The sequence below is a fragment of the Podarcis liolepis genome (assembly GCF_965112155.1).
Source record: "Podarcis liolepis genome assembly, chromosome: 1".
In the NCBI taxonomy this organism is placed as follows: domain Eukaryota; kingdom Metazoa; phylum Chordata; class Lepidosauria; order Squamata; family Lacertidae; genus Podarcis; species Podarcis liolepis.
The window spans coordinates 108,666,426-108,727,958 of NC_139554.1; the positions used below are offsets into that span (position 1 = coordinate 108,666,426).

Consider the following 61,533-nt stretch of genomic DNA (forward strand, 5'->3'; position numbering starts at 1 on the left):
GGACTCTGGTATGCTGAGGCAGTTCCTGCTTTTCAGCATGCCTGTGGCTGCCTTATAAATTACGTACAAATGTGTACAAATAGTTCCAGTCACATGGTTTTAAAGAAAGGAACAGCAAATTGTAGAGGCATGCCCGTGGGCTTAAATGCAAAGGCTGGTGCAAAGATCCTAGTCCTCATGTCAAGACTACTGAAACTAAGCCTTTTTCATGAGGCCTCAGGCTTTTAACTATCTGTGGCCTTTTTGCATGGATGTGATGTTTTAATGTTGCTCTTTTTAAAAATAATAATAATAAAATGCTGGTTTTAATGTAGGCATGTGTCAGGGGTTCAGGAGCAGAGACGCAGAGAAGGGAGGAGACAGAGAGCGAGGGGGAGGAATACGAAGGAAGGATGAGTGGGGATGACGACCCGAGATCACCGAGCCTGTCTAGCGAGTCCGAGGATTCCCAGAAGGGAGCGCCAGCAGCCAGAGCAAGGGGGGAGAGCAGGGGGACACCCCAGGAAGAAGGGTCCAGAGAGGGATCAGAAAGCAGCAGTTGGAGATCGGGACCCACGTTCCCAGCCGGGAGCAGCGGGGAGAAAGGGGACCAGATATCGGGCTCCGGAGACTTTCAGAAGGAGGGAGGGCATGAGTCAGGAGTAGTCACGCCCACCTCGGGGAGCGAGGAAACGATCAAGAGGAAAGTGGAGAGTTGGGCGCGCGCGCCAAGTTCAAATGTAACGGAAGCTGGCGCAGCCAGCAGCCCAGAGAGTGAACCGAGTCCCAAAGCCCGCCGCAAGGAGGCGGAAGGGTCAGGGGGGTCCGCGTCAGAAGAGAGTAGGAAAGGAGAGACCCAGGGGGGCAGGAGGACCCAGAGACGGAAGGAAAGGCGCAGGAGGTGGAGCAAGGCTAGGGTATTAAGCTGGTGCGCTAGAGGCGGAGACTCAGACGGGTCTTCGTCGTTCTGACCTAGAAGAAGTAGGGCTGCACGTTGCAGTTTGGAAATGGAACCTGTAATCCAATAAAGACTCTTTGAAACTGAACGCTGGCTGACTTGGTCCTATGTGAGCTGGGACTGGGCGGCAGCCCTGACAGTAAGACCCGTCTCTCAAGCTTCTGACACCTGATACCTCGCAGCGGAGACAGAAGCAGCTGGAGGAGGGGATCGGTGTGTGGGAGCAAGCTCACGACGGTTGGCAAAGATGACGGAAGCAGAGAAAGTTTCAGCGCTGCAACAGGCAGTTACCCAATTGAATGCGGAGGTACTGGCATCCAAGAAAAGGGAGGAGGATGTGGCAGCCGCCTACCGAGATCTCCACGCCAGGTTTGAAGCATGGGTTAAGCATGGGCAGCCAGGACCCAGACCGGAGGGGGTTGGGTTGGCACGGAGAGCAGGAGGGCTGGTGGCTCACTTCGATGGGAATTTACAACAGTACCCCAACTTTCGAGCAGATGTGATGTGCGCACTGCAACTGCTGGCAAAAGACTTTAGAGATGAGCAAGAGAAAGTGGGGTTTATACTGTCCCATTTGCATGGGGATGCGAAGGCGTGGCTGCGCAATCTGTGGAGGGATAAAGATCCGGCGCTTCAGAGTGCAGATGCCTTTATCAAAGCGATGGATGCATGTTTTTTGTCTACCATTGATGTGGATCTTGCCCGACGGGAGATTCATGGACTGAAACAAGGGAGGGCGAGCGTCCGACAGTACCACGCCCGCTTTTTTGCGCTGGTCAGTGCATTGGAATGGGACCGGGACTCGCCCCCAGTCAGGGACCTGTTCTGGGAGGGTCTCAGCTCTGCTGTGAAGGATGAAATTGCGAGGGGGGAGAGGCCCCGAAGCACGCAGGAGGTGGTCCAAAGGGCGCTGACTGTGGGGGTGAGGCTGGAAGAACGTCCATGGTGCAGAGATGAAGGACGTGGAGGGCGCGAAGCAGCGAGAAGTTTCTCTTTCGTTCCAAGGGAAGCAGCGCGTGCGCAATCCACACCTCCGCCAGGAGGGGGAGTGGAACCTATGGAAGTGGGAGGCGCCAGGGCTCAGTCAGCTAGCAGAGCCTCTGCACCGACAGCAGTCAAGACTAAACCTCCTAGAGGGACCAGGAAGTGTTACATATGCGAGAGCCCTCAACACTTGGCGAAAGAGTGTCCCCAGAGGAGCTCCAAGCACACTGCAGCCTCCGCAACGGTGAAAGTGGCCACACAATGCAGCGAAGCCCAGCAGGGAAACGACGATGTCTGGCTGGAGACAGAGGCACTGGGGCCCAGCCAGACGCATCAGTGAAGCAGTCCCCAGCGATATTGCAACCCACGGACCCCCTCCCACCCAAACCAGTAGTGCAACTCACAGCGTCTCTCCAGCTACCCAATGGAGTCACCATCGAAGTGCCGCTTTCTGTGGATTCTGGAAGCAACGCAGACTTTATAGCACAGGATTTTGTGGAGCAGCACGCTATAAAGCTGCTGCCTGCCACTCTGCCCCTGCAAGTCGTCACAGTGGATGGCAGAGAGTTGCTAGGGGGGCAGGTGGTGAAGCAGACGCCACCAATGGTGATGCAACTTGGTAACCACAGGGAAGTCATCAGTTTTAATGTCACCCGACTGTCGGACACGCCCATTGTGTTGGGCATGAGTTGGCTGGACAGGCACAGTCCAACGCTGGCTTGGTACCAGAGACAGCTGATCTTCGGCTCCTCTTACTGCGCAGAACACTGCATCCTGCCCAGGCAGGAGGGGGAGGAGGAGGACTCACAACTGCAGTTGGGAACGTTGCAAGCAGTTCCCCACAAATACGCGGACTTTCTGGAGGTCTTCTGCGAGAAAGAGGCAGACAAGCTACCACCGCACAGGCAATATGACTGCAAGATTGACCTCCTGCCAGGGGCGACGCTGCCGAAGGGGAAGCTATATTCCATGTCTGAGGACGAACTACAGGAACTCAAACAGTTCATCGATCACAATTTGCAGCGCGGTTTCATCCGGGAGTCCAGCGCAGTAGGGGGCAGTCCTGTTTTCTTCGTGAAGAAAAAGGACACGCCCCAAAAAAGATTGGTCGTGGATTACCGCCTCTTAAACAGAATGACCAAGCCCTCCGATTTCCCTATGCCCAGGATTGACGACCTGCTGGCGACGGTGCGCAAGGGACGCGTGTTCACCAAGTTGGACCTGCGAGGAGCGTACAATCTCATCCGTATGAGGGAGGGAGATGAGTGGAAGACAGCCATGTTCACGCCTCTGGGCACCTACGAATATAGAGTTATGCCTTTTGGATTGCAAAATGGCTCCCACGTTTTTCAAGCTTTTATGCATCACGTGTTGGCGGGACTCCTCTACAAGAAGTGCGTCTGCTTTCTGGATGACATCCTGATATTCTCTGACTCGCAGCAAGCACACGACCAGGACGTTCGGGAGGTGCTGAAGAGGCTGCAGCAGCATAAACTGTACGCCAAACTGGAGAAGTGCCAGTTCGACACGACGGAGGTGGATTTCTTGGGTTACAAGCTGTCGGACAAGGGGCTAGCCATGGACAGCGCCAAGGTTCGTGCGGTGTTGGATTGGAAGAGCCCGCGCAACCGGAAAGAGGTCCAGAGGTTTGTCGGATTCGCCAATTTCTATCGCAAGTTCATCAAGGGGTTCGCGATGCAGACGGCAGCTATTACGGACACGCTAAGCTCCAAGAAAAAGAAATTCATCTGGACGGAGCAGGCAGAGCGGTCCTTTCAGACACTCAAGCGTCTCTTCGCGTCGGAAGAGCAACTGCTGCATATCGACCCCAGCAGACCGCTGAGGGTGGAGACAGACGCGTCCGATAGAGCAGTGGGAGCGGTACTGCTGCAGAAGGACCCGCAGGGGGTCTGGAGGCCGGGGGCGTTCTACTCCAGAAAGCTCAGCAAGTCGGAGCAGAACTACACCATCTGGGATAGGGAGCTGCTTGCCATTCATGCAGCTTTCAAGGCGTGGAGGCACTTCCTGATCGGCGCCAAGCACACGGTGCAGGTCTGCACGGACCACAAGAATCTGGAGCACTGGCGCACGGCTCGGTTCCTGAACCAGAGGCAGATCCGTTGGGCGGAGTTCTTTGCTGACTTCAATTTCCGGATTGAGTACGTCCCGGGCGACACCAACATCATGGCGGATGCCCTGTCCCGAAAACCGCAGTACCTCGAAGAGGCGACGCCAGCGGCGGCCATGCACATCTTCGCGCCAACAGCGTGGGCGTGCGCTTCAGCCACAGTAGACCTGGATGCGGTGCGAAGGGCGTTGACGGACGACTCATTCGCGCAGGCGAAGATGGCAGAGGTGCACAAGGGCACGGCGAAGGGCGACGAGTTCCAGATACGAGACGGCTTGCTCTTACGTAAAGGGGCCGTCTACGTGCCGGGAGACGAACTTCGCGCCCGGGTACTGCAGCAGCTGCACGACGCACCCACGGCCGGGCACTTTGGCACAGAAAAAACGGTGGAATTGGTCGCAAGAGACTTTTGGTGGCCCAGACTGAGGGGGGAAGTCGCGGACTACGTCGCGAGGTGCGACACCTGCCAGAGGGCCAAGCCGGTGCACAAACCACCGGCGGGACTGCTGGAACCGCTGCAAACGCCGTTTGAACCATGGGAGAGGGTGGCCCTGGACTTTGTCACGGATCTGCCCAGCTCGAGAGGCAAGACAGCTGTACTAGTGGTGGTGGACTTGTTCACCAAGATGGCACATTTCATACCGTGTGCGAAGGTGGCCACGGCAGAACAAACAGCCAAATTGTTCATAGATCACGTGTTCAAAGTGCACGGGCTGCCACGGTCTATACTGTCCGACCGCGGACGCCAGTTCATCTCGAATTTCTGGCAAAAGCTGATGGGCTTCCTGAACGTCAAGATCAACCTGACATCGGCAAGGCACCCGCAGACCAACGGGCAAGCGGAGAGGGTCAATGCCATCATGCAGCAGTACCTGAGATGCTATGCCAATCAACAGCCGGCGACGTGGGTGGATTACCTGCCGCTCGCCGAATTCGCCTACAACAACACGAAACACGTATCCACAGGGGTGACGCCGTTCTTCGCCAACAATGGGAGGAATCCCAGAACCTTCCCGGGACTGGACAGAGTGGGGGAAGGGGAACCACAGACGGCGGACGCTTTCGCATCTGAGTTGCAAGAGGTCCACGATCAACTCAGACGGCAGCTGGAGCTGGCGAAGCACGCATACAAGGTCCAAGCTGACAAGCACAGGCGAGTTGGCGAGGAGATCCGAGTGGGAGACTGGGTCTGGTTGGCAGCCCACGCGGTGCCGACCCGATCGTTAGCCAAGAGGAAGCTAGGGCACAAGCAACTCGGTCCATACCGAGTCGAAGCGCAGATCAACCCGGTGGCTTTCCGGCTGGTGCTACCAGAGGGTTCCAGGATGCATCCGGTGTTCCACAGGTCGGTGCTCACTCCCTACAGGGCACCGCACAGGTTCCAGGAACCAGGAACGGCACCGAGTCAGTCTCCGGAGCGGACGGAGGTGGGAAGATTGCCACAGCAGGACCCCATCAACGAAGTCACGGAGATTTTGGACTCCAGATGGGGGGAAGACGGAGTAGAATATCTACTAGCAAGGGAGGGCACCCGGGCCAGTACTAATAGCTGGGTGCCGGACTACGCCTTGGAGGAACCCCTGCTCAAGGATGAGTTTCATGCCCTTTTCCCACACAGACCTATGCCAGCGGGCTTCTTCGACGACTGGTTGTTCACGCCCACGCTTTCCTCCAGCACGTTCCATGGCTTCGACTCGGAAGGGGAACCCGCACCGCGCACACGTTCCCCAGAGGGGTCACCGGAGGGTTCGGCGTCCGACAACTCGTATTGGTGGGACGATCGGCCAGAGGAGCAGTGGCGCCGGAAGTGGCAGGAGACACCAGGTCCAGCGACAGACGCAGAGACGGACATGGACGTTTGCGGGGAGGACCTTGGTTTCGAGCACGGCGGCACCGAGATGGAGGCGGAGGAGACCACCGTTGACGAACGCGGGGAGGAAGACTCGGAGGTCTTCAGTTGGCGGCCAGCAACGGGGAGCGAACTGTATCCGACATTCACTCCCGTGATGACGGAGCACCCACCAACCACCCTTGAAAGCGGGGAGGGGGGAAGGGGGGGCTTCGAGGGGGGGATGGATGTCAGGGGTTCAGGAGCAGAGACGCAGAGAAGGGAGGAGACAGAGAGCGAGGGGGAGGAATACGAAGGAAGGATGAGTGGGGATGACGACCCGAGATCACCGAGCCTGTCTAGCGAGTCCGAGGATTCCCAGAAGGGAGCGCCAGCAGCCAGAGCAAGGGGGGAGAGCAGGGGGACACCCCAGGAAGAAGGGTCCAGAGAGGGATCAGAAAGCAGCAGTTGGAGATCGGGACCCACGTTCCCAGCCGGGAGCAGCGGGGAGAAAGGGGACCAGATATCGGGCTCCGGAGACTTTCAGAAGGAGGGAGGGCATGAGTCAGGAGTAGTCACGCCCACCTCGGGGAGCGAGGAAACGATCAAGAGGAAAGTGGAGAGTTGGGCGCGCGCGCCAAGTTCAAATGTAACGGAAGCTGGCGCAGCCAGCAGCCCAGAGAGTGAACCGAGTCCCAAAGCCCGCCGCAAGGAGGCGGAAGGGTCAGGGGGGTCCGCGTCAGAAGAGAGTAGGAAAGGAGAGACCCAGGGGGGCAGGAGGACCCAGAGACGGAAGGAAAGGCGCAGGAGGTGGAGCAAGGCTAGGGTATTAAGCTGGTGCGCTAGAGGCGGAGACTCAGACGGGTCTTCGTCGTTCTGACCTAGAAGAAGTAGGGCTGCACGTTGCAGTTTGGAAATGGAACCTGTAATCCAATAAAGACTCTTTGAAACTGAACGCTGGCTGACTTGGTCCTATGTGAGCTGGGACTGGGCGGCAGCCCTGACAGCATGATTGATTGTTTTGTGTTCAAATGTTTTTATGTTGCCCTAATGTTTTGTGAAAGGGTGTGTGTGTGTGTGTGTTTATGAATGTCTGTGTATCCCTTTCCTCCTGGCCTCTGAGTCCTTCCAGACACATCCATTCGCTGGAGCTTGGAAGCAGCGTTTAATGTTCTATATGAGGTTCTCTCTGGTGCTGGTAGTCTGCCAGGGAAGTGGGAAAGAGAAGAGAAGAGGGAGCTTTGGCTGACTCTTTGATGTACATCATTCTAAGGAGCCTGGGGCCTGTGCCACAACCGCTCCAATGTCTATATGTGAGTTTGTAGCCATGGTTACCGCTGCTGGGCCCTTGCAGGACTCGTCTGCTGGCTTCATGCGTACGTGCTATTCTGTCCCCTGGAGCTGAAGATTAGGTAGAGGCTGGTGTTGAAGTTTGGGTGCGTGGTTTTGTTCAGTGTGTCAGTTTTGGGGGGAGGGGGGAAATACTATTTTTTCACTCGTTCCAGTCAACAGTGGATAGATCCTATATCAGCACCCCCCCCCCGGAATCCACATTATTAATAGTAATGGGCTGCCAATTTAGAGGTGGAGGAAAATATACTTTAAATACATTTTGTCACTCACCTTGAGCATGCTTCAGTAAGGCCTGTGGCCACATTTCTCATATTAGGCTGTCTGAAGACCAAAGGCGCTGGGGCAGGCATGGCCAAACTTGGCCCTCCAGATGTTTTTGGGAGTACAACTCCCATCTTCCCTAGCTAACAGGACCAGTGGTCAAGGATGATGGGAATTGTAGTCCCAAAACATCTGAAGGTCCACGTTTGGCCATGCCTGCCTAGGGGGAATGTGGCTGGGGTCTGCATATTGGCAGTGGACTAGTCCAAACATTTACACGCCCTGCACACACAAATCAAACATGGCTATATTTCTATGGAACAGAGAAGCAGCATGTGAAATAGTGGGAAGGGTACGTATGGCTAGATTAAGAATCCAGGGTGCCGGGGGGAGGGGAGGTTGGGTTCCCCACATCTGCTCTGCACTAAAACGTTCCAACCATGGTGGTTGTTTTAAAAATGTGCTCTAAGCGGTTATAGTCATTTTACAAGCTTTCATATAATGGTGTGGTGCATTTTAGTGAGCCGCAACTGTAAAAGGCTGGAAGGCAAGTGATGCCTACTACTTTACAGCCCTAAATATAACATTGTTAGGAGTGGGGCAAGGGTAGGCTGCATGTCTGAGCCCTTTCAAAGTCCTGGATCCAGTGTGGATTCCATTCCTGGAATGGCCAGGCTAGCTTCCTGCCTGGTGAGGTAATGAGGTCCTCTTAAGTATGGGCCATTAAGGTAATGAACGAAATGCCTCTGTGCCAGCTAGCAAATGGGTGCACCCCCCTCAGTCATTCAATTCACTGGTGGTGAGAAAGACAAAGGCCAGAGTTGGGAGTTGTGTGTGCAAGCTAGAAGCAGCCAAGAGACACATGCTATGCCCAATTTTTGTTGGGATCCAAGGCTGTGGCTATGGGAGAAGACCCTCTTGGGGTGTTAATGCTGTGAGCCCCTCCATCGTAGGCTTAGGTTGTATATAGGTGTAAAATAAACCATATATCATAAAGACACCAGCGTCTCCACTGTGCCTCATTCCGAAGGGAACCAAACCTTGGGTAAGCGCCTGGAATCTTGCCCTGCTCAGAGATTGGGGTGGCGTGCAACATTATATTGGTCTGTACACTGGTCCAAAAAGCAGCAAGAGGAATCTGATGTTTGTAGAAGCCATCTGGCCTACTAAATTAGACCAAAAATCAGCCTCAATATTTATGTTCTGCAATGGCCTTTGTTATGTTCTTGCTTGTTTTGAAGCTATGTAATTGAGATGGCCTAGTACAGGGTTTCCCAAACCTGGGTCTCCATCTGTTTTTGGACTACAATCCCCATCATCCCTGACCACTGGTCCTGCTAGTTAGGGATGGTGGGAGCTGTAGTCTCAAAAAACAGCTGGAGACCCAAGTTTTGGAAACTCTGGCCTAGTATGTGTGTGGAGAACCCTTTAGGCCTACAGCTGTTGTTGAACTACAACTCCCAAGAAAGAGGCATGATCACATTTCAGCCAGGTAACAGCACTTGAAATGAACGCAAATTGGAACTGGTTAGGGATGTCACCTGGAGAGAGGAGGTCTAGATCAGTGTTTCCCAACCGGTGTTCCGCGGCACACTAGTGTGCCGTGAGACACCGGCTGGTGTGCCGTGGGAGGGAGGCGGGCGAGTCGGGCGGCGAGGATCCGCGTCGAGCCGGGGGCGGCTCCGCGGTGCTGGTGCCGAGCGGCGGGGCAGCGCGCGCAAAAGGGAGGAGCGCGAGACAGCGGAGGAGGAGGAGGCCGGCATGTCCGGGCAGCAGCAGCAACAGCAGCAGCAGCAACTCCCGGCGACGGCTCCTCCTCCGCCCGCTATCGCCGCCACCACCACAACAGCCGCCGCCGCCTCAGCTGCCGCCGTCCCTCAATCCCTCGCTCTGCTGCCTCCTCCCACCCCGGCAAGGGGAAGGGAAAAAACTTTCACTTTTGTGCGTCCCTCCCGGCGTGACGCTGCGCGCTGACGTCACGGGGCGGGGCTTTAATGGTGGTGTGCCGCGAGATTTTTTCCCGGTAAACAGGTGTGCCGTTGCCCAAAACCGTTTGGGAAACACTGGTCTAGATCCTGGGGAGAATCCTGAGGCTGGGACTAGACTTGAGGCCAAGGCCAAACTACAGTGTACCTCAGGTTACATATGCTTCAGGTTACAGACGCCGCTAACCCAGAAATAGTACCTCAGGTTAAGAACTTTGCTTCAGGGTGAGAACAGAAATCGTGCTCCGGCGGCATGGCAGCAGCAGGAGGCCCCATTAGCTAAAGTGGTGCTTCAGGTTAAGAACAGTTTCAGGTTAAGAACGGACCTCTGGAACGAATTAAGTACGTAACCAGAGGTACCACTGTATAGGGAAGCATGCCTTCTCCGTTAACATATTAAATCAGATGCGACTTTTCCAAAATGTGAATAAAGAGAATGTATTTGTAATGGGAAGCGTGGTTGTTCGTAACTTGGCAAAATGTTTCTTCCTGAGGGGTTGGCAATTCGTATTCCATGGACCGTCAACAGTCTCCAGCTCATTTGCCGATGGTTCTCCAAGGACAGCTCTTGCCATTTCATCTTGGCTTCTCTACTGTGTTTCCACCAGTTAAATCCTATTAAAATGCAACAGAAATGTGTTCTAAATTCCCTCAACAGATCTTTGTGGTATAAGGAAGCTGCCTTGCAGGGTTTTTATTATTATTATTGAATTGCCTTGTCAGCGTGATGGAGGTAACCACATGTCATAAATGGGAAAGTGCTCCACAAACTAATCTAATTATTATTATTTTTGCAGTACAGTTCCACTAGGCAAAAGAGGAGGGAGAAGCCCCCACTCCGCTGAAACTCTTTGCTTTAGACATTCGCTAAACGCTGCTGGAGTCAGTGCCTGATTCCAATTTATGATATGGAAGCTGTTCCCATAAATGGTTAACATTTGGCTTGAGTTTGGAGGCTGATTAGAAACATTTACAGTGTTTCAGACAAAATTTCCTGTGTTTCGGTTTTCTTTGTGTTTCACTGCCAGCTTTTGCTTCTGTATTAAATGAACCTGAATATATTACTTTAGGCTATATCCTGCATTTTAGATCCCCTCCTGCCACATTTACTCTCCCCCCCCCCCCCGTCCTCTTTGGCATTCTGAAGAGAAAAACAAATCACAGAAGAACTGCTACCCTCTGCATACTTGCTTTGATATCACTTGCTTTGAAATAAATGGGGCTTACTTTGAAGTCAACATATGCTGGAGACAGGCAATAGGCTTTTGTTTTTAAGTTTTGACTCTCACATGATACAGTAGGGATACCCAACCTGGCGCCTTCCTGACATTGCTGGACTAAAACTCCCATAATTCCTGGCCACTGGCGATGCTTGCTGGGACTGATGGGAACTGCAGTCCACAACGTCTGAAAGGCTCCACATTACCATCTAGTGTGATTGAGGGGGTTTTGGCAGGGGGGGTGGTTCAGGGGGGATTGTGCTTCAAACTAAGGCTATACAAGGAGAAATGATTTCAATAAAAACAGAGCTCAGTGTCCCAAATTTGTAAGGATAAAAAGTGAATTACAGATAAATACTTTTACTGTGCAATCCTATCTACTTCTCCTTAGAACTCCCATTGAGTCCTAAATACTGTAAGTGTATTTATGGTATTGCACTGTTATTTACTTGTTAGCCTCCTGGGCATAATACAATGATGACTTGTTTTATAACATAAAAATGAAAGGTCTCAATATCTTTTGGAGAATTTTAGTAGAATCAATTAAATTAAAGATGGGAACTCCCCAAAGCCACCTGAGTATGAAGGATTGAAAGTTCCTTTGATTTGCTAAGAGATCTCCTCAATTTCCCATACTTTACTCAATCAACCGTTAATCTGGGGCGAATTTTACACCACCATTGTGATGCTATTGGAAATATGAAGGTGCTAGTAAACAACAAAAACTGTTTCTTTCCTTCTAGTGGGAACCAGCTCTGAGTTTAGGCTGTCCAATAATATAGCAGCTGGATCCAAAGAAATGGGGTATCTGCTTACATACAGCAAATACTGGAGAATATATTGCATTTTTGCAATTTAGGGAGAGTTCACAACTGCAAAAACCAATAACGTTTGCAGCTCAGTGTTTAACTTTTATTATATCTTGGAGGGGGGAAAAGAGTACGTTTAAAAACCTGAAACACACAATGGACTTCACAAAAACGTTTTTTTTTTTAAAAAGTTTATATTTGCACTGCTCTTGTCTGGAAGGCACTGTCTCCTATGGTTGGTGAGTTTGCGGAGAAGACAGGACTGTTTGGTTGTAGAGTGAGGCATTTCCAAGGAAGCAGTATGGCATTTCTTGTCCATGGCTACAATCCTGGGGATGTAGGACAGTCATAACGAAGCCAACTATCATCACCAGCACCCCAATGGTAAGGATCAGGGCAGAGAGAAGGTTGTCTGAATGGGTCCATCGCTCCTCGGAGAACCTCAGGTAGCAGGCGGCTGGCAGGATGAAGACCAGTGGAGTAGCACTGAGCACCCCCTGCAAGCAGGAAGTAAAACACTAAATATGCATTTGTGGTGTATTGCAGAGGCACGCTCCTGAAATAAATTCTATGCAGAGAGTTTAGAAGGAATGGGGTGGAAATCACAACGAGGAACCAGTCAACTTGAGGAACTTGTTCACTGATTTCAGTGGGCAAGACTTACTCTGGGCAAGACTTAGTGGTTGTCAGTTACTCAAACAAAACAAAAACAGGCATCTGCAAGACTCCTCAGGATGGAGGAAGTGACTTAATAATTTTGCTTGAACAGGGGCTTTAGAATGCCCCTTCATTTTTCCCCAGGGGGAAAAAACTTATTTCTGTAGCTTCAGACAAAAAGTTCATCATCTTGCCACAAAGAAGCACAGCACCAAATTTCTTCCTTAAGCATATCCTATTAACACAATAACAATTTGAGGAAACAGTCTATTTCATTAAGCCAAAACAAAACAAAAAATTAGTAGTTGAAAAATCCCCGTGCACTTACATTTAGCTCTAAAACTATTCCCAGGCAATCATACACCAACGATACACTTGTCGCTAAAGCAATGACAATGACTGTCAGAGCAACGTGGCAAATGGTTGTAAGGTTTCCTTTGAAAAACACGTTTGCAAGGACCTGAAACAGAAGCACAGTTCTAAGTACTGTTATGATGTGGCATATTTTAATTTTCTCATCCTAGGGTTATGCACAAGCCAAAGGAATGGATTACAACTGAACACCAGACTTCAATGAAAAGCCCTTGCCCCCAAGGCACCCAGGTTCACATAATTATTTATTTTTAAAAACGTTTCCAGAGTAACACATAGCTGCTTTTAAATTGACCAAGTATGATTTTTTTTGTACAGCTGGAAAAATAGATCAATATTTAGATTATGGACTGTTATTTGTTTCATTTTCATTTTTTTAAAAAAATAAAAACAAACCTAGGCAGAGGGTTAAGGATCCAGTATACATCAGGACAAAACTGAGGTCATGTACTTCCAAAAAGAAAACAAACATTATCTTTGTCTGTCAATTAATCTACATTCTGAACCGCTCCGAGATCTATGGGTACGAGGTGGTATACAAATTTACTAAATCAATAATCAAATAAATCTTACATTTCCATGAGCGTATGCTTATTCCAACATTCTATAAAAAGGATGCAAACATTTCAGAGAAAGTTTGTTGGATTTAGTTCCATCCTTTCATATCCTACAATAAGTGATTTTGTACATAATAGGAATCCTTGGTTACATATGCTATACCTTCTCCACTGAGCCAGACAGCACTTGTTGCTTCCCATTTTCAGTCACTAGTATATGTGATGCTATTAACTTAATAATATGGCTACCATCTTTCTTGAGCAACCACCCTCTACGCACAATGCCATGAAGCAATGGAAATTCCAGGGCATTACATTTTGGGAAAACTAAGATGGCGGCTAACCCTTCAGTCACCCAGAATGAATGAATGCATCACCGAAAGAAGTGGCCCCCAGCAGTTGCCCAAGAAGATTGGGTGGTGACACTGAGTCTGCTTGCATTGCAGCCATTGCTTAAACTGAGGAATATTCAGTCTGATTAGGTTTCTGTCTAATATGTCCTATTGTCTATTTCAGCCAAGGATGTCAATAAGTGGACTGAAATGATTTCTGCAAGAGAAGAAGAAAAAGAGAAGAGTTTGGAATTGATATCCTGCTTTATCACTACCCGAAGGAGTCACAAAGCGGCTAACATTCTCCTTTCCCTTTCTCCCCCACAACAAACACTCTGTGAGGTGAGTGGGGCTGGGAGACTTCAGAGAAGTGTGACTGGCCCAGGGTCACCCAGCAGCTGTATGTGGAGGAGCGGAGACGCGAACCCGGTTCTCCAGATTACGAGACTACTGCTCTTAACCACTACACCACACTGGCTCTCACATCTGATTCATCGCATCTGATTTCTTATTACGGCAACACAACGTAATTGTAATTTCCGTAGCAGCAGTGTAGAAAACATTAATTTGATGGAACTGTGATCTAAAACTTCATCCTTGGGCACTTATCACAGTTCACTGCATTGGGGGCAGAAATTAATGGTGACTCTGCAATCTAAGATACAGGTGCGATTAACACTCACCTCTCTGGTAACAAAGCATTCTATTGGAAACGTTAAGATGACAGTGATTCCATAGCAAAACCTCCCAAACGTGGCAAGGTCATCATCTCGGCAATAGTTCTCAAATATGTCTCCTGAAGAAGTGGCAGACAATGAAATTAACTTTGTAATGTGCAAGACAAAACAGAAATTGTGAATACAGACCCAAGCATTCATGAGAACTTTTAAATTTGTTCTCAGTTAAATTCCGATAGTTCCAAAGAACAAACCTAGACAGCCACAAATACTGGCTGGATTCCAAAGAGCATCTCTAGGCAGGCTCTTTCTTTCTTTCTTTCTTTCTTTCTTTCTTTCTTTCTTTCTTTCTTTCTTTCTATGTGTTTGGAAATCCCCTCTGGTTCAACAGTGGTTTGCCACGAGACACGGTGAACTTCTATTTTTGAAACATATGCCTTCGGTGTATGGCCCTAGCAGCACGGACCATTTCTGCTGTGATCACTTTACAGAATTCATTCTCAGCTGTGAATGCGAGGGGCACTGCATATTTTCTGCTATTGTGGTTTTTTTGGGTGTGTGAGAATCATTTCCAAAAACTAAACCTTGTAGCCGAGCTTGTGCTCAGCATCCTTTGCACACCAAGGTTGCTTTTACTGTAGGAGTATTCCTGGCATCTGAATTAGGGTCAGGGTGCAAGGTGCTTTCAAAATGAATAAAAACGCATGGTCGAAGCAGACAGATTTCCTCTGTAGCTGTTATTCTTGTGACAAGAACAATCATTTAAGGAAGAGCTGGGCAAGGGATCTGGGCGCACACACTTCCCATGCCGCAGGATCAAAGCTAGAAGGCTTCAAATATACAACAACCTCTGAAGCGTTTGCTATGTATAGGAGTGCTTACGGGAACTTTGGAATGTTACCTTAGGGGTTTTCGCACTCTGTGCACAGCACTATAATAGACTGTATGTGGCGGCTATAGCAAAGGGCCTGGGGTGTGGCACAAGTGAAGAACTGTAGCCATTGTCCACATGTCCTGCTTGAAGGCTTCCCAAGAGGCACCTGCCTGGCTATGGTGGAAAACAGGATGCTGGGCTCGTGGGCATTTGGTCTCATCCAGCAGGGCTCTTACAAATTATGTTAGCTCTATGCCCAACTCCACCTCTCCCCCATCTCATATGCAAGTCTTCCAAGAGGCAGATTCCCCCATACAAGGTTCCCTGCAGACATGGAAGTAAATAGATTGAGAAGGACTGGTTCTGTGTGATCTTCTACTCCTGGAGCAGGCATCATCCTGTAACCTTCCAGGTGTGTCCAACTCCCATCAACCCCAGCCAGGATAGCCAATGGTCAGGGATGACTGGAGTTGTAGTCCAGCAACATCATAGGAGGCCCACAGGTTCTACTCTTTCTGTTCTACTCTTCATCTGGTACAAGCTGGCTTGGCTTGGCTTGGCTGGTAGAGTACGAGCCTCTCAAGGTCGTGGGTTCAAGCCCTATGTTGGGCAAAAGATTCCTGCATTGGCATGGTGCCAAAGAACATTGTTTTACAGAATTCCTCATGCTCCTGCAGCCTGGCAATATCATGTTTCTGTTTGTTCAAGAGGTTTCTCAAGGAGAAGAGTATCATTGGGCTTCCCAACTTCGGCACCAGTTCATAATAATTAGCATTATACTTGCTCTTTGGAGTAATATAAAGGTAAAGGGACCCCTGACCATTAGGTCCAGTCATGGCCAACTCTGGGGTTGCGGCGCTCATCTTGCTTTATTAGCCGAGGGAGCCAGCGTACAGCTTCCGGGTCATGTGGCCAGCATGACCAAGCCACTTCTGGCAAACCAAATCAGCGCACGGAAACGCTGCTTATTTTCCCACCGGAGTGGTACCTATTTATCTACTTGCACTTGACGTGCTTTCGAACTGCTAGGTGGGCAGGAGCTGGGACCAAGCAATGGGAGCTCACCCCATCGCAGGGATTCGAACCGCTGACCTTCTGATCGGCAAGTCCTAGGCTCTGTGGTTTAACCCACAGTGCCACCCGCGTCCCTAGAGCAATATACACTACTTCCAATTCAGGATTATCTTTGGAGAATCTTCAGTATATAAGCCTGAGGTGTGGATATATAAGAAGCCATAAGGCTGGAGTGGGGAACCTCATGCCCAGGGGTCAAATGTTGCCACAGCCGGTCTTCACTCACATCCCTCAACTGCCCTACTTCAGGTCCTCCTTGAGTGCATTTGCCTGGCTAGAATGTGCCCTTGAACGCTTGGCTGCTGGGATGGGGAGAGAGGAGTGTGCGAGTCTGTGCCAAAACTGGGCTACTGTACAGAGGTAAAACTTACATGGGTTTCTCCACCCAATTTTGCCTCTGGTCCCACCCATCCACATGGCCCCTGGAACCTGCTCATGTGGGGATTTTGTTCTGAAAATGGCTTGGCTGCTGGGATGGGGAGAGAGGAGTGTGCGAGTCTGTGCCAAAACTGGGCTACTGTACAGAGGTAAAACTTACATGGGTTTCTCCACCCAATTTTGCCTCTGGTCCCACCCATCCACATGGCCCCTGGAACCTGCTCATGTGGGGATTTTGTTCTGAAAATAGGTCCCCTAGATACTTTTTTGGGTTTTGTTTTTGGAGTAGGTTTTGCAGATGCTGAATTGTGTACCAGTAGTAAATCCTACACAGAATACCCACAGCCTTGGGTGAGGGAATCTAGGAGAAAAGCTTAATGTGGGTGAGAACTGTCAGAAAGCCAAGGTAAACAATAACTATAACCCGGAACGGAATAACTTACCTTCTGTGTATTCTCTAAAGGTCACATATCCGCACGTAGCGAACAACAAGCCGACAAACACAGCAAACGAGACGGACACATGCGTGACACGTGCCCAGTTGCTGAGTGTGGGTTCTTTCAGGGAGCCGTAAATTAAGAAACTATTGTGGTGGCAAATGAATGCTGGAAGAAGCACAACAGTATTTTTATTTATAAAGCAATCATGTGCAATGTATATATTTCTGAGTCAACTAGATTTGGGACAAATGTACTGAAAAGCTGAGGAAAGGCAAGCTATTGAAAACAAAGGGCTTGAGCCAAAGTAAAGCACAATGGAAGAATTGTGTACATGTTTCTTGCTCCCCCACTGAAATTGGTGAGAATTAAGGGCAAACCAGATATATGCGCAATGCTTGGCTGCTATTGAACACTTCTTTAGCCTGCCTTGCAGAACTTTCCCATGTCCTGATGTCACAACATTCTGTTTGTCGCAGCTTCTACCCCACAGGATTGGCTGCTGTTGGCGGAAGGCAGGGAGAACACGTTGCGTTGTGACATCAGGACATGGGTAAGTTCCACGAGATGTCACTGGAAGTGGGAACCAAATAGCTAGCAGCAGCCATGTGTTTACAATAATGCCTACTTTTGACCCTTAAAGTGCTTGACTTTGGTTGGGTCCAATGATGGCGTTGGTACCCCCTGCTCCACTTGTTCTACAGTGGAATAAAGTAGAGGTGCTGCTGTGGCGACCTCTGGGAGCAAGAACACCTTTGTGAGCACTCTCTAAGGAACTCCCTAACTCCCAAAATCTGTATAGATGGAAATGTCTGTAAGACGTGGCATTTTTCTTCTCTCAATGCTCCCACTACAGAAATGTTGCACAGTAGGGCTGGGTGATCTATTGATATATCATCCAAAACCGGTTTGAAATTCGTAGCATGGTATCAGTTTCATAATTTTTGACTTGGCAATATATTGCGAATCATGATGTATGTGTGCGTGCACAGGCTATACCAAAATCACCATGTGGGAAAAACCATGAAGCCAGCCAATGCTTCTACATAGCTCCATCCATATTTCAGGCATTGCGATTTATCAGTATATTGTAATGTTTAGCTGGTGATGTATCACGAAGTTGAAAATGAGATTATCGCCCAGGCCTATTGCACAGTTAGAAGAAACAAATTTAACAATGTGCTTCATTAGGGAATCTCGTTAGAAGAGAAGCACAAAGGGAAAGAAGAAAATGGGAAGAACCTTCAAAGTTGGTCTGATTAGTGGAAGAAAGGGTGTAATCATTCAGACCCGTTTTGCCCTAACACAAAGACAAAGGACAAATCTGGTCAAAGGTTATCTTTGTATGTTACAAAACCAGACCCGGATTATTCCAGCAAAGATGGTGATCAGGTGGGTAGCTCCAAGGGATAGCAAAAGGGCAGTACTCCAGATGTTGTTGGAATATGGTTCCCATCATCCCTGGCCACCAGCTGTGTTGGCTGAGGATGATGGGAAATGGAGTCCAACAACATCTAGAAGGCCACAAGTTAATGCTCGACATTTCCCACAAATCCATCAATACTTAAAATAAAACGTTTGCAAGAAAAATAAAAACAAATCTGGAAGAGTAAGAATCTCACTAATGCAAAGGGAACCTAAGGGTGCTACATGCGCTGCAGATATTAAAGAAATGCCGCCAAACATGGCACATACCAAATGACATCACCCCGATGGCTTGGGCTGCATTGGGCTTTGCAAACACCCACGGATTTTCTGTTTGGGTTCTGGAAAAGAAAGCAGCATTTGAGAGGTTGCCACTTCCACCAGGAATAATTTTTTTTTTAAAAGCAAAATCTGAAGGTCAGGAGTAGGGAACCTGTGGCTGAGCACCTGTTGGACTGACTCCAACCCCCATCAGCCCCAGCCAGTTTGGTCAGGGGTCACGGGGGCTTTCCCCCCAGCAACATGCTAGCCACCCTTGCTCTAAACAAACTGCCAGGGCAGTCACAGAACCACAGAACTGTAGAGTGGGAAGGGACCCTGAGGGTCAACTAGTCCAACACCTTGCAACGCAGGAATCTCATGTCAATTGAAGCACAAACACTGAAGAGATTTTTTTACGAAATGGAAAGTAAAAAGGCTCCCCCCTTCCACCGCCTTGCAGCCATCCAGCTGTTTTCTTGTTAATCTGAACTATAGCTAGCAACAGCAAAACGTTCACATCTCAGTCTACCTGCAGCTTTCTGGACTTGTCTGTGCTCGGTTTAACCTGCCTCGGGCCCCTTAAGGAGGGCAACGGGGGCACAATAGCCTAGGGTCTCATACCTTCAGTGCTGCAAATCAACGCTGACAAACTATGTTCTAACTGAGAGAGAAAATGACAGCAACAAAGGGTGCAGTGAGATAGGAGAGGCTCAATTGGAACTGTAGTCCCTGGCTCTCTCAGGCTGAAATCCTAAACAAACTTATTTGAACCGACCACTGGCTTCCTTCTGAGTAAATCTGCGTACGATTGCTGCCTAGGAAAAGCCCTTCCATGCATCATTATATACTTTTCTATATATATATAGAAATATATATATATATATTAATTATATTTGTGGTGTAGTGGTTAAGAGTGGTAGACTCGTAATCTGGTGAACCGGGTTCGTGTCTCCACTCCTCCACATGCAGCTGCTGGGTGACCTTGGGCTAGTCACGCTTCTCTGAAGTCTCTCAGCCCCACTCACCTCACAGAGTGTTTGTTGCGGGGGAGAAAGGGAATGTTAGCTGCTTTGAGACTCCTTCGGGTAGTGATAAAGCGGGATATCAAATCCAAACTCCTCCTCCTCTTCTCCTCCAAGGAGCCCAGGGTTCTCCTCCTCCCATTTTTATCGTCACAACAACCCTGCGAGGTAGGGTTAAATTAAGAGTGATTGACCAGCCCAAGGTCACTCAGCGAGCTTCATGGCTGAGTGGGGATTTGAACCCTGGTCTCCCAGGTCCTAGTCCAACACTCTAGGCACTACTACCATGCCAGCTCTATACCCATACGTGACGTTACAGACCGAAGCCTGTGCATGGGAGAAGCAATTCAAGTTCCAAGGCAAACAGCATCACAGTTAAAGCTGTGAAATGCAAAAAAATTTTTGCACAGCATGCCATTTGTGCATTTCTGAACTTAAACCACTTTGAATTTGGAAGATCAGATGAACCTCGAGAAGAGGGAGCTGGCACTGACTTTTCAAAATCTGACTGGGCCAAAAGATTCCTCCCCTCAAGTAATACTGCTCCATGCCAGCGGGGGGCAGGGGGTTAGAGAATGCCATCTTTCCATTATTCCCCTACTTCCCAAAATATACAGCGTCTTCAAATATAATTCTGCAAGTACAGTCGTACCTCGGTTCCTGAACGCCTTGGGAGTCGAATGTTCTGGGTCCCGAACGATCGAAAACCAGAAGTTGAGTGTTCCGGTTTTCGAATGTCCAGCGGGATTTCTGTGGTTTCCGATTGGCTGCAGGAGCTTCCTGTAGCCAATCAGAAGCCATGCTTTGGAAATCGAACGTTTCGGAGGTCGAACGGACTTCCGGAATGGATTCTCTTCGACATCCGAGGTACGACTGTATACAGTTGCCTTCAAACAGGAGTGCAACAAAATGAGATAAAAACGTTGCCAGAGAGCAGAACGCCCACCTTCAATAGTCAGGGGCTTCAGTCCTCATCTCTCTTGACAGGGGAGGCTGCTGCCACCTGCTGTCTCAGCCGCTGCACTTTCAGTGAACTGCAAAGCAGCAGCAGGACACAGCTGCCAGGCCAGAGGACAGCGCCCAGCTGTCAGGCTTTATCTCTGCTGCAGACAAATTAGCTTTTCCAAGCACCATTTACCTTGGAAGATGCAACTTCAGGTTTTTTACTCTTGCCAGTTCTATGAAGCTCCCCCTACTCCAGAAAGAGTTTCTTTTGACATCCAATACTCTTCTCAAGTATCAATCAGAACCTGCAGAGCTCCTTAGCCACACCTTTTCTTTTATAAATAACCCACCATTTATTAATTAGCAGTTATGCTGCAGATTATTCCAGCTTTGGAAATAAATGCTAGTGCCATTTATGGCCCTCTTTACTGCCTCAAAGCAACACAATGGCAAGGGATTGAAATGTGTTTCTTTGCTTATTTGTGGAGTGTGTAATTTGCAACATTCCCACCCATATACGTTTCCAGGCCAGACAGGATGCATTCTTTGTTCCCGACTATGTTCCTAAGGCAATCCTTATACATATGTACATTTCCATTGTCTTTCAAGAGGAAATAGAAGCAAAGTGCTGAAATATCGCCAGAATTAAGCGTCCGTATAACTGCTTTTCTGAAGCAGGAATTAAGGCTGACTACCTTATTAACTATCACACAAAGACACTCTCCTAGGCAGCTGTTATGTCCATGAGAAAAATAACTCAAAAGTTATTAGGACCTAATAAAAATATTACAAAGGGTCAGCTTTTCAAAGGTGTTTGGAATCCTTTCTCTCCTTCCATGTTTTACGGTGAAGCATCCAGTTGTAAGAAGAGTTCTGGAAATTTTGAAAGTTCAACCCCTCCATTTTAATATGCCCTAATAAAGGTCTTAACTCTTCTGTGACTAATTGATGTGAAAGAAAAGCACCTTAAGTATGTGAAAAATGCCGTTCTTTCAAGTAACCACAGGGACCCAGACATAAGATATTTGCCCCTCACCCCCTTTGCTGGTCATGGCTGGTGTGAGAAAAGAAATTCTTCTGGTCAGGAAACTACAGAACACTGAAAAAAGTTTAAATATAACGGAAACAAAAGCAGGGCATTTCCTCCTACACCCCCAATTTCATAAATAACACGTGCAATTTTAACTTTTTCCATTACGTGATGTAATGGCAATTTTGAAATTTTAGATTTACCGGTAAATAAAGACTATTGGTCAGTGGAAGATCATCTGCTTTGCCTGCAAAAAGCTCCAGGTTAAATCCCTGGTATCTTCAGGTAAGCTTGGGAGAGACCCATAGAGACATAGAATCATAGAGACACTGCCAGACAGGGTAGACAATGCTGAGCTGATTTACTATTAGACAGCTTCCTAAGCAGAAAAAGTTCATCATGGCTGCTCCCATATCCATATTCCCAACAAGAGCCCAAAAATGCAAGCAACTGTTTGGATCTAGTATTTTACACACACACACACACACACACACACAGGCTAATGCCCAGTTTATTAGGCTCAGTATGACTGCAGTTCTAGTTTCCTGGGAATAAGCTCCAGTGAACTCAGAAGGATTGTAAGGCTCAAGTTGAAAGCTATACTGAGCTTTGACCTTCAGCCCTCTGAAACACAACTTTCAGCTTTTAGTTAGGAATACGAACAATCTTATAGGGTTACTATTTAAACAGCTAGTGTAAAGTAAGCACTATATTAAAGAAAAGGTGTGTAATAGCCAGCCTCTGCATGACTATTTCCCTCATCCCTTAGCTTCACTAATCAGTCACAAACAAACTTGGAAGCCTCCTTATATCCCTATAACAACAATAATAATTTTATTATTTGTACCCCGCCCATCTGACTGGGCTGCCCCAACCACTCAGGGCGGCTTCCAGCATATATAAAACATTAAACAATAAAAACTTCCCTAAACAGGGCTGCCTTCAGATGTCTTCTCAAAGCCAGGTAGTTGTTTATTTCCTTGACATCTGGTGGGAGAGCGTTCCACAGGGAGGGTGCTGCTACTGAGAAGGCCCTCTGCCTGGTGCCCTGTAACCTCACTTCTCGCAGTGAGGGAACCACCAGAAGGCCCTCGGAGCTAGATAAAAGTGCCAAAGCAAGGTCAGTTTGTCAATTATCCTGGTGTACTAGCTCTGAAAAAGAAAAATGTACTTGAGCTGCAGTTCCACTACACTACTGGTTTCAGTTCAGGCATCATGGAAAACTGATTAAGGAGCCAAGAAGTCACCCTCTTATGTCTGTAGCACAAGTGGAGGTGGGGGCACTCAAGCTCATTTCTTTGTCACAGTGTCAGCACCACCAGAACTCACTGCTCATTTAACACCAACAAACCATCGCTTGATGGAGCAGCTGCATTACATCTGAATAGATTCTTTGTCTCATTGTCAAGCGATATTTTCTGGAGAGCACCAATGAAATATCCTATGACTAGGCAGCATTATTTTCCCTGTCATTTTCTCTTTCTGTATTGTTTCAGTGGGTTTGGACTCTCCCCCAGCCATTTTTATTGTGAGCACCAATCAAAATGGCAGCTGTGTGGGCCGAAAAAATCAGAAAAGGCCCTTTCCATCATTACCGTGATTCACCAAATCACCAAGCGTAATTCAAAGTGATGTTGCCGTGCTGCAACTTTCCTGCAATTTGGGTTTACTGCCACAAGAGGCCTTCTTTTGTATCTTAAAACAAAACATGCAAACTCAGCTCTCCCTCAAGCTAGATCCTTTATTTCTCCCAGAGAGATTATGGAGAACGAGAAATGACAAGATTACTTACACCTGTGCACTAAATGTGATTGCCCTTATAATCCCAAACACCAGGATGAGGACGGTTAAAATCAGAGAAACCAATGATACCTGTGAATAACAATAAAAGCATTAGCCGATTATGCCCATTAGTGGTCAAACATTTTAGAATTTCCAAAAGCATAATCTCGTTTGTCAAAGAAGAGAGAACGGACATTTCCATGGGTGACAGGCCAGTATAATTAAAAGACCTGCCATTCAAAATGTATATACAAAAGAGGGGGAAAGGCAGAACAGAAAGTATTTGGATTCCAGTCTTCCATCCATATTAGGACCAGCTTAGCTTCAATAAGGTGGCTGCATGATGTGCCTTTAAGCCATGTTCATCTACCTATGGCTATCACATTTATCACACAGAGGATACCTTCCATGCTGCAATGTCATACCATGTGACACATTTTGATAACCCTCAAAACACATAATGCAGGCATAGGCAAACTCAGCCCTCCAGATGTTTTGGGACTACAACTCCCATCATCCCTAGCTATCAGGACCAGTCGTCAGGGATGATGGGAGTTGTAGTCCCGAAACGTCTGGAGGACCGAGTTTGCCTATGCCTGACATAATGTGTCTGTTCAATCTTTTTCTCCTCCCGTGTGTTAAAACTCTTACCCCAGTTATCAACCAAGGTCAGCCTCCCCAACTTGGTTCCTCCCTCAGATGCTTTTGACTACAATTCCCATCGTCCCTGGCAACTGACCATGCTGGTCAGGGCTGACGTGGCCCAAAACACGTCAGAGAGCACTAGGTTGAAGAAGTTTGATCTGACGCTATTTTAATTCTTAACCAAATCGAGAAGTTAATTTCTATACAGTAATAATTTACCTTCCCCAATTTTGATATATTTCGAAAGAGGGAAAGAAGAAGGGTGAAGATGATGGTGACACAGAGAATAATGACATGGCGACCAATGAGCAAATTGTCTTGATCGACTGCTTAAAAAAAAAGAGAGAGAGAAATGTTAAGATGCATATTTCTGTAAGAAATGGATGTTAGGTTGCTCATTAAATGTGAAATGTACATGATTTTTTAATGTGTTGAATGTCTAAAAATCTGTTCATGAAATGAGGACAGGTAGGAAGGGAACAAAAAATGTGCGATTTTTGGAATATTTATATAGCACCAACATTATTTAGGACAACGCACCTCAAAATACTTGCCAACAACATTTATGCTAAGGAGTTATATCACAAAAACTCAGACTGCAATCCCGTGTCATTGAAGTATACCTCATTGAACTCAGTGAGGATTACTTTTAAGAAAACATTACAGGATTACACCAATACATAATGTACAAAATGCTTCAGCATTTTCCCAATTATTAATATTAATATAAAAAGGGAGGTATTATAAAGCACAAAGTTTACAAGCACAAGTCTTTTTTTCAAAAAATTAAGCCGATAAACTTATAGCAATTCTTTATACCCAGTATAATGAATGGTGTACTCCATATTAAATAATGCAAATAAATGTATGCATGTTTGTTTTGTATAAATGATCTCTACTGTCATGCTTTTATTGTTAACTGAATGTTAAAATTTAGATTTTGTGCAAATAACAGTGTGGTTGCAGGCGCCATATGTGGTGGATGACAAGCAACAGACTGCAGTCATATATGCCTGGAGAAAGTGATTGCAGACTATGAAGAACACCATAAATGCTAGGCATATCTACCCAGAGGGAAGTCCTATTTAATTCAATGCTCCCAAGTAGGACTGCAGCCTTAGTTATGCAGGACTCCAAAGCTCCACCCCAATACAGTGGATCCTTCTGGGGACAACATATCCCTGCATTCATAAGGACTAGAAACATGCCTTTTGAAAATGAAACCTGAGATTCTCAGAATGGGTCAGTTTATATATCAGATACAGTGGTACCTCGGTTTAAGAACAGTCCTGTTTATGAACGATTCGGTTTACGAACTGCGCAAAACCGGAAATAGTATCGCGGTTTGCGAACTTTACCTCGGTCTAAGAATGGAATCCGAACGGTGGAAGGGCACTGGCGGCGGGAGGCCTCATTAGGGAAAGCGCGCCTTGGTTTAAGAAAGGTTTTGGTTTAAGAATGGACTTCCGGAATGGATTAAGTTCATAAACCAAGGTACCACTGTACCAAAATCTGAACCCCCAAAATATACCAAGAAAATAAAAAAGTATGCATAACTTATGGTGAGTGTCACAGCCCTTTACAATATTCAATTCGTGGGCAAATATTTTGATCAACTTTCCTAACAAGTTAAGTAAAAACATTTATTAATCAGGAAGAACAAAAACTGATCGACTCACCGCCAGGAATTCTTTGGAAGACTTTAGTCAAAGTGTCTCCTGTTATAATGTTGTAACTAATCATGGCTTTAAAAGAAGAAGCTACTTCGTTAATAACGCTTTGAAAAGATAAAACGAAACCTAAGCATACACTATACGGAACAAAACTGTGTCAGTGAAAAACTATGCCTTCTCCGAACATGTAATGTATTTTATGTTCAATACTTTTAGCCAAATTTAACCACCAAACTTCATGGGGCTCTTTTCAAAACAGGAAGCCTGCCTGCCTTCTTCCTTAAAACCAGCCTCTTCCTTACTCCTTCTCACTGATGCCCTTGTACAGCTCAGCAAAGGAGGATGGAGCAACACTAGAATGTGTTGGCCCTGCCTGCCATTGGCTCTGGTCCTGTCTACTGTCACCTGCTCTATCAGACCCAAAGTGCACCTGCCCCCACTGTGTCCGTATGAGGGGCTTCTAGGGTCACACAAGGAGGCCTCACCTCTTGACTCCAAGTCTGGTGAACCCGCAACCCCTCTCATGCGAATTATCAGTGCATGGGGGAGCTGTTAAGAGCCCTTCTCTCACCATCCAGGGTTCCAGCCAAACAAAGGGGAAGATTAAAGGATAAGCCTGGACCAATTTCTGTATTTCATTTACATCCCACTTTTTTCTCCAAGGAACTCAAGGTGGTGCACATGGTTTTCTCCTTCCTCATTTAATCCCTACAACAACCCTGTGCGGTAGGTTAGGCTAAGAGACAGTGACTAGACCTAAAGTCACTCACTGAGAGCTTCATGGTCAAGTGGGGATTTGAACCCTGGTTTTCCAGGTCCTAGTCCAACACCCTAACCACTACACCACAGGGGCTTCCAGTCTTCTTCTTTTATAGACTGCAAAAAGGCATTGTTCTTTAATGCATCTGCAAGGGGACCTTACCAATGAAAGGGTATAAGAACTGGAGAGCTGAGAGAATTAGGTACCCTACAAAACCAAATGCTTTATTGACCAGAGCCTGGTAGCTGTTGGTTCCAGACAGGTTCCCTCCTTTAATCAACAGGATAATAGAATAATCTGTTGAGGAGAACAAGAAGCATTCTATTAACAACAATCTCTTTGGGATCAATTTCTCATGCATTATTCTCTTGATTTTTTTTATTTTGATTTTTAAATCAGACTGAAAGAAGTCACCATGGAAAATACCTGGGAACACAGAATAACAGGGGAAAGGAGATCTTACACAAAACCTGCGGGAAACCAAAGAAAAATGTCTTGGTAACACAACTACATCTCCAGTGTCCATTAGGGGAGGCATTGCTAGAGATCTCTTCTGCAATTATTTCCAGAGAGCTGACCTATTTATTTTGTAGGTCAGGCAAGGAGAGCTGCCTTTGATCCCTGTTACTGCCAGGCCAGTGGATCATTCTTTCAATCCACATGTGCCCTCGCAGGCTGCATTGGGTGGTGTCAATTAGCATTCCATATCCATCTCCAGAGTCACAGGCTCCTTCCAGTGCTGTTAACTAGCAGCCCAGTTCGTGCCCATGTAAGCAGCAGGATATAGGAGCAAATGGGCTGCCCTGAGGTCTGCTAGCATGGCTAGGGTACAAGCTTTAGTACAAATTATTTTTTAAACGAATTTCTCCCAGCCCATTTCATCCTCACAACAACTCTGTGAGGTTGATGAGGCTGAGAGACATTTAATGGCCCCTGATCGCTCAGTGAATAGGGATTTGAAGATGGGTCTCCCTGACTCTAATTTGCCACTGCACCTAGATAGAGTCACATATAGTTTTAAACTTTGTTCACAAGGATTAATAAGGGAATATAGTAAGTCAGCAAAGCACATGGAACTGATATGTAATAGATTGGCATTTTCTGTTATAATGGGTAGAATAGAGATTTTTTTTTCACAAATGCAAGATTAGTTGCACACTATGAATTGCATTGTGTCCTTAACTGATTCTCTACAACAGAGATTCCGTGGTTTAACTGCTCTCTACAAACCAGAACTGCAAACCACAGTTTGATCCTATTTGCAATCCTAGTTCACAGGGGAAACTATGCTTTAGAGCGGGGTTTCCCAGCTGCTTTTGAACTACAGTTCCCATCATCCCTGAGCACTGGTCCTGCTAGCTATGGATGTTGGGAGTTATAGCCCCAAAACAGCTAGAGGCCCCAGTTTGGGAAACCCTGGTTTAGTGTCCTCTGCACTAGGCTATGTGAAAGGTGGATGGAAATGCTTGCAATCATCCTTTGTTCCTGTTCCAGCAAGCCATTGTTCCATTCACTAGGAAGATCCTCTCTGAGCCCTGCCTTCTTTCGTGGTATCCTAATATCACATAGGAAAGGACATCCAATGCAGCACAGTGCTCTACTTCTAAAAACCACCTCAGAAGATTAAGCGTTTTTCCTGTACACTTGAGTAAAGGTAAAGGACCCCTGAACGGTTAAGTGCAGTCAAAGGCGACTATGGAGTTGTGGCGCTCATCTCACTTTCAGGCCGAGGGAGACGGTGTTTGTCCACAGACAGCTTTCCGGGTCATGTGGCCAGCAAGACTAAACCGCTTCTGGCACAATGGAACACCGTGAAAGAAACCAGAGGGCACAGAAATGCCGTTTACCTTCCTGCCACAGCAGTACCTATTTATCTACTTGCACTAGCGTGCTTTCGAACTGCTAGGTTGGCAGGAGCTGGGACAGAGCAACAGGAGCTCACTCTGTTGCAGGGATTCGAACTGCCGACCTTCTAATCGGCAAGCCCAAGAGGCTCCGTGGTTTAGACCACCAGCGCCACCCAGTGTGACACTTGAGTAACACTGCATGGAGAGACAGTGGGGCTCTATAGGCAAGCCCTGCCCTACTGTTGTGTCCCCTGACTGCCCCACCCATATGCTGCCAACACATTGGGGAAGATATGAAGGGCAGAAAGCTACCTAATGCATACAGTCTGTTCCTGTGAGCTGAAAGCTGGATTCCGCAGAAACGGAGCCCATAGGGCTAGCCCACATGCACCCAAAATTTCCCCTTCAGACCTTCCCCCAATGTGTGGACGGTGAGGGGGGGCAGAGCATGTTGGGGACACCACAGAGGGGCTCTCTCTCCAAGCAGAGTCGCTTGCGTGGAGAGAAGAATGCCTAATTTAGGACTTCTAGTATCAATGAAGACATTTTGCACATTCTGCCCATTTTAATTCCTGGACCTCTCTCTCTACTGAATGACAACGGCCACTTTTAAGGCAATACCTGTGATATAAGCAACGGCCAACAACAACAGTATTCCCAATGGAAATCCAGCTTGCTTCAGAGAATAGGGCAGGCCTGTGAAACGATGCAAACAAACAAATTAGATTGGAGGTCCCCCCACAAGTTCTTGCCACTTATTGATGCTTCCAGCTCCTCTCCCATCTTCCCAGGGGCTACTTAAGATCTGAGGAAGCCCAAGCCACAGGAAGCTCATGCCATCGGCTCCTGAATCTGGAGGGAAGTGGCTGCGAGTTCCTATCTGTACATCCACATATTTGCAAGGTCCCAGGAAGCTGTAGTATGGCTTACTGTGTCATGTAAAGCAAGCCGCTGACAAAGTCAAATGTTAAATATATAAACAGCCCATTGGAATCCCTGATCTTGATCGACATTAATCTGCACTACTGTAATAAAATTACAACCCCCAAAAATATGATTGATAGTAAGTCCAACAAAATAATAAACTGGAGTGAAATTTATAGTAATTAACTGGAATGAATAATAAACTGATGCATTTACCTATCATACCAGATCCTATGATAGAGTTGATGACATTAAAAGCAGCTGATGAGAGGTTGCTAGTTCCTCCTTTGTTTCTCGGTTTACAAACCAGGGTTGTTGTTTCATCCAGTTCCTCCTATTTCAATAAAGTAGCATTGATGTCAGTCTAAAATATATTCACTTTAAAAAAACAAACCACCACATTTTTTTTTAATCATTTAACATAACTAAAAATACAAGGATTTGGTTTTGGAAGGGCTTCCCTTCCTCCCTAAAACAAACACATACCAAGTGACATGGAAAATCTTGGCAGTCATAGAATCATAGAGTTGGAAGGGACCTTGAGGATAATCTCATCTGCAGTGCAGCAATATACATTGCGGGTGGCGCTGTGGTCTAAACCACTGAGCCTCTTGGGCTTGCTGATCGGAAGGTCAGCGGTTCAAATCCCCACGACGGGGTGGGCTCCCGTTGCTCTGTCCCAGCTCCTGCCAACCTAGCAGTTTGAAAGCATGCCAGTGGAAGTAGATAAATAGGTACCGCTGCGGCGGGATGGTAAATGGCGTTTCCATGCGCTCTGGCACTTGTCATGGTCCTCCATGCACCAGTAGTGGTTTAGTCATGCTGGCCACATGACCCGGAACACTTTCTGTGGACAAACACCAGCTCCCTCGGCCTGAAAGCGAGATGAGCGCTGCAACCCCATAGCCGCCTTTGCCTGGACTTTACCTTACAGCTGTCCCATACAAGGATCGAACCTGCAACCTTGATGTTATCAGCACCAAGCTCTAACCAACTGAGCTATCCAGGCTGACATTTTGTATGCATCAGAATAAGGACTAGATTTTGAAAGTATATTGGTTTTTAAGTGTTTTTGAAATTTGGGCACAAATGAAAGTTAGTTATTTCCTGCCCTTTACCCTAAGATCCTAGGGCAGGTGCTTTTAAGCCTTCACTTTAATTGCTTTAACGATTCAATTCTAAACACACTTACTAGCCCCATCAGATAGTAGTTCAGCTAATTTCTTCTGAGTAAACTCGCACAGGATTGTGCTGTAAGTCCAATGTGCTTCGCAAGGTGGTATATCTGAACAGCAAAGGGTGTCCTTTAAAATCTAAGGAGAGCTGGGCACCCACCACCTGACTGCCAGTTATCAGAAACATTTTGTTATCACAAAAAACCCTTCTCCCCATGCAGGCCATATCTGCGTAACATATAAATATACATTGTGCTTTATTTTAGTTATAGGTTGGAGGGTGGCCGCTGTCACACGCTGACAGCTTCTAGGAGCCACAGGTGAGAGCTGAGTGCAGGGTGGGGGCCAAAGGTGGACAAACTACCCCAGACATACCCCTCCCCTAACACCCCAGGAAAGAACTTTGACTAGGTGGCTAAACCAGGTGAAGGTAGCCAATGGGTCTCAAACCCTCGAGGAGTTACAGACTTTTTTGGCATGCAAAGACAGGCTCCGGTGGATTGAGCGGACAAGTTATGGCTAGCTAGAGTGCGGCGCTGATCATGCCAAAGCACGGGTTCGATTCCCATGCTATTCTTGCATGGCAGGGGGTTGAATAAATTCTTCCAGCTCTTATGATTCTATGAAATAAGCGAGGTTGTGTTTTTTAAAGAGAAAGGAGGAGTTCGCTTTCCTACCCCACGGACCAGTTGAAAGGCGAGGAGAAATTAAGAAAATTTCCTAGGATCCCAAGAGGACGCGCAGCTTACCGGGTGGGCAGGGCTGGTGGCGGGCGACGGGGGGCGCTGGGCCAGCTCTTCCATGGCGGCTCGCTCGCCCTGCCCGGCTTCCCTCGGAGACCCCTCTCCGGATCCCGCCTGCAGCTCTCATGAACGGAGCGAGGCGGAGGGACAGGGGCTAGTGGGGTCGCCGAGGGAGAAGAGCGCGCCGGCTCTCGGGCTCCGGATCGGGCCGCGGCAGCACGTGCGCGCCTGGGAATGGCCAGGCTTCCCGCGGGCGGAGAGAGCAGCGTGATCTCCACTCCCCGGAGCGCCTTGGAAGGGAGCCCGAAAAGGGGGGCGCGGGGGGAATGGGGAGTGTCGGAAGGCCAGCGGAGTTTTCTGGTCGGGCTCGGCAGTCCGCCCATTTTACATCAGAGTTGGAAAGGGACTCCCAGGATATTCATGGGCGTAGCTGGGATTGGTGGGGGGTGGAGGGGCCGCAGGGGCGGCAGCCCCCCCTCTAAATCAAGCAAATAAATAAAAATATTTAAACTAACCAATTGCATCGCAGGTAATACTGTCTTGTCCCTACCCCCCCCCAAATAAGGCAGCCCCCCCCCCATAAATGCTGGATATGCCCACGGAGAGTGGAGTTCATACAGCCATCATGGCTAGCGGCCATTCGTAGCCTAATTCTCCAAATTAAGAGCCTTGGGTCCCTTTACCTTTTTATCTTGGTGGCTATGGCCGCATTTGAGGAAGTGCTTCTCATATTTTAGCTATGCGCTTCAAGAAGAAGAAAGTCTCGTGTCTTCCTTGCAAGAAAACACGATCAGAACGGAATGGTTGGAACAAAACTTCGGCCAAAACTGAGAAGTAAAGACAAATGGGCCACCTGTCCTGTCTTTCGCTGGTAGGAGATGCTATCATTGGGAATGCTTGATAGATAGGTAGCTGCCAAGCCTGATGATGAAACATTGGACCCTGGACCTGCATAAACTGAACAAAACTGAAAAAGCCTTAACTTGTTCCCACAGCAACTCCCCTCCCCATAGGGTAATTGTTGGTGATTCTTTTTCTTTCCTTCTTCTGTTATTTTTTTTTTAAGTGATTGTTTCATCTCTCTCTTTTTGGTTACAAATATGTATGTATACATACCTATCTTATTATGGGAGATTAAATAAATAAGATTTCAAAACAAAACAAAACTGGATTGAAAAGCCAGGTGTGGAAAAAGGAATACACACAAAGTCCTGGTTATTTTTGAATGCTCCTAGACATATAGGCATGAAGAACCGGTAGCAGCAACCAGAGATTTACTTCACGGTGAATGTTGACTGACCTTGGTTTTCATATGAATAGTCGATATCACCAGTGAGCTGCTCTGATATTTTGACAGGCATATGATATCCAGCCCAGCCTCTGGTTTCTGACAGTGATCAACAGATTTGTGAAATTAAAGTTCACAACACCATCCTGTTTATTATCTGAAATAGAAAATGCAGTGAAATTCTGAGGTCGAGGCTGCCTCTTTTATACATGAGGCATGTGATCGTTTTATACTTTCCAAAGTACCATTTGGTTTTGGCATGGCAGTTTTCATCAGATACCAGGTAACCCTCAGGAACCTTTTAACGTGACCGGATTTCCCACCCAATACTTACCTGTCGTTTTTAGTGAGTCACCAAATGCAGGAAAAATCATGGAAAGAACCCCCATGAGCTTAGCAAACAAATGTGTGGAGAGCCAGTGTGGTGTAGTGGTTAAGAGCGGTAGTCACGTAATCTGGGAAACCGGGTTCGCGTCTCCGCTCCTCCACCTGCAGCTGCTGGGTGACCTTGGGCCAGTCACACTTCTGTGAAGTCTCTCAGCCCCACTCACCTCACAGAGTGTTTGTTGTGGGGGAGGAAGGCAAAGGAGAATGTTAGCCGCTTTGAGACTCCTGAAGGGGAGTGAAAGGCGGGATATCAAATCCAAACTCTTCTTCTTCTTCTTCTATCATTACAAAAGGTCTGTTTCCTTTGTTCAATGCCTTCTTAACAAAGAGGCATGTGCAAACAAGGTAAAGCAGAGTTTAGAGGCAATTCCTTAAAAACAATTTAATTGTTTCTGGTTCACTGAGTCTGTCCATATATTTCATCATCTCTTCTCTCTTCACTCTCATTGTGTTCGTTTGTTCTTGTTTTGATCTCTCTGATCACCTACAATGTTATTTTGGGGACTTTGAAATAAGTATAAAATATATTCATGCTACTGTCTCTAAACGCAGGTGGTGCTGTGGGTTAAACCACAGAGCCTAGGACTTGCCGATCAGAAGGTCGGCAGTTCAAATCCCTGCGACGGGGTGAGCTCCTGTTGCTCAGTCTCTGCTCCTGCCAACCTAGCAGTTCGAAAGCACGTCAAAGTGCAAGTAGATAAATAGGTACCACTCCGGCCGGAAGGTAAACGGCATTTCTGTGCGCTGTACTGGTTTGCCAGAAGCAGCTTAGTCATGCTGGCCACATGACCTGGAAGCTGTAATCCCTCGCCAATAAAGCGAGATGAGTGCCGCAACACCAGAGTCGGCCACAACTGGACCTAATGGTCAAGGGTCCCTTTACCTTTACTGTTTCTAAAATATACATTGTTACTGTCTGTAATTGTTTGATTGTGCCGTAGATTCGTAGACCTCACGAGGGAGCAGGTTGTTGGCATTAAGTATGGTAAAGCCACAATGACCCAACCCCCCTCACTTTTCCAGCTTGTATTTGTGGAAGCTCCCTGCACTTTTCAAACCCTTGTTTAATAAATAATAATAATAATAAATTTTATTTATATCCCGCCCTCCCCAGCCGAAGCTGGGCTCAGGGCGGCTAACAACAGTCAAAATAGTCCAACATTCTAAAACATTCATTGTAAAATTAATTAAATCAAATTAAAATCAAATTAATAGCAACCATCAAGCAAAATTTTGTGCAGATTGCCAGAGGAGGGGGTCAGGCTGCGCCCTGACCAAAGGCCTGGTGGAACAGCTCTGTCTTGCATGCCCTGCGGAAGGATGTCAGGTCCTGCAGGGCCCTAGTCTCTTGTGACAGAGCGTTCCACCAGGTTGGAGCCGCGGCCGAGAAAGCCCTGGCTCTAGTTGAGGCCAACCTAACCTCTCTGTGGCCTGGGATCTTTAGGATGTTTTTATTTGCAGACCGTAAATTTCTCTGTGGGACATACCAGGAGAGGTATGTAAAATAGTTGTAAAAAAACATAGATGAATTGAGGAGGTGGCCTATTTCAAAAGGTCAATTTATTACTAAATTTGTACAAAAATCTCCTCTGCTGGGGAGAGGGCACAGGCCAGACAGCCATTTTTCTAGCCCACCTCAGTCTGTACCCTCTACTCAATAAAGGAGATTATGGGGACTCTCTGAATGGTCAGCTGCATTGAATTCTGAAGCCTAGGAAAAAAGGCTCTTGACCAGATAGGGAATACCCCCAATTGCCTTTCTAAATATGGGCTGTCCATATATCCCAGGAACCTAATAATCAGACACCCCCGATCAGTTCCATTCAAAGCTACATGCTCAGAAGTATTCTGTACTGTGTGTGACCAGTCAGCTGATGGGCTCAGAAACTTAAGGAAAACCTTCCACTTGGCAGCAGCTTATGCCTCTTCCCCCTCCCTCACTCACTGCAACTGCATAGATTTCCCACTGTTATTATACATGGCTGGTTTATGGTAGACCGCAGAGGTCAAAATGGGATCACTTCACACGAAATCGGCAGCTTTGAAGCAGTGCAAAATAATAATAATTTTTTAAAACCCCAAAGGCTTTTGTGAACCTTCCCCCCCAAAGTGTGATGGATCTCGTTGCTGCAACTGAAGAACAGCATTCTGTCTTGTCATAAAGATTTTAATTTCAAATCTGAGATCTGTGTGGTTCGCAATGGTCCACAGTACTGCAGTTATTCAATGCTTTGTGTGTGGGGAGGGGGCACCGAGACAAGCATGGGTGGGCTGTTCACATGAAGCTCATACCAAAGAGCAAAATGAAACCACTGACTGACTGACTGACTGAAAAGGAAATCTAGCAGCTCTCCTTTCTTCAGGTTAAAAGAAGGCTAACCCTTTAAAGTTATTTTGATCTCTTTGTATGCTGATCTCTTTTTAGTAGAAAGATGAAGAAAAAGAAGAAACTAAATAGTTGAAAAGTGTAGTAACAACAACAATAATAATAATGCCAACAACAATGAATGCTTTCTGGTAATTTGATAAAGCTGGTGGGTACTGCCAGAATATAACTTTTTGTATACTTTTTACTTTGGATGGTTCCATTTTCTCAATATAATTCTTACCATGGATCTTTGCATCCAGTGCTATTTTTCTAGGAAAAGAGGTGCCAGAACTCACCATGAACACCTCCCCTGTTCTCTTATAATGGCAATGGTGCCCACCTGAGAGGGGATGGAACTGAGTTCCAGAGAGTTCCGTCTGAAAAAAGCCCTGTCTGCACCCAATAAAAATGACTTATGAAGGTGAATGGGATAGTTTTGGGGAATACTTTTAAAAATATGATACTAAAACCAATCTGCAAGTGGAGTAATTCTATAAACAACAGTTAAACAACTAAGAATTACAACAGGGGTGAGCAAACTTTTTCAGCAGGGGGCCGGTCCACCGTCCCTCAGACCTTATGGGGGGCCAGACTATATCTTGGGGGGGGGGAATGAACAAATTCCTATGCCCCACAAATAACCCAGAGATTCCTTTTAAATAAAAGCACACATTCTACTCATGTAAAAACACCAAGCAAGCCCCACAAATAACCCAGAGATGCATTTTAAATAAAAGGACACATTCTACTCATGTAAAAACATGCTGATTCCTGGACCCTCCGTGGGCTGGATTAAGAAGGCAATTGGGCCACATCCGGCCCCCGGGCCTTAGGTTGCCTAGCCCTGAATTACAATGAGAAAACTAGGGAGGGGTTTTATACTGATATGCAGCATAAGCTAGGTTTGTTAAGAATGCCATGGAAGGTAAAGGTTGGGAAGTATCCACAAAATCTTTGTATGATGGTAAATTGTGTGTAAATAGAAAAAATGGGAAATGCACATGAGAAGACTTACAAATTTAATCCACAATGTTCTGAAAAGCCTGACAACATCAGGGGCTTCAGGTAAATTCTCTGGGATTTCATGTCCACCCAGACAATGGCACCTTCTTAGGTTTTGGTTCCCGGTATGGGACAGATAACATTTGCCAGGGCTTGATAGGATGAGGCCCAGTGAATAGACCATTGAGTCCCTATCCCAGGCTGCCTTCTATGTGCTCTCAGTGGGTGTAGTCATGCAAACCGTAACTAGGAGAATTTGACAAGATGGACCCTTGTCAAAACACAAATTAATTTAAAACCCCACTTTGTGACTCAGTTCTCTCTTGAATTCTCCCACATGTTGACTATGATCACAGAATGCTTCCTTATATAAGCTCGGGTTTTGTCTGTCTAGGCCAGTATTGTCTACTCTGACTGGCCAGTGGCTGTCCAAGGTCTCAGGTAGAGGCCTGTCTAATCAAACACTACTTGAGATTCTCATGGCTGGAGATTTGGGGGGTTGGACCTGGTATCTTTTGCCTGTAAGGTGTGTGAGAAAGAACACAAACTTCTGAAACAACCTTTTTTAACCATTAGGTATTTAAAATAAAATTTAAAAATACCTGGATCTCTCAGCTGCATTTGATACCATCGACCATAACATCCTTCTGGACCGTCTTGAGGGGCTGGGAGCTGGGGGCACTGTCATACAGTGGTTCCGCTCCTTCCTCCTGGGCCGTGTTCAGAAAGTGGTGGTGGGGGATGGGTGTTTAGACCCCTGGGCTCTCACTTGTGGGGTGCCTCAGGGTTCTGTCCTCTCCCCCATGCTTTTCAACATCTACATGCAGCCGCTGGGAGAGATCATCAGGGGGTTTGGGCTGGGTGTTCATCAGTATGCAGATGATACCCAGCTCTACCTTTCTTTCAAATCAGAACCAGTGAAGGCGGTGACGGTCCTGTGTGAGTGTCTGGAGGCGGTTGGAGGATGGATGGCGGCAAACAGATTGAGATTGAATCCTGACAAGACAGGAGTACTGTTTCTGGGTGACAGGAGGCGGGCAGGTGTGGAGGATTCCCTGGTCCTGAATGGGGTAACCATGCCCCTGAAGGACCAGGTGCGCAGCCTGGGAGTCATTTTGGACTCACAGCTGTCCATGGAGGCACAGGTTAAATCCGTGTCCAGGGCAGCTGTGTACCAGCTCCATCTGGTACGTAGGCTGCCCGCGGACTGCCTCGCCAGAGTGGTGCATGCTCTGGTTATCTCCCGCTTGGACTACTGCAATGCGCTCTACGTGGGGCTACCTTTGAAAGTGACCCAGAAACTACAACTAATCCAGAATGCAGCAGCCAGACTGGTGACTGGGAACGGCCGCCGAGACCATATAACACCGGTCTTGAAAGACCTACATTGGCTCCCAGTACGTTTCCAAGCACAATGCAAAGTGTTGGTGCTGACCTTTAAAGCCCTAAATGGCCTCGGTCCAGTATACCTGAAGGAGCGTCTCTACCTCCATCGTTCTACCCGGACACTGAGGTCCAGCACCGAAGGCCTTCTGGCAGTTCCCTCACTGCGAGAAGCCAAGTTACAGGGAACCAGGCAGAGGGCCTTCTCGGTAGTGGCGCCCTCCCTGTGGAACGCCCTCCCACCAGATGTCAAAGAGAACAACAACTACCAGACTTTTAGAAGACATCTGAAGGCAGCCCTGTTTAGGGAAGCTTTTAATGTTTGATGTATCACAGTATTTTAATATTCTTTTGGAAGCTGCCCAGAGTGGCTGGGGAAATCCAGCCAGATGGGCGGGGTATAAATAATAAATTATTTATTATTATTATTATTATTATTATTATTATTATTATTATTATTAAAAATCTGAAAAACGGCCTCCAAAGCTGCAAGGGCCTCTGGGTCACAAACCCAGCATAGGAAAATTCCACTTCTTCAGGTAAAAAACTGTGGCAACCTTTGCATCAGACAGTCACCCTCTGTGAAATGCCACAGGCTCCAAAAGATCCCTCCGTTTTGTTTCTAAGCTACCACTTGCTGCATTAGTCATTTCTGCCAGCTGCCCACAATATCGATATTTTTATTTCTTGTTATGTATTCTCCCCCACCCCACGTTGTCTCCATTTCTAAGGCTGGGAGAGAAACACAGTCCTGCAACCCACATAGCCATCCTAAATATTGTGCTTTTCTGATTATATCCTTTCTATTTTATAATGTTTTGCCTGCATGTATAATGCTTTTATCTGTTGTTATTTTGAGCTTCCAGATTTTGGGGGGTGGGGTGGAGGGGGAAGGTGGTTTGTTGTGGCTGAAGCACGAGAAAGCTTCAGAAATTCAGAGATGTAATTCACGTAACAAATCCAATTTGTACAGGACACAGCTTATTTAAATGAGCAGAACCCTCATTTAAGGGGAAGAGAGAACGTTTTGATCCACTTGTACTTGGGAGCAGCTAGACTGTGCGTCCTAAAGACAAAATTATCTGGCCAAGTTGTCCTGGAGTGTTGTCACAGGCGAAAGAACACCCAAGTCACGTTGCGGTTTGTGCCTCCCAGTCTCCTGGAAACCATTTCCCGGCTTGTCTCTTGCACCGCAGTCCGCAAGCAATCCACTTCTATTTGTTTCGAGTAATAACTCCAGAGTTAAGCTGCACGACAGGGTTGGGAATCCCAGACACTCCAAATGATTCAGTGTAATCTGAAAGGGTCCCCAATCTGCCGTTGGGGAGGGAGTTTGCTTTCCTTTGCACAGAGCCACTGGCAACCTCATCCCAAGCAACTTCAGTTATGTTTGGATATCTCTGAGTCAAGTTTAGACCTATTAAGGAAGCAGGGATTTCCAAACTGCCATGTGATGATGACATGCGCTATGTGAAAATGCTAATTATACTGTGCCCGTTCATTCATTTTTTTATTTTATTTTTTAAAGCAGGTCAGAGAGGAAAGGAGGTCTTTTTGTCTTTCACCCCTCATTGCAGAATCACATGGCTCCTTTTCTCATGACTTACTTGCATGCCGATGCGGCTTGTGTCTGCTCTTCTCCCTTACATCCCTTTCATCCCACTCGCATCAAGTCAGACTTTCAGATCTTCAGAGCGATGTTATACAAACAACCCTATTATTCATCGGCACCCCCCTCTTCTCAGTTTCCCTCCTCCAGAGGGCTTGTTCTAATTTGTGGCTTGTTCTAGGATAGCCTTTCAGATGTCAAACCATAAACTTAAATGCCCTGGGTGCAGGCTGAGGTAAAAATTATTTCCAATTATATACCCCTACAATTATGGGCGGTGGTTAACTCAGTTTTATTCAATGTAGAACCACTGAAATTAATGGAGCTAAGCAATCTTCATTAATGTTAATGGGTCTACTCTAGGTAAAACTTAGCTGAATAACATCCTATGTTCAGGGCCAGGGCCATGGGTCAGCACCCCTGGGCGTCTGCACAGTCCCATGTCCATGCAGGGAGACCACTGCTAACCCCTGGAGCCTCTTAGCCCTGCTCCTCCTCCCTGCTCTCAATGTCATGGACTGGCCGGATGCTGAGGAGCGGTGCAAGGCATCAGCTAGGGAACCTCCAAGGGAAGAAAGCTCACAGCCCGGAAATTGGTGGTGGGACAACAACGAGTGGTCAGAGGGAGAAGATGGAGCAGACTGGGAGGAGGAGGTGTCAGTTAGAGGTAACCGGGTTTAGTGAGCAGGGAGAGTCTATGGCAGACAGAAGTCCAGAAGCAGGAGGGAGGCCAAGAGGCAGAGATTAGTCAGGCTTGCGAATAAGCTGCAACAAGCTCCCCTCCTCACCCAGTCTCCCAGGAACTGGAGAGGTATGAAATGAGAGGAGCAGAGGCAGGCACGTCGGTATAGTCTCAGATTGCTTAGGAAGGACTTGGGAGAGGAGGAGTCTTAGGTAGCTGTGGGAAGGCCCTTCAGTCTCCACAACTGTCTCCCAAGGGTAAGCCATACCATGAAGAGTTGCTGTGGCTGGCACCCCTGAGCAGACCCTGCATCTTCCAATAAAGAGTTGACTTCCCTGACACCATGTGATTTATTTCTGGCTCGCTCCTGACAATTAAGATAATTTTTTGGTCCCATGCTGCAAGTACCTAATGAATTACTTCAGGCACAGGAGCGACGCATGCGGTGGTGCCGAGCAGTGGGGGAGTGACACTGGTAATGCTATTGCTTACCTCAACAGGGCTGGGAGAGGGCAAGGTGGTGGCTGCAAGGTCATGACAGCACAGGGCCACTTCTGTGCTCCCACCAGGGCATCTGCCTGGCTCCAGCCAGGCTGCTGCCTGACCCATTCCAGCGCCATCCAGGTATGGAGCAGTCACACTGGTGTCGGGAGGGCAGCTCCACAGTCCAACCCACCACACACAAACACCACTACTGACAGAGCAGCTTGCAACAATTGCAACCTGGTGGAGCAATAAAACTGCTAGCATATTTTCAAAGCTAAGTAGGGTCCGGCATGGTTTAAAATTTGATGGGTGACTGCATGTTGATATTCCTGCATTGCAGGGGATTGGACCAGATGGCTCCCTTCCAACTCTGCAATTCTATGGTGTTACGATTCCAATCCAATCAAAAATCACAATATCATTATACATTCAACGAAAACACTAAAAAATACAACAGAAGCAGAGACCACAGATGGACACAATCTCTAAATAAAGCATCAGGTATTTAGCAGGCACAAACCCGCTGGAGTACAAAAGAAAGAAATGTTGAATGATAGCCAGAGAAAGGGCCATGTGAGCTACCTGGGGCATATTGTACCATAATGTTGGTGCAGCCACCAAGAAGGCCCTGTATCTCTTGCCACCATCAACTATTGCTCTGCTCCACCTATGGTGGAATACAAAAAAAGGCCTACCTGTCCACCTGCCTTCTGCAAGCAAGGACCACAACAAGGAGTTGAAGCCAAGTCCTCCACTTGCCTATGCATAGCAGGACTTTATTTTGTGAGGGTTTAAAACCAAATAGGCTACAGTATCTCATATACAACATTGTGGAAGACCTGGCTGGCACGTGGAGAGTGGAAAATGGGTTGCAACCTGGAGACACTTTAAATGCTGCTGAATCTAGAGCGGAGGGTTCTCCTGTTTGTTCCTTCCCTTCTCTCTTTCCGCTCTACTGCAACATGGGACTTCAGACTGTTATGTAGCAAGCAGAAGTAGGTGATAAGGTTGGGGGAAATGACAGGTGCACCATCTTCTGCTCCAGCTCTTAATTTAAAGGTAGGAAGAAATGAGGAACTCTAAGCAGAATGATGGCCCATCCCATAGGCTTAAAGGCATTTTTGAAGGACAGCCACAGAATACTACAAGCTGGTTTTAAAAAGGGTGAGGGGAGATGGTGAAGGTGTGGCAGAAACTGCCAGAACTGACTGGGGATCTTACACACAATGCAGCCTTTAAGCAGTTTTGTTTAGGGATGGGAGGGGGGGATATAAATTGGATTTTGTTTGCTTTTTAAGGAGAAACAAGGTAATTTGCTACTCTTGAACCAACGTGTCAAGCAAAACACAGTTATCCTTCAAGATTTGCACTTTTCTGAATTTTGTGGTGCACTTCTCCAACCAAATAACGTGTACAATAATGTATCTATTTCAGGGGAAATTGCATGCAAAAATGTGAAGAAATCTGCACTAAAACACTGACAAATTTTCATGAGTTATTTTTTAAAAAAGCTAACTGACAAAGAAATAATAATGAAATGATTGGAAACCGAAACTGACGCATTCACTCCTAGTTGTGTTTAAAGGAATCTGTTCTAGTACAATAAGACACACATGCTTCCAATAACTCAAATCCAGCCAACATCCAACTGCGCTTTGTTTGCAATCCATTACGTTAACCCGGCTGAACTTTGTTAAATGCGAAATTAACAATAGTTATAGCTCTCCTGTCCCAGACATTTGCCTTCCTTTTCCACTCCCTGAGTCACTAGAGGGCAACATTTGCTTTCTTATTCAGCATCTCATTCCCAACAGTAAACCCATCATCCTAAGCTCCCAATATCAGCAGCTGTTAGTTGTCCCCCTCTCCCCACAATTTACCGTATCAATTATTTTAAGGCTCTATTACTCTCCCAATTCTGAGATGTGTAACTTAAAAAGAAGACAAAACATTTATTGGTTATTGGTTATTTATTTACTGAAATTGTAACACTTGTCTGCAAAAGGCACTCTTCATAATTGCAGAAGGCACTTTCTCTAATCATGAGATTTCCCAATCCTGTTTGACAGCTTTAGATGACTTGCTGTTCAAAAGCTTCATTCCTAACTTTTTTGCTATTCTATCAGAACGATGAAAGGACTCCCAGCACTGTCTGGGGGATAGCTTTGATTAGTTTAATCATTTTATGTCGGCAGACAGCACAGAGGATACTCTATTAATGGTTATTGAACAGCTGTTGGGCTCGCATTGCACTCAGGCTGTAAAGTAGGCAGCTTATATTCAAATGGAGGCAAATAAAACCAAGCGGCAGGAATTACTAGTTGTGTTGTCAATTTTCCCCAAGTGTACACATAATTTAATTGTACTTTTGTGTGGTTTCAGATGACAGAGGATAGGATATTGGCAGGAAGCAATTAATTATTTGGACTCCAAAGGAAGTGAGCTAGTCTGCGGCTATTTGAAGCACACCATTGTATTATCATGGTGACTATTGGCAGGACCAATAGTCAGTTCCCAAACGTCTCCGTTTTGGAACATTTTGGCTCCTGAACACTGAAAACCCGGAAGTAACTGCTCCAGTTTTTGAACGATTTTTGGAAGCCCAATGGCTTCTGAGCTGTGTTTTTCATCCCCCCCCCCATTGACTTTGCAGCCAGCCCATGGATCCTCGGTTTTCGAACTTTTCGGAAGCCAAATGATCTTCCTGAACAGATTAAGTTTGAAAACCAAGGTTCTACTTTACTATGCCTAATTTGACTGCAGTAATTGGTAATTATAGAGTTAAATATTGTCTCAAATTATTATTGCACTCTACCCTTTAGCTTGTTATTGTTGTTGCTTTCATTTCCCTACATAGTTGTGTGTTAGCCTGTTCATCAGTAACACGATGCTAAGGCCATAAACTGGATCGGAGCCTGCACGGGTAATCTGGATAAGGTGGGGTGGGGAATCCCATTGAAGTGAATTTTTCCTTAGGCAAATTGTTGGCATGGGGGTGCAGGTGGTGTATGTGATATGAATTGGGGCCATTGTGTGTGTGCGTGGGGAGGAATGTAGCCCTGCCTGCACCCCATGCTAGGATCCTAATCCAAATCTCTCTCTCACACACACACCCATGCTGGCAAATGTTGTGTGTGTGCTTAAAACATCCTGCTCTTGTGAGTTAACATATTGTCCAGCTTTGTCCTGAGTTGCCATGCCCTCAACTCTTTTCCTCCACAACCACGCACAGGAAATTAAAAAGCAGTGCCTTGCAACATTTAGGCAGCCACGTTTAGAACATGTCTTTATCTGTTGGCGTGTTCGATTATAGCCCAGCTCATTCCACCATGTTCTAAGATGCAGGAAAGCATCCTATACTGATTTTGACCCACAGTTCCACATCCTGGTCAACTCTGTATAATTCCGCTGGTTGGGGTGTGCTGAGGACAGGCCAAATATACCTCCCGAAAAGGCGGCGGGGGGGGGGGGGAATATTACAGGAGTGGTGTGTGGGCACACATTGTCCTGAACTCCCTGGGGCTTCCTGTTGTCAGCCATGGGTCCTCATTTTGAATTAGGCACAGTTTCTATGGCAAAAGCACACATCACAAATTGAAATGGCACATCTGCTCCAGGAAGGAAAAGTGTACAGTCAAGAGAGAGGCTATATACAGTGACTCTTTTTAAATCCTGAATCTGCAGGGAGCTGCATCTCAGCAGGGAAGGAAGCAGGTAGAGGAGTCTGCGCAGAGAGCCCTCAGAAGTCTAAAATAAGTGGGATCCAGTGTCATAAAATAACACCACCACCCCCCAAAAAAACCACACCAGTCTAAACAACTTATTTCTCATAGCCATCCAGTTTCTTCTAGATCAGGAATGGGCAGACTGACTTATGGGACCTATTTTATGGGGGGGGGGGTTGTTGCTTGAACCCAGGTCAACCAACCTGAGCCAGGTGGAAAAGGAATATTGTTAGAATCAAAGGTTTTCTGTGAACAATTCTGAGCCAAGAAACTATTTTTCAGCATTGGAACGGAACTGAGTTCAAATTCCTTTCGCAGAAAAGAGCCCACTCCTAGTGAGTTTTCTTCGTTCCAGTAGCCTAATTTAGGAGCCAGAAACCCTTGCAGCTCACTGCGAGATCTATCAACAGATCCTGATCCACTTTCTGGCCAGCCCTGACTCCTTGAGATCATATGAATTTCTAGCCTTCTAAACCCTGTGACAGGCGATAACTAGGTTGAAGTGGGGGAGGCCCCTCAAGGAGCCATCAACCTCTAAATCTCCACTAATTGCAGCTTTGCTCACATGGATAATACATCAGTCACAGGCTCACAGCTGAACCTTCAACAATTAGCAAGCATCTCCTGTAGTTTTGGTTTTAAGAAATGGAGAACACTGCAAGCTGCCAACCGTTTTACTCCTGTCATCTTAACTGAGAAGGAAGTCCTTACTCCCAGGAGAGGGTATTGTGGATGGCAGCCTAAGTGCCAAAGAAAGAACGGATCCGTGCTTTCTGACAGGTCAGCCTGTTGAGAGAGTCAACTGGGTGAGTCAACAAAAGGTCTAGGCTTCTGTACAGTCTGTTTCATTTGTAAAATGGACAATACCGCTACTTACCTGCCTTGCATATAGGTGACGCTGTGATGCTGAGCAAAGGGTTGTCAAGTATTTGACAGTTGTAAAATATTGTCAAATATACCATGAATTCAGAAATGTGCAGATACTGGCTTGCTTTTCTTACTGCACCATGTCCTCATCTAGTAACAAGGGCAGGAGTAAAGGTTTCTTGGTCTCCTGTACTACAGAATGGATACACATACTGCCCCTCCTACATTTGTTGCACATAGAACTAATATTCACCTTGCTTTAATTACCAGGTCAGTGTATTGATCTGTTATTTCACAGAGAGGGAAGGAGAGAGGGAGATGGTTGCAGCACATAGGATAATATACACTTTATTAGGCTCATGGTGGTGCTCCTGTGAATTGTTCCCTGGTACATCTCACTTGCAAAACACGCTGGGTAGTATTCAGCTAAGTTTTACTCAGAGTAGATCCTGTGAAATTAATAAACATGACTAAGTGAGGTCTATGAATTTTAATGGGTCTACTCTTGAGTAAATCTTACTTGAATACCACCCATTGAGCTTTAACAAACGATCTGCAGCTAGCTAAAATGGAACCTTGTGCTTTTAATGAGAAAGGGAAACCGACTTGTAAAGAAGTGTTCACATTTAAGCTGCTAGTGTGAAGCAGGGACCACAGCAAAGCAAAGGAAAGCTGTACCCAGCCTCTGCTTAAACTGCTAATCCGTCAGAAATGGGAAAACTTTGTTATCACGTCATTCGCTTGCCTGAGGAAGAGGTCTGGCAGATGATATTGTGTCTGCTCTTCCGGAGCTTTGCTCCCATGAAATTCCCCTTTCATTTGACTTCTACCCTAAGTTCCAGCCAAAGTTGGAAGAGTTAAGCCTTTGTTTTTTACATATCAAATGGCCAACCCAACAAATCAGTTTGGGGGATAAACCAGTCAGATGCCCTGGTGTTCACCTTTTGAAATCATTGTGTAGTCATACAAAGCAATCCTTTCTTATTTGGAAAACAAAACCGAGCTTCAATGAAGCATTATGTAATTGATTTTTAATAGCAGTTTCAATTTCATTTCAGTCCTCCAGAACCATTTGGAGAAAGCCTTGTGTGGGAAACAATCTGAGCAAACTTAGAACTTGTTAATGCGGGGCCTAGATGTAGTTGCTAAAAAAGACATGCTATGTAGGAAGAGCCTATAATTTTCAGTGCTATCTTTGGACTTGGAGGAATGCCCAGGATAGGGACAAATTGAATTGTTACCGCGAAAAAATTAAGAATCACCTTCCCCAGCAATAATGATTGCCTGGGAATAATTTTTTGATAGTTACATTAAAACACATTTTTGATTCCTGTATGTAGTAAAAAAAAACCACACACACACACATGACTCCATTCCCTCCAACATTTCTCCAATGAACATAGGGGTGTCCTAAGGAAAAGTGGGATATTCCAGGATCAGATCAAAAACCGGGACGGCTTCTGTAAATCTGGGATTGCCCATGGTTAAATAGGGACACTTGGAGGGTCTGCCACATGCCCCAGCTGTGGTCACTCCTTTATCACTTGGGGCAGGCGCTGAGCATAGACGGCTTTGCAGGGTACCAGCCATCACTGTCAAATACTACCGGAGTGCTCAGAGCAAGGCAGTTTAATAGGCAGAACCTTCATTGCCGTGGGCATTTGCTAACCCAGAAGTTATTCTCATCTGCAAGAATTCTGTGAACCAAATTGGTAACACTATTTATAAACCACGTCCCAGCATCAATGGAATCATAATGAATTGTTCCAGACATTAACTAATTTTGTTTGTAGTGCCGAGGACTAGGCTAAGTCTGGTTGTTGACACAAATTCCTCTGTGGGTAAAGAGAAAAATCTATGCACAAGATAAGGCAGCTGGGAAAGAGAGAGAGAAAAATACTGTTCCACATAGTGGATGCCATTGCTATCGGCACTGGTGTCTTCCTTGCAGAGTGCAGGAAAATGAATAATATAACCGTGTGACTAATTATTAATGATTTTGAGCGGAGGATAACATAGCATGTTGGGAGACAGAAAGCAGAATAGTTTTAATGTTGACACCAAAGCATAGAACTTTAAAAAGACACAGAAGCTTGAGAACTCAAGGAGGTGGAAGTACAGCTACGTGGGAGGTGAGGAGGAAGAAGATGCAAAAAGAATATTGTAGAGAAAAGAAGCTGAATCCTGAAGCAGCATTAAAGATTAAGGGTGTGGAGCATGGACTTGTGTTATGGTCCTGTATCTTCCTCATAGAGCTTCTGACGTAATAAAACCAAAGTGACATATGCAGAAAACTACCTATGGGCTCATCCAGACGAACAGTTTATTCCTCATTCATCCTGATTTGTAAAAAAAAAAGGACTTTTTTGTGGACAATATTTCTATGATATATTAGGAAACATTGAATTGGATTCTGTTTTGCACCTTGCCCTTTAAGCATTTGTGGTTTGTTTGTTTTTACACTTGTCTTTTTTTTAAAAGCTACCCTAAAAAAAAAGAGAGAGAATGAGATTCAGAGAGAGATCCATTAGGCACCCGAATCCCTCCCACTAAGCAGTGATAGTCTGGGATAACAACACTTGAATCTAGAGATGCTACTAAATCCTAGATAACTAAGATTGGGGAGAGGACTTCCTGAGGTTCTGTGAACGCACCCAGTCAGAGTCCGAAACTGACTCTGATTCCTGCAGCGCAAGGGGTTGGACTAGATGACCCTCAGGGTCCCTTCCAGCTACGATTCTATGATATAATTCATGGTCTGTTAAAAATAAATCTGGATACGCATGGCTAGCACAAATTGCCCACCCAGTTCCATATCTTATGCTACAAACTAGGAGGACCAGAAGCTAATTTTTAAATAGAAAAAGGGAAATTATATGTGGATTTCTAGGGTCCGGCACCATTTCCCAGATTTTGCAGCTGAAGTAATATTCTATGCTCTGCCACAGACTCTCAACACACAGATTTTTCCAGATGTTCTTAATAACCACAGGTTTTTCCAGATGTTCTTCAAAAGGCCAGGTGTTGACATAATTAAGAAGAGAACAAATGTGGTTTCTGTGCCTGATGTCACTTACACTGTCATGTAGGAGTCTGTAGTATTAAGAACCTGGCTAGATCTTAGTGGTAACATCATGGCAAATTGTTATGCATGAAGGACACACTTCTGGGATGAATCTGAGCATATATAACCTAGGGTTACTAATAACTAGCCTGATGGACGTGATTTGTTGGCATTTTAAATGCACCACATTCCATTTTGAGAGGCAGGGAAGCGTGAAGATTGCTAACCTTGTCAGCCCTACTTGATATGCTTATTCTTCTCTTATTTAGAAAGCAAAATGCAGTATTTTCCCATCAACACGACCTCCTTTCTAGTCATGTCTATACAAAATGGTTGTTTCCCAGTGACCTTTCATCAAACAAAACTATCCTGATTTGAAACAGTTCACTCCCTCTACCAAATGGAAGCCACTGTGGTACCCTCCAGATATTCTGGATTTCAGGGCCCAGCTCTACTACTAGGCAGAGTGAGAAAGTGCCTCAGGCGGCAGATGCTTGAGGGTGGCAGTGGCCATCTTGGGGCTGCCATCTTGGCAGCAAAATGTGTTGGGCCAGTAGACTCCAGCTAACATCACCCCTGATCATTGGCTGTCCTGACAGGAACTGACAGGAATTGTAATCCATATTTAGAGAGCATCATGTCTGTTCCACCAATGACTGGCATAAATTTGGAAGTCTTTGCTTCCTGGACTCACTAAACTGCCCAACATTTGGAATACGTTGAATCTGAACTAACCTCATTAGGGTGGAAATGGAAAAACTCAAAATAAACTTTCATTCCCTGATTGGCTTTTCACAAGCCCTGCCTCTTATGGTCTTATGTGGCACTGTGTGTCATGTCCACATGACACCTTCCAAGGGCATTCAAATCTCATTATATTCTTTCCCCTCAAAGAATTTTGGGCACTGTAGTTCACCCTTCACAGCATTACAGTTCCCAAAAACCTTTAGCAAACTACGGTGCCCAGAAGTCAAGGGTAGCTTTTCCATTCTAAGACTTTGGACCTTAAATTGAGCTTTGGAAATAATTTTTGGCTCACAGAACTCTGTGAGTTTCACCAAGGCTCAAAACCTCAAACAAATGAAGGCAAGGCATGAAGATATTTGAAAGATCCCTATTAATAAAACAACTACAAACATTTCTAAATTGTCCAGGAAGGTAAAAAGGTAAAGGTAAAGGACCCCTGACAGTTAAGTCCAGTTGTGAATGACTCTGCGGTTGCGGCGCTCATCTCACTTTACTGGCTGCAGACAGTTTTTCCAGGTCATGTGGCCAGCATGACTAAGCTGCTTCTGGTGAAACCAGAGCAGCGCATGGAAACGCCATTTACCTTCCCACTTTGATGTGCTTTCAAACTGCTAGGTTGGCAGGAGCAGGGACCAAGCAATGGGAGCTCACCCCATCACGGGGATTCAAACCGCTGGCAACCTCTGATCGGCAAGCCCTAGGCTCAGTGGTTTAGACCACAGTGCCACCTGTATTCTTCGTCCAGAAAGGTAGTACACTCCAATAACAGGTACATTATTTTCAAAGAACTCTGTGCTTTTTGGCAAAGTATGTTTCCCTGCCCCAAAGGATTTCCAATAAATCAGCATATTTGGGGTGAGAACAGTGCAAAATACTAACCAGCCCTACTTTTATAATGGCAAAGCATTTGCTGCGCCTATTGAAGAGAGTTTCAAATGCGGATGCAGCCTGACACATCTCCTTTAATCTTTTCTTCTGAAGTCTGCTTCGAAAGATTTGTTTCTCGGAATTGTTTATGAGAAGGCAAAGCCCTCCTAAGCACACCAGCCCTGAAATCTTTTCATCAGTTAGCTGTGTTCTCCTGTGCACCAAGCTATCCATTGATCTGAGTTCTTTATGCACTGACAAGGCCGTAGCAGGATCTATAACAATACTGCCATTTCATTTCATGCAGAGCTTCAGAATTCCCTTGGCACAATTGTTCTCTTTAAGAGCTCTATGAAGGTGTCATTCCTGCATTACGGTTATGTAGCTGAAGGGACTGGAAGAGGAGATGCTAACTCTCCAAGACCCCCCTCAGGGCCACTTCCACACCACACATTTAGCACACATTTAAAGCACAGGGTTTTCCCCATAGAATCCTGGGAACTTTAAAACTATGATCCCCAGCACCCTCAGCAAATTATAATTCCCAGGATTATGTGCAAGAAACCCTGTGCTTTAATTGTCTATTAAATGTGCTTAAAACATATGGTGTAGATATGCCCCCAGTGACTTGATGGCTAAGCTTGGATGATGATAATGATTATTAAAGTCTACATACAACCCTTCATCATAAGATTCCAGGGCAGTTCACAGAACAAAATACAAGAGACAAGATAAAGACACAAGGAAATAATTAAGACACATTTAAAAGGCTGTAGAATATTAATCAGCTGAAGGCCTGGCTGAAGATGAATGTTCCTGGCACCTAAAAATATATAATGACGGCACCAGGCGAACTGACCTGGGGAGAGCATTCCACCATCAGGGAACCACTACTGAGAAGGCCCTGTTCTTGTGTTGTCCCCCCTCCAGACCTCACATGGAGGCAGCATATGAAGAAGGATGCAGAAGCCAAGACGGTTTATATGGGGAGAGGTGGTCCTTGGGGGCTGGGTCACAATTCTCTAAAGACCGTCTTTTTGCCCCCGAGGGCTCTGTGTGGTGGGAATGCTGGGTAGTGGGTTAAGGGTTGACATGCTGGCTAAGCTTCCCCCTGTATCTCTCACCGACAAAGAACCTTCCCCCATCTCACTTTCAGACGCACAGAGACACACACCCTTCTCCTCATTGCTCTCACTCATACAGTCATGGCCCTGAACCAGAGAGCCTCAGATGCAGAGTCCTCCTAGAAAGGTAGCTCTGAGTAGCAGGAGATGGGTTCACTCCCTGGTCCTCCTGGAACAGGAGCTCTGAGAAGAAGGAGTCCATCCTATGGGGAGCCACAGCCCAAATCTTGTATCATGAACTCCAAGGAGATAAGCGCTGCCACAGTACTCCCATCATTCAAGACAGGCTTGTTAGAGAATTAGGAATATGTTGGATAGATTCCCAAGTATTGTATGAAGCCCTGCTATCTAGAAGAAGCCAACAGGTTGGAAAGGCACTGGCTCTTTAACTGGTCAGGTACAGCACTCAGGGGCCAGGGGAGACTTCCATCTTTGCTACATAATCCAGGCTTCACAGTCTGTGAAGATGACTTTCCTGCCTCAGTGGCAAGGCTGCTAGCTATAGGTTAAGCAACAAGGTGTTGTTGTTTTTTGTAATGCCTATCATAATTATCACAGGTATGCTGATTTCAGATATCACTGCACAGTTATTTGACCGTGTTCCCAGATAGTGCAAGAGGAACATGCTTAATGCCATGGAATTTCCTGCTGGTGTTAACAAGGGTTTGTGATTTCGGGCTAACTACCCTGAATCAGCCACTTCTGATGTCTGCGGTAATATAAAGTGGTATTTAGCCAACGGCGAAGACTCTTAGGCGATTTCTGCCTCACAGATAGAATGTTCCGATCCTTCAAACAGCTTTGTGAAATTTCAAAGAAGGAAAGAAAAGCTCAAACTTGTTCGGAAAGTCCTGCTTGTGAATGGGAGACCCAGTTCTGTCGAAAATAAAGAAAGAGATAGATGAGCTGCTCCTACCACAAAGTTGATAACCTATTTAAAAAACATTTAATAGGAATGTGCCATAAACATCAAGGAATGACGCTTTACCACAAAGGTATGCAAGAGAGCCTCTTCTCCAGTCAAAGCCACTGAAAGCTTAAATAGGATGAATCTGTACGTTCTCCTTTTATTATTATGTTCATTACAGCGTACTTATTAAATTGGGCCTTTTCTGCCTAGTGGTAAGTATGTATAATACATCAGTTTTCTGCAACAGTGGCTAGAAATTTTCTGCCCTTGTAATCGGCTGCCAGTGGTGCAGCCACTGGCTCTGGATAATGGTTTCAGCATCTGCCTCAGTGAGCACATTTCACAATCACTTCCAACTATCCTACCAGACATACACTCGTTCATTCTGAGAAAATATTGTATCTGTTTGGACCATGCATTGAATTCACTTGCAGAACTCTCTTTTTTTAGAAATAGAATATCAAAAGGCATCTGATGTCTGCCAGATTCAGTATTTCTCCTTGTTGTTGTTGATGATGGTGGCAAAAGTCCTCACGAAAAACAGAGGTTTTTTTAAAAAAAAGATCTTTCAAATGCAACCTTTTTTAAAAAAATTAAGCTGTAGAAAAACTGCTTTCAAGTGGAACACTTGTGTTTTGTGACAAGCTGCAGCCTCAAGCTGATTTAGCACTGAGCTTTCAGTCTCTGAATTAAAAATAAAAAATCATTCCGCAGTGAAATTGGCAATTAAGTCTCATCATAAATGTGTCAGGATGTTAGCAAGACAGAGAAATGTAATGCTAAATTCTGCATTCATTGAACAGTGCAATTCTGCATGTGACTACTCAGAAGTAAGGCCCTTTGAGTTCAGTGGGGCTTAGTCCACAGTAAGTGAGTATAACATGTTGCTCTCCAAATGTAGGTAGACTACAACTCCCAGCATCCCATGGGACAGAGTCCAACCACATCTGCTTAAGTGGTGAATTGTAAGTGGCCTGAACTAGAATCTGCACTAAGGGCACTTCCAGACTGTCACTATTTTCAATCACATACTGGCAGATTCAAGTTGCAGAAGTTGACTAGGTCGTATCGAGCAACAAACCTGCTTCCCCAAAAGATCAGACTTTTGTGATGGGGAAGTGTGGGACCACACTTGCTTTGACATCTAACCTCCCTGAAAACTAATGAGAACAAATGCCCAATAAATAGACCATCTGCAATCACCCTAACACTGCCAGCCAGGCAATATTTCATTGCTCTGGCCAGATTAAAACCATGTTCAATTACATTTTAAATGTCATCTCTTCATTTCATAGATTAATACCCTTCAATATAAATATATCCAAGGCAGATAACTGAAAACCCCAAATACCATTGATAACATTAAACAAGAATAAAAATATAGAATGACCCAAACAGCAGTGAAAGCAGCATTAATATGGCACAATCCAAACCATTTCTACTTGGAAGCAAACCAACTAATATCAGCTGAGGCTTACTCCCACTGGGGTGCCACCACTGAGAAGATACCATCTCTAATGGCCCACTGCCTCACTTCTGAAGGTACCTGGGGGAGGGCCTCTGATGAAGATCTGAACAGGCAGGTTCATGTGAGTGGAGGTCATCCTTCAGATCTCCCCAGCACCATCCTAGGGGTATTCAAGGCTACAATCGCATACAGTACAAGTATGTGAATACATTAGTTTGAGTGTGCTCACATATTACAGAAACTGCCCCAAAGCAAACAACATTGTTTGCTTGGGGTGGGGAACCTCATTCATGCTGTATTCTACATTGTTGTAACCTTTCCTGGGATCTCGTGGTGAATGGTGGGTGGAAAATCTAACAACAGCAGCACATTTTGCAAAATGTGCGCAGCTTGTTCCTCGAATGTGTATCAATTATATGGATGGATGCAGACATGTATGGGCTCTTGTTACTAATCAAGACCATGTGTTAGGGAATGTGTGTGATCACTGTACACCTTATAATTATTATTGTCTTCCAGATCATTATGCTAGCTATCAACTTTGCTTTAAAAAAATCCCTTTATTAACTCTATTGTTATAACCCTAAAATTTTTCTCCTGCTATCATAATATAAGAGGAAACTGAGCAGATGGAGAAGAGGCAAACTCACAAAGAGGGTGGGTAGTCAACAAACTGCAACTTCATTAAGCATATATTAATATAAGCAAAGCAGTCCAATTGCCATATGTCTTTTGAGGCTCAAGCCCAGTTTCCAGAAAAATAAATAAAATGTGAGTGAATCCAGACACAGATCTGTATGTGTTGATTTTGAGCATTCCCCTAGATATGCGGCTTCTACCCTTTCTAGGTGTGCAAGTTGCCACCAGCACAGAGACTTTGAGATGACTGTTGGATTTTAGAAGTGATATATCCTGCCTATTAGCCTTCTCTATGTCTCAGTCCTTGCCTGTTGCCCAAAGGAACGCTGGTGTCAGAATGCTGTCAGTGGCCACTGGCTGGTTGCCCAGGAAAGTATAAAGACAAAGAAAAGTCTCCTACAGTCCTTTTTTATTTCAAACTTTACAGAGAGAGGCTGTAGAACCCAGCCTCTTGGATAATGTCGTTGTCCCGAGTGAATCTCCACCGCCCTGTCTCTCCCACTTCCTCATTCGTCATCAGCATCATCTTCTCTACGGGTGTTGCAACGTGCCTGCTGTCTTCGAGCTCTTTGCTCTCCTACTTTTAAGGCTTGCCAGGTTCTGGGAGATGGAGGGTCTGGACTGCTTTCTAGCGACGTTTCAGCCAGCTGCTGTTCCGGCTCTGCCTGCTTCTCCTCTTCCATTATTTCTCAACTTTCCCCCTCATCTGCCTCTGAGACGTGACCTCCCGCAAACCCCTGTTGTAAATCTATACTGTCTTCCTCTCCCTCCTCCCTGGGTCAGGATGAGGAGGTGGTCTCCACCATTCCCCCTCCTCTGCATAGCCCCTGACAGCTGGTTGCACCACACAAGCCATTAGCTTCATTGGCTGCACCCAAAAAGCTCATACAGTCGAGAGCACTCCACCAGTCCAGTTTTCTATCCATCTGAGACATATCCTCACAGAGATGGTTTTAGAGTAGTGTGACTGCTACACTGCCATGCTGCAAGGGGCTCCACAACAATGCTGTAGAGCAGAGTGCAGGAGGTCGGGGTGCCAAATGTTAGCGTCACACAGGGCAGCACTGAAATTGGAGAGCCCAAAGTCCACCACTGATCCTCAAAGGTAGCAATCAAAGGGGTGATGCAGACAGAGTGTGGCATGGCTCACCTGGCTTCCCAATGCAGAGCATTGCTGCCAGTTACCAAGAGGGAGAGGGGAAGGTGTGAGGCACTGGGAGCACAGTGGAAGGAACATTAAAACCATGCTCCACCTCCACACCCACACCACCCTGAGCTCCCTGTGCCCCCCTCTCCTTCTTGGTAACTGGCGGCAACACTCCATTCTGCCATTTCCCACACATCTGTTAAGATCTGATTCAACAGGTAAGATGGGATTTTCACAAGGCGGATCTGCAGAACAAGATGAGAAGCTCTTGGACATGTGGGAATTAACTGGTATGCAATACAGTCAAAATACAGGTCAAGCGAAAGGGGGGATGAGCCTCAACAGTCATGGATCATCCCCCCAAAAGAATCTTAAGAACTCTGGCTTGTTAAGAGTGCTGACCTCAGAGAGTTCCCAGGATTCTCCATGTTGAAGTGGAATAAGAGTGCTTTCAATGTATGGAGTGTGTGACTTCAGTGCTGGAAATGGGACAGTGATCTTCGCTCCACCTGAGGACAGCAGGACAGCTTGCAGGATGGGCAAGGTGGGCATACGGATCATAGACATCTCTGCCTTCCAGCTCCTCACTGCCACTCCCCATTCCCTGGCATGGCATCTGCTGCCTGAGGCAGTTTCCTCATCCTGCCTAACGGTAGAGCCAGCCCTGCTATAAAGAACACCTTTGGGAGAGAAAAGGCTGGCTTTCACCACTGGAAAGCTACAGCTCTGAAAGAGACGTGCGAAGCTGTCACAACGGGACGTCTGTTCTAGCAAGCCGTCAGCTCAATCCAGTTGTGGAAAGAGTCAAAGTCAAAAGGACATGTTGGGCACTTGCTCGCCTGCAGGGGCAAGTCACCAGTTCCCACCCAGAGGAAGACAGCCTGGAGAAGACCAGCTTGCTTGATTCATCTTCCCAAGGGGGAGCAACCTCAGGGAAGCCATCTGCTGATGGATAGGTGCTTGCTGGCTGGCTGCAAGTTGTCTATCATCAGGCACCCTCTAAAGTCTGACCATTTAGAGAAAGGACTGGACAGGAACAATGGCATTTGCCCCTCATGCCAAGCATTGCCCTTATCCTTCAAAGGCACAGTTTTATCGGAAGCACAGGGAGTTCCATGCACTTTTGTAATACTCTATTAAAGAACAGCAGGATTTAAAAACAGCATGATGGATCGAGCAGCTAGCCACGTGTTATGTGCACATGGCTAGGCAACAGGTGAAAGTAGCCTTTTAATTACTCTGCCAGGCTTCTGTGCAGCATAGCCATTTATTTTAACTAATGCCATCCTCTTGAAATGTCAGAGTTGTCGAACAGGCATGCCAGGCCTCCTTTGCCAAGCCCTACACAGCTGCCAAGTTTATGAAATGCTCCTTCGGGAGATGCAGAGACCAGTTAGCCTAAGATTTTTTTTAAAGAGCTGTGGGATTTTATCATTGGGTGCTTGCCTGCCTTAAAGAAACCAACCGTTTATTGCATGCTTGCGGGTTTCCATTATTTTTTTTTAAAAAAAGTGAGAAGCTGTGAAGCACGGAGATGGAAAGCTCTGAGGAGAGGCGTAAGGGTCTCAGCGCAGAGCGGGGAGATGATTGGACGGAGGCCCATTGCTGGAAGCCGCCATCCTTGCTGTGCGGATGCTTGCATCCCTCCCTCACTTTCTTCCTGTGGCACAGGCATATTTTGTGAACAGACCTACATGTTGCTTGGGGAACAGGGCTCTTCCTGGCCCTTTTGTCACCGAAGACAAACTTTGCACAAACCGCATGTAGTCAGTCGTGTGTGTGTGTGTGGTAGGTTGCCTGGGAACAGTGGCGTAGCATGGGTTGTCAGCACCCGGGGCAAGGCAAGTAATTTGCGCCCCCTAACCCGTGGATTTGCGCCCCCTAACCCTAACCCCCAGATGTTGCGCCTGGTGCGGCCGGCCCCCCCTGCACCCCCCACACTACGCCACTGCCTGAGAAGCGGTAAATTCTGCCCTGCTTCCAAAGTATTGTTTGCATGCATTGTTACATCTTTTGTTATTACTATTGATGTTCGTATCTCACTTTTCTTCCAAGGAGCTCAGGGTGGAGCTTCCAAGGATCTCACAACAATCTTGCATTAGGCTTGGAGGTAGTAACTGACCCAAGAGCATCCAATGAGCTTCATGGCTAAGTGGGGATTTGAACCCTCGTCTCCCAGGTCTTAGTACAACACTCTAACAGCTACACAACACTGGCTCTCAGCCAAGTCTTCCACATCTGTTGTTTCTCCCCGGGTGCATTTCAAAAAACTTCCTCTTTCCATAAGCCTTATGATGTAGAGATTTTTATCCTATGTACCTGTTTTGGATCTGTTTTTTTTTTTTTAAAAAAATATACAGTGGTACCTCAGGTTAAGTACTTAATTCGTTCCGGAGGTCCATTCTTAACCTGAAACTGTTCTTAACCTGAAGCACCACTTTAGCTAATGGGGCCTCCTGCTGCTGCCATGCCTCCGCCGCACGATTTCTGTTCTCTCTTTTTTTTAAAAAATAATTTTTATTAACAGGCCAATCACATCACATTATCCATATCACATTGATTCCAAATTATACAGCCAAATTTTAAGTTTTGTTGGGGGTACCCATACATCAAGCTCAGCTCGAGTCCAAAACAGCATCACTTATCTTACTGCATTAATTAGACAGTTCTGTCCAGTTTGATCCGGATAGTCCTTTATTACTTCCTTTCTCTTCTTGTTGTTATCATAAATTCCTTTCTTTGCGATCTCTGATGATTTTCACAAGCAGGTTAAAAGCTGGCATTCTATTTTTTTTATAAGCTATTTATTGAAAATTTTAAAATACACATAAAGACAAAAAGACAGACATGCAAAAAAAGAAAGAAAAACAAACACTACAAAACACACACCAATTTTCATCACAATCCTTATATTCTATAACTTATTTCCCTGACTTCCCCACACCTCCCCCTCTTGTATTCTAGTTCAATGTCGGCTCCACAAGTTCTTATCCCTAATTTATGACCTTTTTATATTTAGTTCCTCTTTTTTTTCTTTAAAAAAAAAGAAATACCAATCTTACCATATAAACAACAATATTTATACATCAATACATATGTCTTAATTATTAATTATATCTTTCTTTCTTATTCTTGACACCTTATTCTAAAGTCGGCCTAATTTCCCTTCCACGATTTCCCCACTTTTCATACAAAAAGCAAAACAAAGTAAAAACAAAAACAGGTTATAATTGTATAGCCTTTGGATTCCCAAACCCCATCCCCCCTTTTCCCGGTTTCAATCCCCAACACATAACAATCAGTTTACTATCAGCCTGGAGACCAGACGTCCGAGGCCCTTAAATCTCTCTCAATTCCTCTCTGCCGTTTTTTTTGGTAGTCTTTGATGTTAAACACCAGCTCTCAGAGAAGTTCAAGCCCAATGGGGTCCATGTTTCTTCCAGCCAGAGCTCCATACTTAGGAGTGGAGCCAAGATCTTGTTTCTTACTTCTTTCAAGTCCAAATGTCCCCAAAGCTCCGACTTCCACTTTAATCAAATTTATAATCCTTGGGTCTTCACATCTCCTCATAAGGAGATCCCTCCATCTTTCAGTCTCCAAATTAAATCAAGTTTTCACCATCAAGTTCTTATTTCCCTTTATAGCCATCTTGTCAGGCGTCTGACCCTCCTCTGTCTTCTGTAGCATTACAACTCCTCCTTCCTTATCCTCGGAGACAGCGTGTATCTCTTTCTCCACATTCTCCAAGCTCTCCGGTTTCTCTTCTTTACCAGCTGCGTAGGCTTCCTGTGTCAGATCCTTATCCAATTCAATAGGTTTGTTTACTGTTAAGTCCAGAGTTTCAGCCTTTGTAGCCAAAACATCAATTTGGCCTTGTAACTTTCCCAAGAGAACAAAAATTTTGTCCAGTTCAGCTTGAATTCTTCCTCCTTCAGCCATCCTTGTAATGTCCCAAAACCCCCTCTAGAGGGATTTTGGTTACTTAGTATTCCTTCCAGTTCAAATCCAAAAGTCAAGTTAATTTGTTAAAAGCTGGCATTCTATGTGGATTTTGTACTCTTCCAAAAATCATATCGGTCCGGGACAGCCTCTGTACAACGCTTCCATAAACAAAATTAATCTCCGATCTGTCCTTTATTTTTCTCAGGCTTACCAAATAAATCAAATGAGTCTGGGGGTTCTGTCAGGTCAAACTTACATTCCAGCATTCCTTCTCATTCAAACAATCCTGATTCTCCTCCCCCAGTCCTTCTTCCTCCGGCAAACCTGTCATGGCGAGACGCCATTTTTTAACTGCGTCATTAAAATTTTCCTCTTTTCTCACCGTTTTCCAGTCTTCTTTCCTGTTATACTCCGTCCCACATAGTTCTTAAAGTCCTGCCTGTGATTCATAGAAATGCAACGATCTTGTTTCTATCTGGGGTGAAGGATTATTAATGTCACATCAACAAGAGAAAAAAAGAGTTTTTTCCTCCACCCCCCCTTCGTTCCAAACATACAGTCTCCTTATGGTAATTCATCAGAAGATTTACTTATCCGTCCATCACTCCTGGTCGCAGAGATCCATTAATCAGCAGTCTTATCGTCGAGCTTTACTTGATGTATGTGCTTTCAGCTTCATTTCCAAACGTATGTTTCCAATTATAATTCCAAGCTGCAGCAACCAGCACGCGCTGATTGGAATTGGCGTCAGGAAGATCTGACTTCACCGAGGGCCTGTGCCAAGTGTTCAGCACCCCCATCACTCGTTTCAGGGGGTGCATTGTGAACACCGCTGGCAGGACAGTACTCCCCCACATCCTGGGGGAGTTTAGGAAGGCTGCATACTTCCCATAGCAGCCCCTTAGTACCTCGTATGGGTCAGAGAGATGTTATTGTCGGCCATCTTCCAACGCGCCACCTGGTGGCCCCCGCATGATTTCTGTTCTCATCCTGAAGCAAAGTTCTTAACCGGAGGTACTATTTCTGGGTTAGCAGAGTCTGTAACCTGAAGCGTATGTAACCCGAGGTACCACTGTATATGTTTGTATTGTGGATGATGGTGTGTGCGTATTTTCATAGGAAGTGATTGGTAAACGAAATAAAAATACAATATTTACACCACAGCTGATCAGTTCTATGCAATCTTGTATAATAACTGTAGTTAATTTAATTCCGTAATTTTTTCGGAATGATTCTATGCATCAGATAACCATCCAGGATTTTGGAGGAATGCAGTACAGCAGTGTTCATGCCACCACATTCCTCAATGCAAATCCCATTTTACTTCTTAACCAGGGTGTGTCCTTTAGCCTTTAGTGGCTTATAGCTATTATAATTTGAGGCTAGCACATGTTCTAAACCTGCCTCTGTTATATATTTGCCTCATGACCCCCTCTCAGTCTCTGGCCTGATATGGACTTTTGTGGTCCATGCACACTGTTCGGCGCATTCTGATAACAGAGGACTTTAGGCTCTGAGTTTAAGATAACTAAATGCCTAACCATCTCCTCCCCCCCCCCCAAATCCAAAGCATATCAAATGGATTATTCTCTAGCACTTGTTTAAATTTTAATTGCCTTTTCAAGTAACAAACAAGCTTTGAGCAAAGACTTGCAGATGTTGAAAACTAGGTCATCTTGTTTATACACAGTGTGTGTTTCATACTGTACAACTGATGGTTTGCAATAAACGAATTAGGAAGATTTTTCTCATGTTTAACAAGTGGGGAGGGGACTTTGCAGACCTTTGCTGCACACCAGCAGGTCACCTGTCGTCGGGTTTTTTATGGGTTGTGTAAGCAAACTGTCCACATTTCTTTTGCTGCATATGTTCTTGGATTTATGTTAACTAGCTAGCGAGTGGTTGTAACTGCTTTGTGATATCTGAGTGTGGGAGTCTCAGGATTAAAACGTCAGACCTTTCAGGCAGTATAATTTAAGGTGCTATCCACTGCTATCTGCAGAATGTAAGTCTATTAATTGGGTTGTGCTTCCCCCACCCCCCAGCATCATGACCATTCACCCAACTAGTTGGTTTGCTATTCAAGTGTCTAAAAAAAAAAAAAGGTAAAGGACCCTGACAGTTAAGTCCAGTCACGAACAACTCTGGGGTTGCGGCACTCATCTCGCTTTACAGGCCGAGGGAGCCGGCATTTATCCACAGACAGTTTTTCTGGGTCATGTGGCCAGCATGACTAAGCCGCTTCTGGTGAAATGCCATTTACCTTCCCGCCGAAGTGGTACCTATTTATCTACTTGCACTTTGATGTGCTTTCGAACTGCTAGGTTGGCAGAAGCTGGGACTGAGCAACAGGAGCTCACCCTGTCGTGGGGATTCAAACCGGCAACCTTCCGATCGACAAGCCCAAGGCTCAGTGGTTTACACCACAGTCCCAATACACCCATGTCCCTTTTCCAGTATCTAGAGAGAGGTAAAATGCAGCAAAACCAACTAATCAGTTGTTAAATTGTCTATTTACCGTCTTGTGCTGGTTTCATATTTATGAGATATTTTAAGCGTTTAAAATGTATTACCATTATGCTGTTTATCCGATTGTAAATCACTTTGAGAGGCAGCCTGAAAAGCAGTTCAGAAGTCTTTTAAACAAATAAGCAAAATCTGACATTTGTTGCTGCAAACGTTAGGAAAATTATGCATGCACAGATGGGATTTTAAAGCAAAGAAACCATATTC

At 45.9% G+C, this 61,533-nt stretch overlaps 1 protein-coding gene across 6 annotated transcripts; it reads right to left on the bottom strand.

Annotated features, from left to right (window-relative positions):
- Nucleotides 1–11,586: 11,586 nt before the first annotated feature.
- Nucleotides 11,587–39,151, bottom strand: SLC38A11 (solute carrier family 38 member 11). Of its 6 annotated transcripts, none has more exons than XM_083496783.1 (12): nt 39,131–39,151; nt 29,394–29,511; nt 28,875–28,949; nt 26,569–26,703; nt 25,653–25,718; nt 24,193–24,302; nt 23,339–23,418; nt 18,559–18,629; nt 16,870–17,031; nt 14,107–14,219; nt 12,491–12,622; nt 11,587–12,002 (listed from the first exon to the last, which is right to left on the bottom strand). In XM_083496783.1, exons 1-12 carry the CDS (start codon nt 39,134–39,136, stop codon nt 11,736–11,738), a joined length of 1,335 nt encoding a protein of 444 aa, XP_083352909.1. In that variant the 5' UTR covers nt 39,137–39,151; the 3' UTR covers nt 11,587–11,735. The 6 variants fall into 6 exon arrangements, with proteins under 6 accessions (XP_083352909.1, XP_083352905.1, XP_083352908.1 ...); XM_083496779.1 differs by lacking the exon at nt 39,131–39,151 and adding an exon at nt 36,154–36,339; XM_083496782.1 differs by lacking the exon at nt 39,131–39,151 and adding an exon at nt 35,380–35,409.
- Between the last annotated feature and the right edge of the window lie 22,382 nt (nt 39,152–61,533).

Excerpts from the sequence above, each read along its gene's own strand:
- SLC38A11 (XM_083496779.1), bottom strand. The coding sequence starts at position 36,324 with ATGGTCTATTCACTGGGCCTCATCCTATCAAGCCCTGGCAAATGTTAT. Across the intron at positions 18,630-23,338 it reads ATCACATTTAGTGCACAGGT|AACCCAAACAGAAAATCCGT; the intron begins GTAAGTAATCTT and ends TTTCTTTTCCAG. Across the intron at positions 14,220-16,869 it reads CTTTAGAGAATACACAGAAG|GAGACATATTTGAGAACTAT; the intron begins GTAAGTTATTCC and ends CCACTTCTTCAG.